Source organism: Hippopotamus amphibius, chromosome 5 (assembly GCF_030028045.1).
Source record: "Hippopotamus amphibius kiboko isolate mHipAmp2 chromosome 5, mHipAmp2.hap2, whole genome shotgun sequence".
Taxonomy (NCBI): Eukaryota; Metazoa; Chordata; class Mammalia; order Artiodactyla; family Hippopotamidae; genus Hippopotamus; species Hippopotamus amphibius.
This window is the reverse complement of record NC_080190.1, coordinates 77,383,715-77,455,372: the sequence shown is the minus strand read 5'-3', so window position 1 is coordinate 77,455,372 and position 71,658 is coordinate 77,383,715. Positions and strand designations below refer to the sequence as shown.

At 38.8% G+C, this 71,658-nt stretch overlaps 2 protein-coding genes across 5 annotated transcripts; both read left to right on the top strand.

The window, feature by feature from the left end:
• The first annotated feature begins 3,928 nt into the window (after positions 1-3,928).
• LOC130853601 (zinc finger protein 33B-like) lies at positions 3,929-12,259 on the top strand. Its single transcript, XM_057735734.1, has 5 exons — positions 3,929-4,036; positions 4,925-4,983; positions 9,609-9,735; positions 9,987-10,079; positions 11,193-12,259. The coding sequence occupies exons 1-5, from the start codon at positions 3,952-3,954 to the stop codon at positions 12,137-12,139; spliced, it is 1,311 nt and encodes a 436-aa protein (XP_057591717.1). The 5' UTR covers positions 3,929-3,951; the 3' UTR covers positions 12,140-12,259.
• A 12,409-nt stretch (positions 12,260-24,668) lies between these two features.
• On the top strand, positions 24,669-62,663 carry BMS1 (BMS1 ribosome biogenesis factor). Of its 4 annotated transcripts, none has more exons than XM_057735729.1 (23): positions 24,669-24,720; positions 26,064-26,278; positions 27,007-27,197; positions 28,192-28,271; positions 31,285-31,473; positions 32,103-32,245; positions 32,992-33,113; positions 33,424-33,617; positions 34,710-34,849; positions 36,654-37,417; positions 37,631-37,732; positions 38,849-39,006; positions 43,961-44,042; positions 51,935-52,008; positions 52,592-52,768; positions 55,776-55,964; positions 56,053-56,233; positions 56,445-56,503; positions 57,282-57,404; positions 58,123-58,270; positions 58,820-58,995; positions 61,449-61,610; positions 62,128-62,663. In XM_057735729.1, exons 2-23 carry the CDS (start codon positions 26,103-26,105, stop codon positions 62,356-62,358), a joined length of 3,861 nt encoding a protein of 1,286 aa, XP_057591712.1. In that variant the 5' UTR covers positions 24,669-24,720; positions 26,064-26,102; the 3' UTR covers positions 62,359-62,663. The 4 variants fall into 4 exon arrangements, with proteins under 4 accessions (XP_057591712.1, XP_057591713.1, XP_057591716.1 ...); XM_057735730.1 differs by having other exon boundaries at positions 24,686-24,720; positions 26,069-26,278; XM_057735733.1 differs by lacking the exon at positions 24,669-24,720 and adding an exon at positions 24,733-24,752 and having other exon boundaries at positions 26,069-26,278.
• The last annotated feature ends 8,995 nt before the right edge of the window (positions 62,664-71,658 follow it).

Below are 71,658 nucleotides of genomic sequence, written 5' to 3'. Positions count from 1 at the left end.
AATCACGTTACCCATCTTGAGTTAATTTTTGTGCATGTTGTGATGGAGTGGAACAGCATGGGTTTATTTCTGGAGTCTCAATTCTACTCCATTGGTCTATATGGTCTATCCTTATGGTCATGCCACACTTTTTTACTACTACAACTTTGTAGTAAGTTTTGAAATCAAGGAATTGTGAATCTCCACATTTGTTCTTCTGTTTCAAGATTGCAGTTCCATATGAATTTGAGGATTGGCTTCTCCTTTTTTGGGAAAAAAAAGGCCATTGGAATGTTGACAGAAATTGCATTAAATCTGTAGATTGCTTTGGGGAAGTACTGATATCTTAACAATATTAAATCTTCCAGGCATGAACACAGGCTGTCTTTACATTTTTTTGTCTTCTTAAATGTTTTTCGGCAAAGTTTTCTAGTTTTCAATGTACAAGGCTTTCACTTCTTTGGTTAAATTTATTCTTAGATATTTTATTCTTAAAAGATGAGAGGGAAATCCTTGGTGGTCCAGTGGTTAGGACTCAGTGCTTTCACTGCCGAGGGCCTGGGTTCAATCCCTGGTTGGGGAACTAAGATCCCACAAGCCGCGCAGTGCAGCCAAAAAAAAAAAAAAAAAAAAAAAGAGAGAGAGAGAAGAAGAGAAGGTAGAAATTCCTGCACTCAACTGAAACTAAGGAGATGGATGAGAGATTGACTTGTAGCAGTCTCCCTGCAAGATAGGCATAAAAAACTGTCTCACGGCAGCTTCTTGCTAGGCTTGTCTCCTTTTGCTTTAAAAGGAACTGATCCCACCAAGACTGAGGAGATGTACCAGCCCATCAGTGTCATGACAGAGATGTTTTCTTATGACTCTACCCCCCAAATTGTATGTAAACAGTTAATTTTTTGAAGCATAGGCTATCCCATCATATTCCCTAATTATGCACCCATCCTTTCTATTGTCTTAGACAACATTAGATGAGCGTGATCACAGCTATGAGCATGAGGAGGGTAGTCAGTCCCAGCTGGAGGGCAGACTGCAACCAGGCTCCCCATCCAGAGCCATGCCAGGTAAATATATTGCAAGTGTCGTTGGGATTAAAGAGCCATGCTCTCTAAGGTGAGAGATTGACTTGTTCACTTTCCATGGTTCACTAATCCAGCTGAAGCAAGAGGTTTTGGCAGTTACACGTACCCTGCCTTGTCTAGCTGGTATGACATTCTGGGTGATGTGGTTGTCCATTACCACCCACGCTGTGGCATTTACTCTTGGTTGTAGCAATCTCTGCAGTAGCTTTTGCTGTCTCAGGATCAGGATCCAATCCTTACAAGTCTAAAAGGTGGGATTCATGTGAGGGATCGTAAGTGCCAGAAAGGACCTGCAGGACGAACACTACCTTTTGAAGTGTACTAAGGAACAGCTTTTAAACTTTTATCAGCACAGACAGGATGACCAATCCAACCATCAATTTCAGAGCTGTATCTATGGTCTAGGAAAAATGTACAAGGGAGTTTTTTTTTTTTTCCCCTCAGGCAATGCAGGATGGCAGGGTCGTTCAGTGCCTGGCAGCAAGATCAAGTCCTAGCCCCTGTGGGATTGAACGTTATAAAGCAGATTGTGCAGGATTCCTTGTCCCTGTTTTCACCCACGTGGACTCCCATAGGAAAGGACCTTTTGACAACGAACCTCAGTGGACCAACAGATGTTAGTTCAGGGTGATCAGACTTGAGACACGGAGATAAAGCACACAGACATCTGGATATTCCATCACACAGTATGTGCATCTATATTCCAGGACTGAGACCCAAATCTAGGCTTAGTGATTCAGTGCATGAGGCCAGAGAAGCCTGAAAAATGTGCCTAGATTGCTAGATACACAGCTGAATGGTGTTAATACTTTCCTAGGACTGTCATAATGAAGTACCACAAACTGGCTGGCTTAAAACAACAGGAATCAGGAATGTATTCTCTCACAGTTCCAGAGACTAGAAGTCTGAAATTAAGGTGTCAGCAGTGTTGGCTCCTATTGCAGGTTCTAAGGGAGAATCTATTTCATGCGTCTCTCCTAGCTCCTGGTGGCTTCTGGCAATCGTTGACATCCCTTGGCTTGTAGACACATCACTCCAATCTCCATATTCACATGGTATTCTCCTGTGTCTGTCTCCTCTGTTTTATAAGGACACCAGTTTTTGGATTAGGGCCCACCCTAATCCAGTATGAGGTCATTTTAAGCTAATTACATCTACCAAGACTCTTCAAATATGGTCACCTTCTGATGCTGAAGATGGACACCAATTTGAAGGTGAGAAGGCACTATACTACTCAAAGGAAAAAATTAACTTTCATATAACTGTGTACTTTACATTTCCCAAATGGTCCCTAAAAGTCCCTGGTTAATCTTTTAAACCGATTCACTCAACAACCCCGCATCCCACTTTGGTGTTTTACAATAATCAGTCTCAAGGAGCTCAAAAAACCTCGCAGTTCATGCATAACTCTTTCAAACCTTCTGGGAAGGTGTGGCACCAGGGTTTATGGGAAGTGTAGTCCTACATTCCCCTGACTCACGCTGCGCTGGTTTCAGAAAGCCCCTCTGCCGCGCTTCGTTCTGCGCATGTGCACTTCAGTATCCCAGGTGTCTCACTTTTCCACGTCTTGCGGAGAAAATCCTGGAACCTCCACATTTGTGCGCGCTCGGAGAGCCGGTGCTTCCTGAGTCAGAGCTGTAGGTGAGCCCGAGTTGGGTGACGGCCGAGGGGTGCTGGTGCAGAGGACGGGTGGGAGGTGGCAGTGGCGAGGAATCCCGCGGCTGGATCCCGGGAAATGAGCCCGCGCGAGGGAGGGTGGGGGTGGTCTCGGCTGCAAGGAGAGAAGGCGGGGTGCGGCGCCTCTGTCAGCGGAAGGGGCGGCCTTGGTTGTGGGGATGCGGGGGTACGGAACCCCGGGAGGCTGCCGAGTCCCCGCGACTGCGGGATGGGGGCGTGAGCTTATTATCCAGGCGGAGTCAGGTGTAAATTAATTACCACCGACAAGATTGAGCTACCTGAGACTAGGTTTCCTCATCTGTAAAGCGGGAATGTGAATGTGTGCCACACGGGGTTGTTCTGAGGATTAAATTTTTACATACGTTTTAAAGATACGTACTAAAGTTTTTACATATAGCACAGAACTTAGTAGTTAATATTAGCTGATAAGGTGTTTGGAAGGTATTTTGTTCTTTTCATTAGATAAACATTATTTGATCCTCATAACGGCCTTTAATGTAACTGTTTTGTATTTTGACGAAAAAGGAAACTGAGGTTCACCGGGTTGAAGTGAAATATACAGGATCACACAGCCATGGTAGACATCCTGCCTAAAACCAGCATTGTATTCCTCACAGCACCTCCTTCGGGGCACAGGGGAAAAATCCCAAAGCGTGTGGGCTGAACATCACCTTGTGGTCATGTATTCTGGGATTTCTTGGCATCTCAGAACCCTTGGGGCAGACTGACTGCATAATGTGTTGCTTGGACCGCTGCATGGTCTAACCTTCAGCATCCTCAGTGGTCTTAGAGTTTAGACAAGTTCTGTGACATTTGGAGCCCAGGGTGAAACTTCTAACTAAAGCGATTTTGTCCTCTAAGCCTAGATTCCAGCTCCTTTGGAACAAAGCATCCCTTGTGAATTAAGAAGAAGGGGTCCCCAGGAACAGGAATCCCACCTAGAAAATCATCCCTCTAACCTGAAACTTCTCACCACAACTTTGGAGCAGAGGCCAGAAAGGAGCAGATTCTGAGTTTGCATAGCCTGAAATAGCAGTCTTTTTTTTTTTTTTAATTAATTAATTAATTAATTAATTTTGGGGGGGTACACCAAGTTCAGTCATCTGTTTTTATACACATATCCCCGTATTCCCTCCCTTCCTTGACTCCCCCCCCCCCCCCCCGCCTCGAGTCCCCCCCACCCTCTGAAATAGCAGTCTTTATCCTGCTCAGAATGAGCATTGCTTCCCTAATATCACCACATCCAGAAGGCCTCGCTATGATGGTGAAAGGTCTGGACCAAGTTTCTGAAAAGATAGGTGAGTGGGACCCTCAGAGTAGTGAACAAGGAAATATTTATTCTTTCGAGGGTTCGAGTGGGCGTGGTCTGCAGGGAGAGATCACTAATTAGGCACAGGTTTTAAAAGGCATACCATGCCTTCAGCCTCCACTTACTCTCTCCAAATCCTGAGCTGCTCTCCTGTGATGTCTGTCATGTTATGTGCTCTCTAGAGGGCTGCTGCTGCCCCATTTACCCTGACCTTATAGAGTCAAAGAATAGGGTCATCTTGTGTCTATTTCATTTCAAAGCTGTTTCATTTCAAAGCTTGACTTTGAGTATACAAATAACCTGTCCAGAGACACCCAGTTTGTTAGTGGTAGAGCCAGGAGTAGAAAAAGACTGTCCATGTTATAACATGTAAGTCACTCACCAGGTTCTACTACAACTTAGTTAGAAACAAACAAATTTTTAAATAGATCTTTTCCTGAAGGAACCCCCATCCCTTTCTGCAGGGTGATTTCTCTGACTGGAAGGGTAGGCAACTCAGTAGGATATAAGTAAACAAATATCTTGAGCATTTTTCCTACAACATTGATGATGAAAAATAATGGTTTATCTTCTGATGTAATATTATTTGTTCAATTAGTCCTGAATTGGTTCTAAAAAAAAAATGAAATTAGTAAATCATTAGGAAGTTAAACCCAGGCTTAAATTGCTCAGTCAAGCTCTATAACTTGGCTGTCAGAGTTGCACATGTGAATTCTCCCTTCTCGTGATTCTTGCTGACTCCTTAGGGGCGGGAGAAACTTTTTCCCATGGAGGGGCATTTAAGCAGCTGGTAGGCAGAAGTTTTTAGGAAGCTGAATCTCAAAGATTCATAGCAGCTAGATATCACATGACCCACTCCTGTTTTCTTTTCCCATAGCTGTACATTCAGCCCTCTCTGTACTTTCCCAAAAGGAACAGAAAAAGAACAACTCCCAGGTGAGTTGTCTGTTTATTCATTTCTCACATTGTCTTCTATTGCAAAAATGATTAAAGATGAAAATGAAAAGAATTATTAAGGAATATATAGAGTTAACAGATCTAAAACAAGGAAAAGTCAACATTTTAACTATATGGAGATAATCATGATTGCTTTGTTAGTATGTATATTACACATATTATACAACTATCATTTTTATTATAATAATTATGTGCAGGTTTATCTCTGATACTTTGTAAGAAAGGAAAGTGCTTTGCTTTGACTATAAGAATAAACAAAAGTAATTATTCATGGAACATAAAGACTTCCTGGCCTGAAGTCTGAAAAAAATTTCTTTGTCTTAATGAAAGTTAGGTAGTTGACAACCTTACTTAACAAGCCTGAAATGAATGCTGCCTCTGTTTTTTTTTTTTTCTGATTGTTCTTTAGTGGGCATAGAAGGCAGAGAGCCAAAGCATGACTCAGTTGATTTAAGTTGATGATTTCTTCTGTCTGCTTCTTGGTGTTGTCTTCTTCCTGTTGCTTTTTAGCAAAGCTTATCCCCATGCATTCATCCTTGGTCCATTATAATTCTTACCTTACTATTGTTCTTGACTAATTTTATACCATATGGATTTTTAGCTATGTGAGTGGATGAGACAACCACTCCAGATTTGAAATTCAAAAGCTGAATTTTGTGCCTCGTTAAGTAAGTTGACACCTATCACTGGCCAGATATATTTTCAAAGCAAACTGTTGATTTTCTATAAGGTTTTTACAGAGTTAGTGTATTAGTTTCTTTTGGCTGTTGTGATAAGTCACTGCAAATTTGGTGGCCTACAACCACAGAAATTTATTGTGTCACAGTTTTGGAGGCCAGAAGTCTGAAATCAAGGTATTGTCAGGGCTGTACTCCTGCCTAAGGTTCTAGAGGAACTCCATTCCCCATCTCTTTTGGCTTCTGGTGGCTGTTGGGGGAGGGCGAGGAGATGGAATGGAAAGAAAAGCAAGATGAAGAAAAATAAATATTCCTTAAACCCTGTATCAGTTAGGGTTTTCCAAAGAGACAGAACCAATAGTGTGTGTGTGTGTGTGTGTGTGTGTGTATGCATCTAATACATGTGTACACACACCCATATATATTCATACATGTATATATTCATTCATTTTAAGGAATTGGCTCACGTGATTGTGGAGGCTGGCAAGTCTAAAATTTGTAGGGCAAATCACTAGGCTGGAAACTATCAGTTATGGATGTATATGGAAGTTAAAAAATAGTACAGCTAATATTTAGTACCAAGTTCCCCTTCACTAAATTCCTCTGGCTGCAGGTCTAAAATGTATCCAGTGGCAGCAGTGTCAACATTCCCACGGTCAGCTATTTCTTCTAAATAACTCCATTTATAAACACACTTTTTTTTTTTTTTTAATTTTTTGGCCATGCCATGTGGCATGTGGGATCTTACTTTCCCAACCAGGGATTGAAACCACACCCCCTGCATTGTAAGCATGGAGTCCTAACCACTGGACTGCCAAGGAAGTACCTAAAACTCCATTTATATTCAATGTGAATTTCATTTCTAAAAAATCACTTTTCATTTCTTTATTGCTCTTTCATCTTTGTTGGCCAGTTCCCTGTTGCAGTTAACTGTTTTTGCAAATGTCTTATTGCTGAGAGGCAAGGAGCAACACACCTACATGCTCTGCTGTCTGTGTGTGACAAATGCACAGCAACTAGTCACTGGTAGACTTGGATAAAAATGACATGATTGATCATTGTCCATGATGTATGTCTGTTATTTTGTAGTGATTTGTGGGCTGAAAAACAAGCAGTGAAGTTTGTACTGTATGCATTTACGGTTATCATAGTAACTAAAAATCTGACCCGTGTTGTTGGACTGGTGTTATTTAACTAAATTGTGGTGACTGAAATACGTGCATACAGAACCATGCAAAGTTGGACTATCCGTATAGACATAAACATTCATACATACCTATCTATTAACACAGATATATAGATGCTTAAAAATTTTTCCTGGCAGGGTAAGTCATCAGATACTTAGGAGAACTCTTGTGTAAAGGAATAATCCCAAGATTACACATCATCTATTCCCTGAACAGACCAGGGCATTTTATCTATCTATCTATCTATCTATCTATCTATTTGCCACGCCATGCAGCATGCAGGATCTTAGTTCCCCAACCAGGGATCAAACCCATGCCCTCTGAAGTGGAAGTGTGGAGTCTTAACCCCTGGACCACCAGGGAAGTCCCTAGACCAGGGCATTTTATTTCATTGAAGTCCCAAACTCAATTCTGCCCTGATTTTATGCTATTTGTTAATCCAGTTTGCATCCATATGAGTTTCTAAGCTTTCTGAGAGTAGGAACAGTGTTTTATGTACTTTATATATCCACAGAAACTAAGACACTTTCATGCATATATTTTACTCTTGTATGTACATCTATGTATGTATATACACTATAAGGGAGCAAAATTTGCCACCCGAAAATGTGTGTCTGGCATGAGGATTAATTTAGTCTGATTATTTTTAAGAAACAGAAGATTTAGGAAGTCTTTCTTTTTACGTAAAGAATTTAGATATAAGGCCTGTTCCTGGAATAGAGCTGTCACCAGAGAAGCTGCAAAGTATGAAGGCTAGGTGTGGTGGGGGAAACTCTACAGGTCCTAGAGATCAGAGTCCACTGTGTGTCCCATTGTCTCTGCAGGCCCAGTACACATTTGTTCACCAAACATTTGCTTTTCCATTTCCATGTAAATTGTCTTCCTCCCCTTTGAAGTCCCAAAACACTACCACTAACATCCTTTTTTGTCTTTTGCTAAGATGGTATTTAAAGTGAGGGTTTGGGCCACTTTGGCAGGTTACTTAGTTTTCCTGGGTCTCTCCCCCATATACATTCAATTAAATTTTGTTTGATTTTCTTTTGTTAATCTCTCTCATATCAGTTTATTTTATTTTTATTGAAGTATAGTCGATTTACAATATTATATTAGTTTCAGGTGTACAGCATAGAGATTCAGTATTTTTGCAGATTATACTCCATTATAGGTTATTACAAGATAAGGTCTATAATTTCCTGTGCTATACAGTATATTCGTGTTACTTATCTATTTTATACGTAGTAGTTTGTATATGTTAATCCCATACCCCTAATTTGTCTCTCCCCCTTTCCTTCTCCTCTTAGTAGAAATGTAAATTGGTGTAGCCACCATGGAAAACAGTATGGAGGTTCTTCAAAAACCTAAAAATAGAACTACCATACTATCCAGCAATTCCACACCTGGGTGTATACCCAGAAAAAAATGAAAACACTAATTCAAAAAGGTACATGCATTCCAATGTTTATAGCAGCATTGTTTGTAATAGCCAAGACATGGGAGCAACCCACGAGCCCATCCACATATGATTGGATTAAGAAGATGTGTGTTACTTGGCCATAAAAAAAGAATGAAATTCTGCCATTTGCAGCAATGTGGATGAACCTAAGGAATATTCGCTTAGTGAAATAAGTCAGACAGCGAAAGACAAATACTATATAACGTTGCTTATATGTGGAATCTAAAAATAATATAAATGAATGCAAAAGCAAAACTGAAATAGACTCACAGATACAGAAAACAAACTTAACCTAGAGAATATCATCCTTCCTTTTGTTCATGTGGTGTGTCACATTGATTGATTTGCAAATGTGGGACTATTCTTGTGGCCCTGGAGTAAATCCAACTTGGTCATGTTGTATGATCCTTTTTACATATTGTTGGATTTGGTTTGCTAATATTTTGTTGAGGATTTTTACATCTATATTCATCAAAGATATTGGCCTGTTAATTTTCTTTTTTTGTAGTGTCTTTGTCTGGTTTTGGTATCCAGATAATGATGGCCTCATAGAATGAATTTGGGAGTGTTCAGTTTTTTGGAATAGCTTGAGATAGGTATCTGGTAGAATTCCTCTGTGGAGGTGTCTGGTCCTGGACATTTGTTTGCTGGGAGTTTTTATTTTTATTTATTTATTTTTGTCCATGCTGTGTGGCTTGTGGGCTCTTAGTTCCCCAACCAGGGATTGAACCCATGCCCCCCGCATTAGAAGTGCAGAGTCCTAACCACTGGGCAATCAGGGAATTCCTGAAGGGAGTTTTTAAATTACAGGTTCAGTTTCACTTCTAGTGATTATTCTGTTCAAATTGTCTGTTTATTCTTGACTCAGTCTTGGCAGGCTATGTTTCTAGAAATTTGTCCATTTCTTCTAGGTTGTCCAATTTGTTGGCATATAACTGTTTCATAGTATTGGCTTATGATTTTTTTTTTTTTTTGGTATCTCTGTGGTATCCAAATTGGAAATGAGGAGGTAAAACTCTTATGTCAATTTAATTCTTAGAGCAGCTGGAAGAACCTAGAAAGACAGAGGAAATTTTCTTCCTCCCTGACAACATTATGCATGAGTTAATAGATTAATTGTGTATTTTCACTATCTTTCTCTTTGTCCCACCACATATAACACAAAACAGGGACTATGGTAAACATATAAACTCAACAGTGAACATGGTGAAGAATTAGTTCCTAAATATCTTTTCTCTGTCATACAGTTGTGAATATTTCAGATTGATCAGATATATGCTATTACAGGGACCAATTTCATTTGAGGATGTGACTGTGAACTTCACCCAGGAGGAGTGGGGTCAGCTGGACCCTGATCAGAGGACCTTGTGCAGGGATGTGATGCTGGAGAACTACAGCATCCTCATCTCACTGGGTAAGCAGAGCTTCTCGAATAACAGCGTCTTGCCTATCCTTTCTTTGTTACCAAAGCATATGGATCTTTTGTAGAGTTTAATGATATTTAGGTTTGGATACCAGGAATATTGTTTGTGTTTTCACCTCCCCATTGAAAGATTGCAGTGGACCCCTTCATTGTGCAGCTCCTGAAGCTGGACCTTGGTGTTTCTTCTGAGTTCCTAAAGCCAGGTAGCTCTTTCTATGACCTGTATCACTTTCCACTATCAGGGTATTGCATTACCAAACCAGAGGAGATCTTCAAGTTAGAGCAAGAAGCACCATGGATATTAGAGGAAGAATTTGCAAGCCAGTGTTACCCAGGTGAGTAATCCAGGGGAAATTAGATCCCAGGTTGTTGTTTTAGGTATAGACATCTTTGGAGCATTTTGAACAGGTCTCTTTAGAGGCTCCATCTGTTTGGAAGTGACTAAGGATATTTAGCCTACATGCCTCGGATACCTAAATTCACTACCAAATATAGTCTCACCCATAAATGTTTTCTTTTTTACTTTGCTTTTTCAGAAATTTAATCCCTATTACCTGTACCTTGAATTTCATTCCTATCTCATAATAAGTATTTTATCTTAGTCCCCTTTCTTCTAGCATTCTGTTGCCCACCTTCCCTTCTATCAAGGATTTCTTTTGTTTTCAGGAGTTAATTAACTTAACCAGCACTAATTGAGCCCTTGGTCCATGCCAATCGTACTCTAAATGAAAGAGATACAGCAGTGGGTGAAATAAGTCCCTTGCTCTCAGGGAATTTACATATTAGCAGGAAACAGACACAAGAACCTGATTGCCCTGTGAGAAAATGATTTAGTGGGGTACCTAGAGTAGAGGCATGGAGACCAGGAAAAGTGATAATGCCATCGACTAGGTTTAGGGGGACAGAGTGTATAAAGTGATGGAGTTCTGGGTGTACCTTGACAGTGGGGTTGACAAAATTAGCACGTGGACTCTAATCCACCTCCTCTAAATACTTTCATTCCTCTGATAATTTCTTGGAACAATAATCCTTGTCTACTTGTGCTCATTTACTGCATAATTCTCTGATTGGGAATATTTTACTGTGAATTCCACTCTTTGTAATTCATCCATTCTTACTGAACCTTTTATTCTTTTTTCCTGAAGTTTCTTTCACCTCTTCTATCCATTTTGGAAGGTATATTCATGAAGGGCCACATAAATATACGTACATTCATTGCCAACTTTACTCCCCCCTTTACTACTCCAGTAGCTCTGATTAGTTGGTTCTCTGTCACCCCTTCTCCTCAGCATCTCAGTAAAGCAGAGGAAATGGAAAAATTTATTTGTAACTTTTATCTCAAAAGAATGATTCTGAAACCAAAGAGTCAGATAAATAGTACTTGTGTATTAGCCCAATTTTATAAGTAGTTTAATTCATAACGTCTGTTTAATTTTTCTTATTTTTAGGAGAATTGAAATTTGATGGCATAGTAAAGAGCAAAGAAAACCAAGACAGACATTTATGGCAGGCTGCATTTATCAATAACAAAAAAGTAGCTACGGCAAAAGAGAATGTGTTAAGAAAACCATTTAATTTTTGCATAGACTCTATTCCTTCCAGAAAAATGCCCAGTAAATATAACCTAGGTGGAATCAGTTTAGAAAACATGTCAGAGTTAACCACTAATAATAGAAACTATTCAGGAAAGAAATCTGATGATACCTATGGGTGTGAGAAATTGCTTCCTGAAATTAATCATGAGAAAACTCATACTGGAGAGAAACTTGATGAATTTAATAAAAATGAGAGCACTTGCTATCATAATGAGGATTTTATTCAGCAACAAGAGAGTCACAGTGTAAAGCAACTATTTGAAAATAATGAACACATTAAAGCCTTCCACAATAATGCCGTCTTCATTACTCAAGAGGGAACTCACACAGGAGAGAAACTCTGTGATTATGATGAATGTGAGAAAACCATCAGGGATGAGTCAAACCTCATGTTAGGTCAGATAATTTACTCAAGGAAGAATCACTATAAACTTAATGAACCTGTGATAAGTCAGTCCTTTGGAGGAAATGTCATAGACTTCACATGGGTGAGAAATACCACGAGTGTAAAGTATGTGGGAAAGCCTTCTTCCAGAAGTCAAACCTCACAGTACACCAGAGAACACACACAGGAGAAAAACCATATCAATGTAATGAATGTGGGAAATCTTTTTACCATAAGCCAGCCCTCACTGTACATCAAAGAATTCATACAGGCGAGAGACCCTATGAGCGTACTATGTGTAGGAAAACCTTCTATCAGAACTCAGCTCTCCGTCAACATCAAAGAACACACACAGGGGAGAGGCCTTATAAATGTAGTGAGTGTGGAAAATCTTTCTCCCAAAAGTCAGACTTAACTGTGCATCAGAGGTCTCACATAGGAGAAAAATCTTATGTGATGAGTGTGAGAAATCCTTCAGTATAAAGTCAAAACTCACTGTACACCAGAGAATACACTCAGGGGAGAAGCCCTACGAATGTAGTGAATGTGGGAAAATGTATTATATGAAGTCAACGCTCAGTAAACATCAAAGACTTCACACAGGGGAGAAAATATATGAATGCAGTGAATGTAGGAAGGCCTTCTGTGGGAAGTCAGTTCTCCTTAAACATCAGAGAACTCATACAGGGGAGAAACCTTATGAATGTGTTGAATGTAGGAAAGCCTTTCCTGAAAAGTCGACTCTCAGTAAACATAAGAGGATTCATACCGGGGAGAAACCCTTTGAATGTAACAAATGTGGCAAAGCTTTCTGCCAAAAATCACAACTCATTCAACATCAGAGAATTCATACAGGGGAGAAACCCTGTGAATGTAATGAATGTGGGAGAACATTTTGCCAGAAGGCATCCCTCAGTGTACATCAGAGAACACACACAGGAGAGAAGCCCTATGATTGTAGGGAATGTGGAAAATCTTTCTATGATAGTTCAACCCTCATTAAACATAAGAGAATTCACTCAGGGGAGAAACCCTATAATTGTAATGAGTGTGGGAAGACCTTCAGCCACAAACCAGCTCTTGCTGCACATCAGAGAATACACACTGAAGAGAAACAATGTAAAGATATTTATATAAAACACTTCTATAATTTAGAGCCTTTGGTATGACAGAAATTATATCTGGGAAAGAAATTCTGCATGTCATGAATATGAGAAGTCCTTCTACTAGAAGTCAGTGTTCAGTTTATATCAGAGAACTCACATGGAAGAAACCCTGGCACTGTTTTTATCAATATGCATTTCCTTTTCATACTGGGCACATTGCTAGTCTATATTTCTCAAGTCTCTCTTGCATCCAGGTGGGACAATGAGAATGCGATCTGGCCAATGGGATGTGAGCATAATGATGTCATTCACTTCTGGGTCTGAGACATAATGGGCTCCATGGCAGTCCTTTGTGTTCTCTGTTCTCTATGGAGTAGGAGTGTAGTTGCCTTCCATGAAGAGATCTGTATGCACTGTATTTTGGTGAATTCACTCAAGAGTAGAGATTCCTGTCAAAATTGTGAATGTTTAGAAGCCTCATCCATGAATCAAACTCATTTCAACTGGAGAAATCAGAGTCAAGAAATCTATTGGATGCAACATGTAGAAAGGCTTTACCAAAAGGTGATAATTCATTGAACCTTTGGCAAATTAGAGTAGAATAAAACTTTATAAATGTTTGGCTTTCTGAAAGTTTTCAGTAAAACATACTTTATTATATTTCAGAGAATTCTTATTGAGGGAAACAATTTAGAAAATTAGAAAATATAGAGAAAATTTTTAGAAAAATGTTTTGATAACAGTTTTTATTAAAAATAATAAAATATTTCCTATGAATGTAGTACATATGTTTTTGTAAAGCATCACAAATATTTTGAATGAATCACGTATACAGCATTATGTATGTGTGAAAAGTCCTTGAGCTGTGGGGGGCTTTCATATGTAAGTGTATTATATAATATTTTCTGTGTTTAAAATTTTCACTGGAACCCAATAGAATCAAGCGAAAATATCAAGATCTTTAATGACCATTATGATGTGTATTATCATTGTAAACGTCACTGCAGTCTTTTATATTTTAACACAATATATATTTTATGTGAAATAATATTTGACACTTTTAAAGTATCATACTGCAGTTGACCCTTTAATAACGCAGGGGTTAGGGGCAGTGAACCTCCATGCAGTTGAAAATCTGAGTATAAATTATATTTGGCCTCTGTATCTGCAGTTCCACATTTGTGGATTCAACCAACTGTGTATTGTATAGTCCTGTAGTATTTGCTGTTGAAAAAAATCCATGTATAAGTGGATCCATACAGCTCAAACCTGTGTTGTTCAAGGGTAAGTTGTACACACATTTTCTCTACTATTTCCTGGCATATATTACTGGGTATGGCCATTGTTACTGAACTGTCTGTTCAGTAAAGAAGCCAACAGTATTTTTGCCAGCCACATGTTTCTCTAATAACAATTATTTACATACAAGATAGAGGCCAAGTTCACAATTTTTACCTCTACAATAAACCTGAATTTAAGGAAGCAGCTGTGAACAGTAATGCTTTGTGCTTATCCCCATAAAATGTGCTCAGTGAGAAAACAACCCCCTTTTTCAACATCATGAAATGTTTAAATGGGGAGCCTAAGTAGGTTTTTTTTTTTAATTAATTCTTTTATTTTTATTTTATTTTATTTTTTTGGCCATGTTTGGTCTTTGTTGCTGAGCGCAGGGTTTCTCTAGCTGCAGCGAGCGGGGGCTACTCTTTGTTGCGGTACACAGGCTTCTCGTGGTGGCTTCTCTTGTTGCAGACTGTGGGCTCTAGAGCACTTGGGCTTCAGTAGTTCTGGCACGTGGGTCCTAGAGTGCAGGCTCAGTAGTTGCGGCACACAGGCTTAGTTGCTATGCGGCATGTGGCATCTTCCCGGACCAGGGCTCGAACCCATGTCACCTACATTGGCAGGCAGATTCTTAACCACTGCACCACCAGGGAAGTCCCAACCCTAAGTAGGTTTGAGTGTGCTGGCCTAATTTAGATGTAATTAGGAATTATTTGTATTGTAACATGCTGTATATCATCTGTACTTCCTGGTATTAGCAACCATGGTATGGTACAGAAATTGGCCAATATTTTGTATAAAAGGCCATATAGTAAATATTTTAACCTTGTAGGCCACATGTGCTTTCTGTCACTTTTTTTTTTTACGACCTGTAAAAACCATTCTCAGTTCATGGACATTGGAAAATAGGCTGTTGGCCAGATTTGGCCTGTGGGCCAAAGTTTGCTGACCTCTATGTAGCAGTTAAGAGCATGGACTCTGGAACCAGAGTTACCAGACTCAAATCCCAGTCCTACTACATATTAGCTGTTTGACCTGGGCCAAATTCTTTAATATCTGTTCTGCAGTTTCCTTATCTGCAAAATGATGATAATGATATTACTTACCCCAAGGGGTTCTGATGAAGATTAGGTAAGCTAGTAAATGTAAAGTACTTAGACTATTGGATAGAGTGTAGCTTTTCTTTGAGTAGCATAATTTCCTTGCAACAGTTTTGTAGGAGCTTTTACAGACTTTTCCTTTAAGCTCTTTATTGGAGTATAATTGCTTTATACTGTTGTGCCAGTTTCTGCTGTACAACAAAGTGAATCAGCTGTATTTATACATATATCCCCATATCCCCTCCCTCCTGTGACTCCTTCCCACCCTCCCTATACCACCCCTCTAAGTCATCACCAGTCATTGAGTTGATCTCCCTGTGTTATGCAGCAGCTTCCCAGTAGCTGGCTATTTTACATTTGGTAGTATATATTTGTCAGTGCTACTCTCTCACTTGTCCCAGCTTCCCCTTTGCCCCCATCCCTGTGTCCTCGAGTCCGTTCTCTACATCTGCATCTTTATTCTTGCCCTGTCACTGGGTTCATCAGTACCATTTTTTAAGATTCCATTTATATGAGTTAGCATACGGTATTTGTTTTTTTCTCTTTCTGGCTTACTTCACTCTGTATGACAGACTCTAGGTCCATCCACCTCATTACAAATAACTCAGTTTCATTCCTTCTTATGGCTGAGTAATATTCCATTGTATATATGTGCCATATCTTCTTTATCCATTCATCTGTTGATAGGCATTTAGGTTGCTTCCATGTTCTGGCTATTGTAAATAGTGCTGCAATGAACATTGTACACGTTTCTTTTTGGATTATGATTTTCTCAGGGTATGTGCCCAGGAGTGAGATTGCTGGGTCATATGGTAGTTCTATTTTTAGTTTTTTAAGGAACTTGCATACTGTTCTCCATAGTGGCTGTACCAATTTACATTCCCACCAACAGTGCAGGAGGGTTCCCTTTTCTCCGCACCCTCTCCAACATTTATTGTTTGTAGATTTTTTGATGATGGCCATTCTAACTGGTGTGAGGTGATACCTCATTGTGGCTTTGACTTGCATTTCTCAAATGATTAGTGATGTTGAGAATCTTTTCATGTGTTTGTTAGCCATCTGCATGTCTTCTTTGGAGAAATGTCTATTTAGGTCTTCTGCCCATTTTTGGATTTTGTTTGCTTTTTTGATATTGAGCTGCATGAGCTGCTTGTATATTTTGGAGATTAATCCTTTTTCAGTTGCTTTGTTGGCAGATATTTTCTCCCATTCCGAGGGTTGTCTTGTCTTGTTTATACAGCTCTCTCTCACTTGTTCCATGCCAGCAGAATGTTGTTTTTGTTTTATTGTCCACCTTTCCTTCGAATGATACAGGGGATAATGATCTAATTTATTTTCCGCTTTTTTGACGTATAATTGACAAATAAAATGGTAAGATACAGTTGGCCCTGCGTATCCAAGGGTTCCACATCTATGCATTCAACCGACCACAAATTGAAAATATTCAAAAAATAAATTCTGGAGAGTTCCAAAAAGCAAAAGTTGAATTTGCTGTGTGCCAGTACTATTTACATACCATTTACATTGTATTTACAACTATTTACATAGTATTTGCATTGTATTAGGTATTATTTAATCTAGAGTTGGTTTAAAGTGCATGGGAAGGTGTGCATAAGTTATATGCAAGTAATACACTATTTTATATAAGGGATTTTAGCATCCTCAAGTTTTGGTATCCAACATGGGTCCTGGAACCCTTTCAAGACATTTGGTGCTGTCCAAAACATCCATTGAGACATTTGGTCTATGATTCATTAAATAATGCAAACATTTAACTTCATTAAAAATTTATGTTATTTTTGTTGTAATTCATGATGGATTTTGGATTTCACATTTATTATCCCTTATTATGAAGTTTGGCAGAGTTATTCTTAAGTTGGTGACCAATTGCTCTTGAGTATATATTGACCTGATTTTTGGTTTGATACTTGTTATATCTGCTAACAATTTTCGTTATATGAATTTGATTTTTTTGGTATCATTGTGAAGTTGGTGGCCCTGTTTGAATGTGACCACCAAGAACTGGGTGATAACTTGTTTGTTGCTTTGCTATTCATCCTTTAACACTTCAGTAAATCTCCAATTGAAGGATAATGCACTACCATCAGCTTTTGAAATTTGTTACGCCAGCCTTTCACTGTGTTGTTTGTCCCTCTAATCACCATTTAGTACTGACATATAAATATTCCAGGTTTCTGGTGGAAGTCTTGCAGTATCTGGTCTTCTACTTCTGCCATGCTTTCCATGGACATACACTCAACATAATCCATTAGGTATCTAAATTTTCTTTTGCATTCTCCACAGGATACTCAGAAGTTTCATTTACAACTTCCATAGGCAAATGGAAGTCCAAACAACATGGATGTACACTTGCAGGTGTTATTTTCCATTGTTGTATACTCTGGTGTTAGAGCCAAAGAAGACTTTTTTTTTTTTTTTTTTTTTTTTTTTTTTTACCACAGTGATTGTGAAATAAGCATCCTTTTACGTATGCATTTGGTAGGGGTAGTTCAATCTTACTGATATTTGCAATCTTGAAATCCATAATGCACGATGAAGGCTTAATATTGAGGGTTTTTTTCCATGCAAATGCAAGTACTTTCTCATTTATGTATATCTGTAGGTGTCTTCTTATCCTTTCATTGTCAGTGGCATAGTATAACCCAGTACTAGACTGTGCACAGTAAATAATTGAGTGAACTGTGTTGGTGTCATCTGGAAGGTGCCATCACTGAATCTTGTTGTACTGGCACTGAAATAGCAGATATTGTCCTAAGTTGTGTAAATAAGAAATCTTTTTTCATCATGAGCACCAGAATCATGCATAAAAAAATGGTTTGCCTCATCTGGTCACTTTACACTCCTCTGGAATTTTAATTCCATGCAATGAAGTTGGGTTTGGAGGTCCATGGGTTCTGGAGCCCCCACCATCTCCTCTTTGGAATATATTCAGGGTTTCATAAGCAGGTATGAGGAAACTGACATTCTTAATTCAGCATACTTCCTAACCTACCAACTGGAAATTTTTATAATCTTGTTCATACATGAACTACATGTTTCTTGGGAATGTCAGTAGCTTCCATCACGTTCTCTGAAAAGTTGATAACTCAAGAACCCAGTTCATATGAGACCCCCAGGAAGCTTTCAAATATCCTAGACTACTCCCAATCACCATTTCACTGGTTTAGTCTGCCTGGAGAGCAAGGTTAAAGAGTTGGAGTTAAGTGTCAGAGCTTCATTTGAAATCTTGTGATCAAATGTGTGGATTCAGCAATTGCTGTTATGACAACTTCAGTGGCCATGGAAAATCATGTAGATGGCTCCAAGAGAGGAGAGGTTCAAGGCAATCCATCTGACCCTTCCTTGTCTTGTAATCTTTCTTAGCACAGAACAAGGATTTGAGAGCACAGAGTCTTAACCACTGGACTGCCAGAGAAGTCCCTATGTTAACCCATTTTTGATGAATCTTCTGAAAAATGGCCCGAGAGCTCTAGCCCATGCTGTTCTTTCCCTTACCTGAAATCTGATGGCTTTGCCATTTGTGATAGTCAATTTTATGTGTCAACTTGGGTGGGTCACAGTACCCATATAACTCATCAAACACCAGTTCTGATGTTGCTGTGAAGGGTTTTTGTTTTGTTTTAGATGAGATTAATGTTAAAATATGTAGACTTTGTTAAGCAGATTATCTTCCATAATGTGGGTGGGCCTCATCCAATCAGTTGAAGGCCTTAAGAGAGGGAATTCTGCCTCCAGAGACTCAAGCTGCAACATTAATTCTTCCCTGGGTCTCAGACTGGTGGCTTACCCTGCAGATTTCAGACTTGACAGCTGAGAGGAACCCTTGGAGGCTGTCCTCAGCTTACTTCATGGAAGTGTGCAAGCTGAGATGGCAAGTGACTATACCTAAAGGAAGTCACAGTCATTTATAACTTGACCACAGAAGTAACATCCCGTCGCTTGATTCCGTTCATTAGAAGTGAGTCAGTAGATCTGGCTTCAAACTCCAGGGTGAAGTCAAAGGTGTGAATACCAGCAGGTGGGAATCATTGGGACCATGATAGAAGATGCCTACCACATTTTCATTTAAATTCATTCATTATTCAACAAACAGGTATTATATATGCCAGGCACTCTTCTAGCCACTCCTATCAGTGAATAAAACATACAAAATTCCCTGCCTTTAGTAGAGTTAATTAAATGTTTGTATGTTTCAAGGTGATAAATAGGTCAGGATAAGAGCACTAGGAGAGCTGGGGGTGAGTGGGGAAGTCAGGAAAGGCTTCGCAGAGAGGGGACAGTTGAGCAAAAGCTTAAAGGAGGTGAAGGAACTGGCTGCATGAGTATGTAAAGGAAGAGAAACCAATGCAAAGACTTAAAGGCAGGAACACGCCTGCATCTTCAAGGAAGAGCAAGGAGGCCAGTGGCACTGAAGTCCAGTGAGCAAAGGAGAGTGTAATAGGAAATGAGGTCTGAGAAGGAGGGACCAAAGTCTGCAGAACTAGAAGGTTATAGTAAGGATATTTTTCCTGAAATGAAATGAATGCCACTGAAGAGCTTTGAGCAAATACCATGATCTTACATGCTTTTGTTTTGTAAACTTGAAAATTAAACCACAAGGGTACAGCCCAATAAATATTTACAAAGTAAACACACCCATCGGCACCAGATGACGAAACAGAATATCACAAGCACTGGAGAAGCTGTCCCCAGGGCCCAGCCTAGTGATACATCCCCTTCTCTGCAAAAGTAACAATTATCTTGACTTCTATTGCCATATGTTAATTATGCCTTGTTCCAAATTTTATATAAATGGAGTCATACAACATGTTCTTTTTTGTGTCAGGCTTCCTTTGCTAAAAATCATCTATGTTGCTCATGGTAGCTTATTTTCATTGTTACCTGTTATTCCACTGTATGAATATACTACAGTTCATTAATGCTTTTATTCATGGACTTTTGGATTTTCCCAGTTCAGACAGTGCTGTGAACATTCTTGTACATGTACATGTACATTCTTGTACATTCTTACACATGTCTTTCAGTATATGTTTCTGACTGGCTTATAGATTAGGAGTATGGTCAGTAATGATGGATATGCCAAACCATCTTCCAAGGTGTTTATACCAATTTAAATTCTGAATGATGCCTTATGTTTTAGCAGGATCACTCTGGCTGCTGCATTTTGAAGTGACTGTGCAAGGGTAAGGATGAATGCAGGCAGACTAACTAAGAGGTCATGAGGTTACCCATGTGTAATAAGATGGGGCTCAGCCCAGAGCAGGAGTATTGGAGATGGTGATACGGGGCTGGATACTGGTTATATTTTAAAAGGATCAACAGGACTTCCCTGACAGGTTGGATATGGAGGATAGAAAAAGAGAGGAGACAAAGATGTGTCCAAGGTGTTTGGCCTAATCAGCTCTATGGACAGGACTGTCATCAACTGAGAGAAAATCAGGGCAGCCAGTTAGAGAATATCCTTAGTTCCATTAGGGCATGTTATGTTTGAGATGTCTATTTGACATCGAACTGGATTGTCAGGGAGGTGGCTGAACTTCAGGAGAGAGGTTTGAGTCATTGACACAAATTTGGGAGTTCCTGGCAAATGATATTGTATTGATCAGGGTCCAATTGGGAAAAAGAAACCACACTGTACTTTGAACAGGCAAAGTCTATATTAAGAATTATTATGGGAGGTTTTTTTTTTCTCTCTCACAACAATTCAACAGTTATAGGCTGGGATTTCTGTGGAAGTATCTCTTTCCCCTTTCCCTTTCCCCCCGACTCTCTCCTTTTCCTTCCTCTTTGGAATTCAACCCGGTGGGTGTGGACTTATAGGTGCTGAGAGCCATCTTGATACCAAATGAAGCCTGTATGGGGAGATGCAAATGGGGAGACTTCCATTGTGTGTGCCCTTGAATCAAGCTATCCTTGAAGTAATTTATACTCTTGGGCCTATCAGGTCTGTTAACCATTACATTCTCCGTTTGCCCAATCCAGTTTGGATTCTATTTTCTGATACTCACTACAGTTACAATACAGATGCTTAGTTTTCAGTGTGTTTGCAGTATTTTCTTGAGAAATATTAGTTTCTCGTTTCTCCTGTATTAGCCTTGGTGTCAAACTACCTGGTTTAAGTGTTGATTCTGACACTGATTAGTAATCACCAGCTACTAAAGCTCTCTTTGCCTCATTTTCCTTAGTGATAAATTGGCAGTAAAAATATACCTTACTGATAGTGGTTTTGTGAGGAATAAGTGAGATGAAATGTAAACTGCTGGCTAAGGTGTCTTTCACATGCTAAATAAATGTTAGCTATTTTTACTGCTTAATAATTAAATAGTGTTTGTTATTATTTTTGAATGCTGAGAGATATTTGGTTTATTCTGCAGTGTGTTTTGTTACAAATCTGCATATTTTTGGCCTTTAATTTCCCAATTACTGAATTTTAAGACTTGTAGTGGGTTCCAAAATAAATCATCCATATCACTATTGCTGAAGTGTGTGCAAACATAATCTCTTCTTATAACTTATTTTGTACAGTATGTCATTAGTGACATATCATAGCCTATGAAATTCACTTATTTAAAAAACTTATAACATGATAAAAGGAGAGTATAAAATTACTGAATTAAGTGTGCAAAAAAACCCTCCAAAAATTACTAACTACAACAAGGAATTGGAGCAATGAGGCAAGGGCTTGTAAGGAGAGAACTCTAAAGAGTATAAGAATAGTGGTTATGAGAAGCAGCTTCTACCCTAGGGTGGAGATGGAGGGACCAGGAAGAGGTTCCCCCCAACCCCCCCCCTTCCCCACACCCACCCTCCAACAGCTGAGATCCAGAACTCATTGCAGGGGTGTGGCTATGGTCCACCGGTGTCAGCGAAATCCCTGTGGTGCTGTACCACTGGAACTTGTTGGAAATTCTTCTCTAGGTGCTAGGGAGAGCGGAGGTGTCTTAGAAGAGTCATCCATGACAAAACTGCTGGGAGGTGGGGATGGGGGAATGGGGTGCTGCTGGCCACTGGACACTGCTGGCCACCGTGTACCAGAGGAGCTGGCCCTGGAGAAGTCACCCATCTTCAGAAGCCCAGCCAGGAAGCATAGCAGAACCAGGAATAAAGACTGCTTCCTCCTGCAAAGTCTCTCCATCATCCTCTTATTGACAAAACCTAACATCACACCAGTGTCAAAAGAAAAATAAAGGGCCTAACTCCATTTTTGCATAGTAGGTAATGAAGGATGAATTTGAAGCAGAGTTACAATAAATCAGTAACTGATACAGATGACATATAAAACTAAAAGACAGAATGAAATCACCAGGGGAGTAAGTATAGACATAGACGTGAAGAAGACCAAAGGCTGAGCCCTGTGGGCTATCACTTTAATAAGTCAGGCAGGAGTGGAAGAACCAGCAGAGGCCACCACAGAGGAGCAGCCAGGGTGGTAGGTGGTATTCTGGGAGCAAAGTGAATCAAAGAGCAAATAGGAGGAGAGGAACCAGAAAACATATTGACAATTATTTTGTGAAATTTTGCCTCAAAGGGAGTAGGGGAAAGGTGTAGTAACTGGTATAGGAAGTGGGGCCAAGAGAAGTTTTGAAGATGAGAGAAACAGTTGCATACTGTATGATGGGAATAGCCCAGTAAAGACTGATGATGCTGGGGAGAGAATAGACTGGCCGGAGTGACACCCTGGAGTAGTAAGGGATGATGGGATCCAGCACTCAAGTACAGAATTCCTTTAGGTGGACAGAGTGGTGGTTAATCTATAGTAACAGGCAGGCAGCAGATAAGGACATGGGTGGATGTGGTAGTGGAAACTTGTGGTGGTGGGAATCTCTACTTACATTTTCTTAGTGAAGTAGGAAGCAAGGAAGGGGGAGGTAGTGGGAAAGATTGAAAAAGAGAAGAGGTGTGAAATACTCATTTAGAAGAATGGCATCCACCAGGCAAAGGTAGCATTATTAAAGTGAGGCGGTCAGCATGGTTCTGGGTTTTCCTCCAGCCATGTTTAGTTGTGTTGCTGTAGCATGGAGTAGGTGGGCAATTGGGTTTATCCAGGGCTCTCAATATACCAAGCAGGTAAGATGAGGTGTCAGGGAGGTGAGGGAGTTAAGGATGCAAGACACTGGTGACAATGATTGACCATGGAGTTTAAGGTAGTTTACTAGGGAGGGAGAAGTCATAAGGGAATAAGGTAGTATGATTTGGATTGGAGGTGTGGGTAGAGTTATGAAGTTTTCATTTCAGGGCATTAGAGGGAGTAATCTGTAAAGAAAGCAGGTGGTGGTTATAGTGGGATGCTTCCAGGGTTCCATCCCTTGAACAGGACAAAGTCTAGGATGTGATCACAGGGAGAGTGAGTCTGAGGTCAGGCAGAGGATGAGCAGAATTCATGGAGCCAAGAGGTTGTTAGAAGGATTATGTTCCTGTCTACTGAAATCGCCAAGAAGTGAAGGGAATAGTGTTGCAGGGTGTCACAAAATTATAAGCTCTTCACAGATGAGTGAAGTGTGTGCCCTGTACAGTAGCCTCCCAAGCACAGCACAGAGGCTGTACAGTGTTCAGAGAGCGAATACCTGTGAGATGCTGAGGGAGAAAACAGGTCTGCTGTGAAAAGGCATGAAGCATAGATGAACCTAGTTTGGGGAGGCAGAAGAACTGAGCCTTGGGTGCCTTAGTGGGATCATATTGAGAAGAAAACTTCCAAGACAAGAGGGAGACTCAAACTCTGAAAATGTGCCTACCTTTGTAGGCACTAGGGAGTCCCAGCTCACCCGCGAGGTGGGAATGGGCAGAGCTCTGGGAAGGCAAAGTGCTTCAAGAAAACGGCAGGAAGTGCATCCCTAAGGGAAAACTCTTTTTTCAGGAACAGAGAAAGGCCAAAGCATTTCGGGGGTCAGAGCCTGTCCCTGCCCTCAGAGTCTGTTGGTCCCGGCAAAAAAAAGGGTCCTAGCACTAGAGACGTCCGAGAAATCTCCAGCTCTGTCATCTTTAAGGATGCGCAAGTGTTTAAGGATGCGTCCCAACCGAGTGCTGTTCCATTAGGCCAGCCGGAGGACGCGGTGCCTGGGGCTTCCGGAGTGGACGCGCGCGGTGACTCCGCCGTGACCTGGATAAATGTGCTATCTCCGGTTTTTATCCCGAACCAGGGAGCGGGTACCATCCCGTACAGTCGTCCCCACGACCTCCGGGTGAACTCGGGCGTACACGACGCCCGGGGCTCCAAGACCCCGTGCGGCAGTGCGGGTTAGCGGCTGGGCTGAGGAGGCGGGCAGGGCGGCGAGGCCCCGGGCGGCGAACGCTGGTGCTTCCGATAGGGCCAGCGTCCGCCCTTAGCCAACCACGAGCCTTCCTTCCGGCCTTCCCCAGAAAGTCGTCCGTCCGCTGTTCTCTTTCTCCTTCCTCCTTGTTTCCCGCCGGCGTGTAGAGTCCGCCGGTAGGTTGCATTTCCGTTTCCGGCGTTGTCCATGCGGGCCTGAAGCGGAGGAGCGGTTGTGAGCCCGGTAACGGCCACGGGCTTGGGGAGGCGGCGGTGGTGAGGGTCTTCGGGGCTGGGACTCCGGGAGGGTCGCGAGTCGCGCGCGTGGTAAGCTCCTTCCTCGGTTCTCCGGGACGGTCTGCTCCTGAGGAGCGCCTCACGCCCCGGACAGACATGTTTCGTACCTGCCGGAGAAGTGCTGAATGAGTTTACGCAGGGAGCCGGGACCGGGAGGGGAGGTGACAGAGAGAGGTGAGAGGTCATTTCTTAGCGGGGTCATCCTAGCAGGTGACCTGAGCCAGATGTCTCGACTCCACATTGTGCTTCCCCCCACCACCCCGGGAAAAGGAGAAAGGCATCAATACAAGTTCGGAACCAAAATGTAGTAAAGAAGAAAAATAATGTTTCTGAAATTCTACAGCTGTTCAGCCAAAGCGTTCCTAGAACCCAGCTCTCCTAACTCCCGGCTAGTGTTTTTTGACATTAAGCTGGTATATGTGGACTCTCAATTTCCTCTGGTGTGTGTCGGTGGGAAATCTCTTGACTGATTTCCAGCAGTTGTGCAGCCTTCTGATGTGGCCTTTACAGCATGGCAAAGAAAACATCTGTTTGGATTTCCTCCACGAGTTCAGCTCATGCTGTAGCCGTCTCCACGCACAATGCCTAGGGCGTTATAGGCCGATACAAATATTTATTGAACTGAAATGCATTCAGTACCTTAATTGAAGGAAGTGACCCGTCCCCCTTTTTTTCAAGCATATGTCTTGATTTCCTAAAAAGCTCTCTAAACCAGTGGTTCCCGATTTAAAAGTTTTACATATTCAACAGTTACTAAAAGTAATACTGCTATTATGTTGGAGTGTTATTAAAGTGATTTAGTTTTTCAAAATAAAATATCTTAAAAATAGTGTAAGTTTGGAAGCCATTTCATTAGTCCAGTTGATATTTAGGGCTGAGTTAGTATGGTAACCACTGGTCGCATATGGCTATTTAAATCTAGAGTTGAATTAATTAAAATTAAATAAAATTTAAAGTTCAGTTTCTCAGTTTCACTAGGTATATTTTAAGTTCTCAGTAGCTACATGTGGCTGGTGGCTGCTGTGTTGAAAAATATAGAATATTTCCATCGTTGCAGAAATAGATAAAGCTGATACAGACATTTAAGACAAATAAAAAATAACCTAAGCAGGGGTAACTAATTTATAGCATAATAGAGATAAGTAAAATCAGGGATAATATTAAGCAGTTTCCACTCCTGTTGGGTAAACAGGTATATATGTCTTTGTGAAAGACATGAATGAAATTTACTGTTTTTCTCTGGGTGTTTTCTGAATTTTAAAATGCTTCCTCTGCCCTCATCCAACTCAGTGTAGGTTAGAGTTACTTGTGGATTGGTAAAAAGCCACTATGGAGACTAAGGACCAGAAGAAACACAGAAAGAAAAACAGTGGGCCCAAAGCTGAAAAGAAGAAGAAACGGCATCTGCAGGATCTCCAACTTGGAGATGAGGAAGATGCCCGGAAGCGAAATCCGAAAGCATTTGCAGTCCAGTCTGCTGTGCGGATGGCGAGATCCTTTCACAGGTGTGCTTAGCTGGAGTCTACTGGTTCTTCCATTTATTCTTTTTAAATAGCAGGAGCCTCTCCAGATATTTGGATTCATGAGTCTGTTGCAGAGCTGGTGGACATGGAGATGCAAGCCATGTTTCTTTTACTGAAATGTGAGAAGTCTTTCCTATGGAAGCCACTTTGCCTCTAGCATCTGCACACTGATTGGCTTCTTTTGTCCAAGAGAAAAGCTTAAGAGTTTTTCTTTATAGAATTTATTTGTTTGTAACCTTTAAATAATTTCTATGGTAACAGGTGTGCTTGTGTTATTTTCTGGATGTGTTTCATATAATTGTAGTATATAGTATTAAATAGCTTTATTTAATGAGTCCTTATTATACGTACTTTAAAGGCAATGTGCTTTAAACATTATTGAATTAAATTCTCCCACTAGGGGAGCCAAATTTAACCCCAAAGCCTCCTCTTTATTATTGTACACTGCCTCCATATTTGCCTCTTGTTTTCTTTTTAAACTATTAAAGTCAACTAATAAGGCAATCAGATTTAACATGTGTATAGGTTTCAACCCAGTACTATTGGAGTCAGTCTGTTATATATATTTACTGAAGTGGTTAGTTGGATTGGGGCCAGAGGTTAACAAGTTACTTGTATGCACATATTGTCTGTTCTGCTCTCTTTGCTTCTAGGGATCATGCCTTTTATATTTTGAAAGTGAATTTACTTTTTTTTTTTTAAACAAATAGGACTCAGGATTTGAAGACAAAAAAGCATCACATTCCAGTGGTTGATCGAACTCCACTAGAGCCCCCACCAATAGTGGTGGTGGTGATGGGGCCTCCAAAAGTTGGAAAGAGCACTTTAATCCAGTGTCTCATTCGGAACTTTACCAGGCAGAAGCTGACAGAGATCAGAGGCCCTGTAACAATTGTGTCAGGTAGGAGGTGCTGTCACAGACTGACATGGCAGGTTGTGTCGTCTAGGGAACATGCATGTCTTTGTCGGACATTTTCTTGACTGGTACATGTTAAAGTAATATTGTCACTTCATGTTATTGCTCTTGTACTTTGATTAAGGTGGCTGTAGCTTCAGAAAAGGATAGATTCCCAGAGATAATAGTGATGTAGATGTATACCTTATTCTGACTGCTGTATGGATTTGCCAGCTGTGCTCCTCTGAAAGGTGTGGCAGGCCTGGGCAGTCTGTCTTGGTCATGGTGAGCACCTTCATTTAGCAGATAGTGAGTACCTCCTATGCACCAGGTGCACATGCTTGCCCTCATGAAGCCACATTCTTGTGGAAGTGAGGGAATTTTTCCTTACTTTTCCCTGTGAGAACTTGTCTGCTTTGGGAAGTGGTGATGTTTCTAAAGTCTGAGGGAAGATGAAACAAATTCCCAAATGGCAGTGGTAGAATCTGAAATCTCTTCCTGTAGGAGTAATACAGTTGGATTGAGGCTTTTCTTTTCTCTCTCTCTTTTTTAAAGGCATTCCTATCATTTTGACTGATTTCTTTTAGCTTAATTTGGAAATAATGGTTGCTCCATAAACATTCTGTTGCATTAGGTTTGAAGGTTTTTTCTCTGTAGTGAGAATGGGGAAACTTTGATAGACATAGAAGCATTGGTCCACTGCTGTTAACAGCAGGATAATAGCCATCATGAAGTCTACTTGTCTTCCTTTTCCAGTTGGAATTTTACGTATTTGAGCACTTGTTTCATATGGGTAGACTTTTGATATTATTTTAAAATTGGAGAACATAGCAAAAAAACTAAAATGGAATTTATTTGATCAGTTTTCTCCTATAAAAATGAACTTCTGGTATACTCTTGTAAACGTACAAGGTGCTTTACAGATGCAATTAAAAATAATAGAGTTAACAGATTTTTTCCAAGGTTTTTAAAAGTAAAATTTTCATCTTTTCACTTACAGGTAAAAAGCGCAGACTCACCATTATTGAATGTGGATGTGACATTAACATGATGATTGATCTGGCTAAAGTAGCGGATTTGGTAAGTCATTGGGGGCAACATGGGTTTCTGATGGGGATTTACAGCAATATGATAGGTTGTTTATCCCATGTTGAAGGGAAGAAAGGTTTAACTTTATTAAAAGAATGGTGAGTATCATCAGGGATACAAAAGATGTGTTCGGATTGATGATAATAATTATTATAATAAAAATAGAATGTGCATAATGAAATGTATTCTGAAATCTAAAAGCAAACCATAGGTCAGAGGAAACTTTTAAAGAACGTAGCTGATAATAGCTCATTAAGATATGCATACATACATACAAGTTTATAATAGTACCATTTCTTGGACCCTTGCTAGGCACTATGCTCACAGCTTTCTACAAATTTAGCTCACCTAATCCCCCAGTACGCCTTAGAGGTAAATAGGTTTTATCGCTAGTTTACACATGATGAAATTGAGGCTCCCAGAGGTTAAGCAGTTTGTCTGAGATGGGAACTCTGTTCTTGATGGTGCCAGAAACTCTGTTCTTAATGATTATGATAAAATATGGATCTTTTTACCATATTGGGTAAAAAAAATCTTATGGATTACCCTTGAGAAGTTGTCAGAGCTTATAATAGAAAATCTATACCATACTCAGTATATGGAAATTGTACAGCCTTGATTGCATTTATAGAAATGTTAATGTCTGTTAATTACTTTTAAAACTAGTAAAAATAAAGCCAAAAAGAAAAAAAAAAATTAAACCATGTTGATTGGGAAGTGTGGGGTAACAGATACCTTGTTTTTTTTGTTTTTTGGTTTTTTTTTAACACCTTCTGAAGAGCTGTTTGAAACAAAGAGCTACCGATTTTATCCTCTGGCTCAGGAAGTCTCCTAAAACATGAAATAAAAAGTAATTTAATATAGATGTGACTGCCATCTTAATATCAGAAAACTAAGTACCATTCAAATTTTGAATATGTAATGCTGCTACTAATAAAAATAAGTGTGTTATTGTCAACAGAAAATAGTATGTACTTATTTATTTATTGAATTTATTTATTTTTATTTATTGGCTGCGTTAGGTCTTTGTTGCTGCGCATGGGCTTTCTGTAGTTGTGGAGAGCAGGGGCTACTCTTCATTTCAGTGTGCAGGCTTCTTGTGGTGGCTTCTCTTGTGGAGCACGGGCTCTAGGCATGTAGGCTTCAGTAGTTGCGGCACATGGACTCAGTAGTTGTGGCTAGTAGGCTTAGTTGCTCTGCAGCTTGTGGGGTCTTCCCAGACCAGGGCTCGAACCTGTCCCTTGCATTGGCAGGCGGATTCTTAACCACTGTACCACCAGGGAAGCCCCTGAGTATATTCTTATTAAATCTTTTGTACTTGAAATGATTGAAATAGTTCAGCATGTTATTAGTTTCTCTTTTATGTAACATATTGTATACTGATTTTAAAAGTATACACATATTAAGAAAGATGCCTTTCATATACATCTTTTCAAGATTTAAAAAGGAACACACACATTTGGTAAGATATTCAAGCTGTGCTACAGGGTACGCATGATGCATGATTTTTCTCTCCTTGCTCTCATCCCTAGTCTCTCAGTCCCCCTCAGCAGTATCTTTCCAGGTACATATATACACAAACAACCCTTTTAAAACATATACTGTTTATCATACACACTGTTCTGTGCTTTGTTTTTTTTTTTTACTTAGTATGTCTTGGAGGTATAAAATAAGTACTATAGTTCAGTCTCTTTCTTTTTAAGTATTCTATTGTATGTACCATTATTTATTTGACCTAGCTTAATGTTGATTGCTCTGTTCTGAGTTGTCATAAAGCTTTCTAAGTCACAGTGAAGGCACACAGTTCATGAATGTGTGTGTGTGTGCGTGCGCGTGTGTGCACATGTGTGAACATTAGAGGAGTAATAGAGACTCTACTTATCTTTAGTTGAGAAAGATTGTCAGCTAAGGGACTGTTGCCATCCACATATTCTTCTGACCCTACATCCGATTGCTTGCTGCTTGGTACACTATGGTATCAAATGGGGTGTAGGGGTATTCCACAGCCAACCCACACAGCTATGCTTTCTCAGAATGCTCAGTGGTCCACCTTCATGTATTTTGTGGTTTAGGATTATGAATGTTCCCTAGTTTAATCAAAGATTAAGTTTTTCTGTTTATTTTTTAATTAGTTAGCTACAGAAAGATGAGGACAGAGATGTCTTAAGTTTCTAGGAATCGACTATGAAATTGTTTTGCATGTTTGAAGAGTATACATTTAAAAAATTGGTCATATGTACTTATATTTTCTTATCAATTACCATCCATAACTATCCTTTGACTCAGTTCTAAACTGGTAGGCTGTTTTAGTTTCTGAGCAATTGCATGTTACCAATTAACTTATAAGGTAGAGCTTTCCTGCTACATACTGCCCAATGGAAAACTTTTTTTCCCCCTGAGGAGATTAAAACAAATATGTTTGGTTTTCTTTACGTTTTTTATGTTTTTTATTGATTACCACGTCCTCCCATTTTTTTTGGATACCGAAGATCTGTTATTTGGTTTCCTTGTAAGAGATCTGTTATTTGGCTTAAAAACACCTTACAAAAAACTTTATTTCTTGAAGTGAGGACTTTTCAGGTTAGGGCCAAATCAGACCTGGCCTTTTCTGAGTTATTTCTCAAATATGCACATGCTTGAAATGTGGTTGTTACTGTGTCGAGGTTGCCTTTTAGAGCAAGTCAAAGGGTAGTATTTTCTCTATCATGGTGATTCCCTAAATAATCCCTAAATAATCATTTGATTTAGCAGGAGTTGGCAAACTTTTTCTATAACGGGTCAGATAGTAGATATTTTAGAGTTTGTGGGTTCCAGTTTCTGTTGCAATTACTAAACTGCGGTTGTAGTGCAAATGCAGGTGTAGGTGATATGTAAACAAAAGTGTCTGTGTTCCAATAGTATTTTAGTTATAAAACAGTGATGGGTCAGATTTGGCTCGGGAGCCATAGTTTGGTGATGGCCATTTTGGGTAGCCTCCTTGAGGAATTGTGTCTTCTGTTTCTAGGTTCTGATGCTTATAGATGCCAGCTTTGGGTTTGAAATGGAAACATTTGAGTTTCTAAACATCTGTCAAGTACATGGCTTTCCTAAAATTATGGGCGTTCTCACTCACCTAGATTCCTTCAAGTATAATAAGCAACTGAAGAAGACAAAGAAGCGACTAAAACACAGGTTCTGGACAGAAGTCTACCCGGTAAGAAGAGAATTAATTATTGAATACTAACACTATAATCCTTTAAGAATAGAATGTAAGAGAGATTAACAAACATCTTTACAGGATCACCTCCTTAGTTTCCTTAATATATCTGTTCATAGTCCCTGGAATATTTCCTTGAGATAATCTTCATTCCAGACCGCGTGGTGTGTCTCATTTGTTTCTGCATCCCCCAGCAGCAGGCAGTGTCTGGCACTAAGTATTTTGAATTTGTGATTTAATAGAATTTGTCCAGAGTTTTTCCCTGTTACAGGACCAGAAACTATAGCACACACATTACTGCTACTCCATCCTCTCCCCCGTATCACTGTGTCCCATCGTTCATAGAATTTTTTCTGTGTCCAGAAGCCTCAATGTTCCTTATGTACCATACTCCAGACAGATGCCACTGCTTGACTTGAAGCTAAATATATTTGTGGTTCTGTCTGTACAAAGCCCAAACAAGGTGAGTCCTGAAAGAAGCCAGAGAAGTTCTGGAAGCACTGGCACAGTGGGTTGCTGGAAGTCTCCCTTTCTTAGGATTGCTTCTTATTTAAAAACCTTTGTTTAGGTGCAGTATTGACAAGAATTTAATTGAAATTTAATTTTTTGTTTTTCTTAATATTTAGGGTGCCAAGCTATTTTACCTTTCTGGAATGGTACACGGAGAATATCAAAACCAAGAAATTCACAATCTAGGCCGTTTTATTACAGTTATGAAGTTTAGGCCTCTCACATGGCAAACTTCTCACCCTTATATTCTGGCAGACAGGTAAAAAGTAAATGTAAACTTTTTTTCCTGATCCATATGTTTCAAAGCTAATAAGGTTAGGAAAAGAACAGTAATAAAGCTTATTTTATCTTATTATTGAATAGTGGCTAGAGAAATGTACTTGATGGAAAATACCTACTTTTTTTGTATCATTATTTAAAGATGCTGTGGCTTCAGGAGTAAAGTATAAAATGTTTAGAAAAATATGAGGATTTTGAGGCATTTAAGGCTAGGGATGTGGGCCCCCTCCTGCTTTTTTAATCCTTAATTTTCAGTGATGCTGTCTTTGAACTGTGGTGTTCTAGTCACTCAGATGTGCCCTGTGCTTTCCTTCCTTTATGCTTTTTTCATATTTTTTGTCAGCCTGAAATACCCTTTCTCCACTTGCCAAAATCCAAGCCACACTAAAAACCCCAGGCAGAGCTTAATCTTATTCCATAGAGCGTTTTTCTGGATATGTTCTGTACTTTTCCTCAACCCCAGGTGCATTTCATTTCCCATATCTGGTGTCTCGTTCATGGATTGTGAATCCTGTAGAGCCTAAGAGAGATGCAGTCTTGTGTTTGTTCCTTTTCTTCTGGTAGATGATGAATTCTGCTTCCTTATTTCTGTATTTTCTACACTTTTTTAAACAATATGTGTTGTGAATTACTGAATGTGATGAATCATTGAATCGTTGAAATGCGAGAGAGGTACAAGAACTCTGACATTTATTTCTGCCATATAATTGGGTTTTATTTTTCTAGGATGGAAGATTTGACAAACCCAGAAGATATTCGAACAAATATCAAATGTGACCGAAAGGTGTCTCTTTATGGTTATTTAAGAGGAGCACACTTGAAAAATAAAAGCCAAATTCACATACCAGGTATCCTTTTGTTGTATTGATAAAAGATACTATATTTGTAGAGTTCTTGGGATGACTTCACTTCTCAGGAAAACTGAAAAATAGCCAAACAAGATAGAGCCATCTTGCTGGAGGTTTTAAGAGTAACTCAGCTCTGCATCAGCCACCAAGTTGTTGAGCAAATTTCCTCTGCTCTAATGGTGTTGTTTGGCTAGAGAGATACAGTGCTAGTGTCCAGCCCTGCCCTTGTGGTTGAAGCCTTCTGATTGTGGTTCATTTCTGCCACCAGTCACTTGTCAGCTGAAGCCATCTTCCTGTGTCTGTCTTCCAGGTGTGGGAGATTTTGCTGTGAGTGACGTCAGTTTCCTCCCAGACCCCTGTGCGCTTCCCGAACAACAAAAGAAGCGCTGTTTAAATGAGAAGGAGAAGTTGGTGTATGCACCTCTCTCTGGAGTTGGTGGTGTGTTGTATGACAAAGATGCAGTCTATGTTGACCTTGGGGGCAGCCATGGCTTCCAGGAATCGGTGAGAGGGAAGTCACGGGAAGTTATGTAGTCACCTTTTATTTATTGAAACTTTTTATCTGTATTCATATTTATGATAAAGGCCACAGTGCATATTGTAAATGTTCAGAATACTTAATTGCACCAAGCAGAAGGTAAAAGTTATGTCTTCCATACCTCCCTGCTGCTGAGACACACAGGGAATCCCATGTCTCCCAGTGTGAGCTTTGGAAGCAGTTTGGTGCCTGTGCTTCCCATTTCTCATTATATAAAATCGATGTGTTTTCTAGCTCTCTTTGGTCATTCTCTTTTTTTTTCTGTTTTTCTCTAAACGTATACATAAGAGTACTTATTTAGATTATATATCTAGATTATTATATATCATTTGCAGATACCATGTATATTGTATTTGTGTGTGTGTGGGACAGAGAGAAATAGTATTTGTTATAAGGGATCCAACTGTAAATGATTTTGCAACTTTTTTGAGGCATCTAAGAAAATGTGAATCTGTTTTTCCTCTGTTAGCATTCATAGAACTGCTTCAGTCTTTTCATAGCTGTGTTGTGTTTCATTGTATAGATAAACTTTGTTTACTGAACCAATCCTTGGGGGACTGTGGGATTCAGTCCCGGTTTCCTTTGGTTTGAGCAGTGCTTTAGTGAGTGCCTTCACACATGCAGCTTTGCTCACTGGGAGGGATCTTTTCATGCAGTAAATTGCTTGAAGTGTGATTTTTATATCAAAAAGTAACAAATTTTTAAAAAAATGGACTCCACATTTTTATTTCTTTGTTCTGAAATGGGATTTTTCTGTAAATGCTTTCTGTACTATTGGCAACACAGTATTTAGGTTATCAAATTGTATCCTCCATGAACTTTGGAAAAGTTTAAAGAGAACAGAGATCAGTTTTAGGCTTTGTTGTAAGAATTCTTCTTCTTCTTTGTTGTAAGAATTCTTCTTCTTCTTCTTTTCTTTTTTTTTTTTTTTTGAGGCAGTAAGAAAGGTTCTGAGGAACTGTGTTTAGGGTAACTTTGAGAAACTGATTGAAACCAGTGTGTTTTTCTTCAGAATCCTTGTATGTTCCTCACTTTCCCTTTCTTGGTGGCCTTGACAGGAGGAGATGAGGCCCACCCACGAACTGGTCCAGAGTCTCATTTCCACCCATTCTACTATTGATGCCAAGATGGCTTCAAGTAGAGTGACACTTTTTTCTGATTCCAAACCACTGGGGTCAGAGGATATAGATAATCAAGGGTAAGTGTGCTGTTTTTTGTATTCTTAATAAAAAAAATACTATGTAAGATTATATCATGCATCATTCTGCCATCATAAAACATTTTGGTGGGATTCACTACAGATTGTTTGGTTTTGCTTTTGCTTTGTACAAGCTTGTGTTTCAGAGGGCTCTTTACTTATGTGCCATTATATAGAAGTATTTTCTTGAAATGATATGAAGGACTCAGTTTTTTAACAGACTCAGAATATTCCTTAAATATCACAAAACCTTTTCCATAGGTTGCTTTTGTTTCTTAGGAGTCTTGAGGCCATTTGGCTTTATTTTAATGGCCAAAATAATAAGCGGAGTCAGGAAGCTTGTTCAGGTCACTGTCCAGAAGCCACATACCTTGTCTCTAAAATTTTTACTTAGATTGTGTTGTAATATCTCCTGTGGCTTAATTTCCACTAATACATGGCTTATGTGAATTATTTTCAGTCTGGGTTGGGAATTTGTATATTTATACATAGTGGGTATTTTGGTTTTATTGTAGTGATTTATGACTGCCAATAAAAATTAGTCTGAAAATGATTGAGATCATCTGGTTTATAATTTATTATAGGCATGTACAAAAGCAGGAAAAATTTTTTGGAAAAAATTATCTGCTGCCCTCAAACTAGCAGATGGTATAGCATGGTAGTTAAGTGCAGTGGGCCTACTAGTTTGGAGAAATCAATTAATTTCCTAATATCTCACAGGAGTTGTGATGACTACACACACTAGTGCACATAAACTAGTTAGCATGGTGCCCGACAGATAAGAAGTATCACTAAAAGATCCCTGTTATTATGATCATTATTATTAGCTACTTTCAGTTTTGAGCACTCCTCTAATCATCCATGTGTACATGGATATGCTAACATAGTTATGGTTATAATACATGTGAAACTTTTACATCTATATTGTAAGCATTTCCTTTTTCTATACAATCTCTTTATATAGTCATCATTTTGTTGTTATTGATGTATTCTAACTATCCATTCTCTTTTAGTACAATTTTTAGTATTTTTCTAATTGATTTTTTTTCAGTTTTATATAACACTGCCGCATTAAATAGCTTGATAGTTTTTCATTTCATCCCATACTTTTGGCATCCTGATGATTCTTCTTTATCAAGTATTATATTGGTGATTTCAAAATGGCAATATTCTTAATCTGTTATTCTTTCTCCATTTGTTAGCTGGCATTCTTTAACAAAGAGCTTTCACCCCTTTATTTTAGTATCACTGTTGACTAATGGAGTTTAAAAAAAATTTGTTATTATCCCATTGCTATCATTATTCTTTGTGATGCCTCTATTGTCCCTTCAGTCTGTCTTCTGGGTCCTTTTGGTGTGTCCCTATTAGTGCTTGAGCACTGCTTGCTTTCTGACAGCAGGATGTTCCAGGCTTGCTTTGTACTTTCGTGCCTTGGACCTGCAGTCAGCCATTTCTCTAACAATCATCTGTTTGAAGCTTGGAAATAATGGGTCTTCTAAAACATCTATTAAGCACTCACTTCCCTTTTGAGCAGTTTCTTTCTAAAATTAGACTTTTTTTTTTTTTAAATAAGGATTATCTATTTTCTCTATAAGTTCTTTTGAAGAGTGGTATCAGGGAAATATGCATGAGTTTGCTTATTAACTATTCCAATATTTATCAAATCATTTCTTTATATGCTGTGTGATTTAAAAGCATTCCTTGACATTATTTTCTATTTCTTTGCATATTTGTTGACTTGCCCTTTCTGGATTAGCTGGTTATTGTACAAATAGAATTATTTTGCATTTTCTCGTTCATGTAGGCTGTGGATGCCAAAAGAGGAAAAGCAGGTGGATTTGAAAACTGGTCGAGTGCGTCGGAAAGCCATCTTTGGAGATGAGGAAGATGAGTCTGGAGATAGTGATGGTGAAGATGATGAAGAACTGTCTGAAGGTGACAGGTTGGAAAGTAGCTCTAGTGATGGTGACACAGAAGAGGGGGAAGATGCTGAAATGACCGACAAACAGTATATGTCTGGTAAAGGTGTCAAACGGCAAAAACTTGAGGTGGAAGAAGACGTTGAGGTGGATTTGCCAGCGTTTGCTGACAGTGACGATGACCTTGAGAGGAGTTCAGTGGAAGAGGAAGCAGAGGAAGCTGACGAAAGCAGTGAAGAAGAGGATCCCACTGCAGAGGAAGAGAGGGCTATTCTAGAATCTAAGGCTGTTAGAGAAGGTGGTAAGCCAGTACTGTTACAAACTCATGATTCAAGTGATAGTTTGAATCTGGAGAAGTCTTTGACAGTGAAAAAAGCCACCCTCACCACTTCAGATTCAGGTCATTGCACAGCTGAAGAGGCATTTGCATCTGAAGATGGATCAGAAGAAAACTCCTTTCTCAGTACAGAGGAGGAAGACTCAGAAAACGAAGAGATTATTAGGAAAACGCTTCCAAAGGCTTCTCCAGTGGTCAGTAGTCAGAAACCGGGGTCAGAGAACTTTATTGATGAGACCAGTGATATAGAAGACTTACTCAAAGAGGAAGAAGGTTATAAGGAAGAAAATAACTACTCCACAGACACTTCAGGTATGCTTAAATTTAATTTAACTGCCATTATAAACTTGGTACTGAAAATGTTTTACAAATAAAATGTCTACATTTGGGGTTCTGCTGGTTTGGAGATTTTATTAACTATTTAAATATTACACCGTGTAAAAGGATGTCAGTGAATGAGCGATGAGCTTGCAGCAGAGAGGGTAGATAGACAGACTTAACTGGTGTTTGTGTTGGTCCTTTCAGGTGCCCTCAAGTGGAAGGAAGACCTTTCCAGGAAGGCAGCCGAGGCCTTTCTGAGACAGCAACAAACAACTCCAAACCTTCGAAAACTTATTTATGGGACAGGTAAAAGAGCTCCGGTTCAGATCTAGAAACATTTTAGTTTTTTAGACTATTTTCTGAAAAGGAGGTGAGGAGATTGGTTAGAGGAATTTTTTCTTATTTTAAGCTCTTTTTTGGAGTATAATTGCTTTACACTGTTGTGCCAGTTTTTGCTGTACAACAAAGTGAATCAGCTGTATTTATACATATCCGCATATCCCCTCCCTCAACTCCTTCCCACCCTCCCCATCCCACCCCTCTAAATCATCACCAGTCATTAAGTTGATCTCCCTGTGTTATGTAACAGCTTCTGTAGCATTGACATATATACACTACCAAGTGGGTGGTACTTTTGACATCCATAAGCTATTCCTGGCTGTCATAGTTTATATTTGGCAGATGTTTTTAATCAGCTCATGAGGACTGTAAATCAATCATAAGAAATAGATTTATGGGTTTGCCATAAAACTTTTGATAAGAATACTCTCCATTGTGTCATTTTGTACCCTGTATAGAAAGTCCTTCATGAATTTTTTTGAAGAATTTAGTACCAGAAAAATAATTCTGCCTGTAAAGGCATTTTTTCTTCTCTGAGAATGAGTGCTCTATATTATTCATTCTGTTTTTTTCCTTTTGCCCTTCTCTGATTCTACATTTTATTAAATTTGTCTATGTGTTCTTTTTGGAAAGTGTTTGACTCAGTAATGCAAAAAATAAAGTGGTGAACCTGATATTGTGGTCCCTATTTACTGTATGATTAGAACAAGGTCAAGGAGTATATGTGAGCTAGGAGCATGGAATCGGGGGTTGGTATTTACCTATTTCCACTAAGTACTCTTAGTGATTAGAGACTCAGCACTCTTCAAGAGAAACCCTTTATGATAAGTCAAAGCTCTGTCTCTAAATGTCCCCTCCCTGTCCCAACCCCCGGTGTTCTCCTTCCTTGGTGGACACTTTGCTGCTGCCTTGCGGGAGGGCAGATGTCCTCCAGACATGCTGAGCGCAGTTACATGGCCTTCCTGTGTCTGTGGCTGATGTGCTCAGGGGCACCCACATATCTACCACAAAGAGGCACCCTCAATCCCAAGTCCTCTAGTGGGTGGATTTGTCCTCATTTTTCCATCATGGTGGTCTCTTTAGTGACAGAGGATAATGAAGAAGAAGATGGTGATACCAGGGAAGAACTTGGAGGGTTGTTTCGTGTCAGCCAGCCTGCCAGCGAGTGCAAGCACAAGGCTGACTCTTTGGACTGCTCCAGATTTCATGTGGAGGCTCCCCATGATTGGGATTTAGAGGAGGTGAGGCTGAATTTGAATAGTTGTATTTGGCTTATGAAAAAATTAGGGAATTGTTCTAAAAGATTATGTGAGTCAAATATTGCCTGCTGGTTATTTGCTTCTTATTTTTATCATGTAACAAGACATTTCTCCAGTTATTGGAGTGAGTGTTTCACGCATCCTAAGCAGTAATATGTTTTGAGTTTAGTCAGACTGTGTGCATGTGTTACGGAGAAAAGGAGAATGTTCAACTCTTAGTGTAAATAGTATTGCTAATCTTTATTTTGAAGCATTGCACATAGGTTTTCATTCGAGATATTTTTTGTTTTATAACTAGTGTTATAAAAGTTTATAGCTATTTTTAGTTGTTATAATAGTTTACAGTTATTTCTTGCTTTACACATAGTGTCCCTGAGTTAACATTTATAATTTCTACTATTTGTAAGCAAACAGCAATCCATGACACTGGTAAATTTTCTTCCCCCATTCATCACTCTCTAGTCACAGTAGAGAATTCATTCAGTTCTCAAACTTGCCAGGTTTAATCCCATCTTAGGTCTTGCCCTCTATTTTCTCTTCTGGAATGTTCTTCTGACCTTCCCAAGGCTGGCTTCTTTTGATCATTCACTTTAGCTGAAATGTCACTCCTCAGGGAGACCCAATGACTATCATATTATCTATTTTAATTCACTGAGTAGCACTTGTGCACTTTATGAGATTTTTATGTAACCATTTTCGGGTAAAATTTAATACTAATTATAGAAAATCACATAAAAGGAGTTGTTTAAGTTAATGGATTCCTAAGTGAGTACCTCTGTTACCACCATGTGTCCATTCTAGCCATAGTTCTCTCCTCCATGCAGAAGGAACCATGACTCTTAATGGTAATCATTTCCTTCTTTTCTGTGTAATTTCATCCTCCAAGTATGTGTCAATAAACATCAGAGTTTAGTTTTACCAGGTTATTTTTGTTTTTCTCTGTGCCTTTTAAATCTCTCAATCTAGAATACTCCCCTCCACCATCTCTTTTTTCCCTTACCTTTTCACTTGTTTAAGAAAGCAAGTATTTGATGTGTAGAATTTCTCATATTCTGGATTTCCTGGATTGCTTTGCATCCTTATGTGCAGTTTGTCAGACTCCACTCTCCTCTGTATTTCCTATAAACAGGTACAGAGCAATATCAATAGAATTGTCTGTGGTGATGGAATGATCTGTAAAGAACTGTCCTCTGTGACTGCTTGTGGCTATTGAGCACTTTAAATGTGGCCAGTGAGACAGACGAACTAAACTTTTAATTTTATTTAACTTTCATGTAATCTTAATTAGAATTTAAATAACTACATATTGTAGCTATCCTCTGGACAATGCATCAAGAAGTTTGATTAGATTTAGGTTTGAGGGGTTTTTTTGTTTGTTTGTTTTCTTTATTTTTATTTTTAAATCTTTAAAAAATTTTTTGGCAAGACTGCTTCCTAGGTGGTGGTGTTTTTTCATTAGGAGGCACACATAATATTCTGGTGGTGTTAGCTGTTGATGCTTAGTGCTTAGAGCCATTAATTTATTAAGGATGTAAAATGGTAATATTTTGTTAAAATTTCTCTTATTAGCTGGAATACTTCTATAGAGAGAAACTTCCTCTCATCTATTGGTTACCCAGTTCCATATAAGCAGTATAAATGCTTGATTGTTTTATCAGTTTTCAGAATGATTCTCCAAAGGTGACTCCTTTTTTTTTCTCTAATTTTTTTTTTTTAACCTCATGAATTTAAATACAGCTGATGTGTTTCCTTCCACTGTACTTGTTATCCTTACTGATCATCATATATATCTCATCTGTGACCAGTAGGAGTCTCTTCAGATTGGCTCCTGAGTCCTTTTGACATGATCCTAGCAGTCCTTAGATTGCTTCATTGCTATCTGATATCATATTCTAGCATCGTCTTGTACATTTCTGATGCCAGACTTGGGAACAGCCATAAGAAGTCCTGATTTTTTCTTAGTACAAAATGGTATTTCAATATTCCAGTCTAGGCCTAAGAATACTCATTGTTATGGGTTGCTCATTATTTCAAGGCCTTTTCAGTGACCAGAGCTAGGAGAAGTCATATATACATTTCCAATTCAGATGCAGAACTACAGGGTTTTTACTTAACCTCTTTGATCTTACATTTATGTAATTTTTTTTTTCTTTCTTTCTTTCTTTTTTTTTTTAAATTTTTGGCCTCACCCTTTGGCATGTGGGATCTTAGTTCCCTGACCAGGAAGTGAACCCACACCCCCTGCATTGGAAGGCAGAGTCTTAACCACTGGACCTTCCTTCGGGAAGTCCCTATCTTACATTTATATCTCTGTTTTTCCACTGGAGAATTAGTCCCTGTTTGAACTTGAAGATAATTAAATTAGAAACTTATATAATTACTTATTTGCTTTAGCCCAGTTATACACAGAAGTGTCAGAATAGCATTACATATGTTTCTATTAATGATTACTGAAAACAGTTTTTTTCTTATATGTTCTCCCTTTTGTCTTTTCAAAAGTAACTACACCATTTTGCATTCCTACCAGCAACGTAGATGGCTTTTGATTCCTCTGCGTCGGAATAATATCACCAACACTTGTTATTACCGATTGTTGTTTTTGTTATTGTTGTTATTTTTTATTGTTATAATCATTCTAGGAGGTATGATGTAATGTCTTATTGCAGTTTTGATTTGCCTTTTCCTGATGGTTAATAATGTTAGACATCTTTTCATGTGCTTGTTTTCCATTTGTATATATTATTTGAAGAAATATCTATTTGTATTGTTTTCCCATTTAAAAAATTGGGTTATTTATCTTTTTATCACTGAGTGTAAGTTGTTTATATATTCAGGGTCCAAGTCCCTTATCAGATATATGATTTGCAAATATTTTCTCCCATTCTGTAGGTAATCTTTTCTGTGCCTTTTGAAGCACAAAGTTTTAAATTTTGATGAAGTCCAATTTCTCTATGTTGTTATTTGGTATCATATCTAAGAATCCATTGCCAGATCCAAAATCGTGAAGATTTACTCATGATTTTGTGTAAGAGTTTTATAGTTTAGCTCTTACATTTAGGCCTCTGACACACTTTGAGTTAATATTTGTATTTGGTGTGAGATGAGTCCAACTTCATTCTTTTGCATGTGGATATCCAGTTGTCCTAGCACCTGTTGAAAAGTCTGTTCTTTCCCCCATTACCTTGTCTCGACACCCTGAGTGAAAATCACTTGACCATAGATATATGGATTTATTTATGGACTCATAATTATATTCCATTGATCTATACATCTGTCGTTATGCTACTACCATACTGTTTTGATTACCATTGTTTTGTAGTAAGTTTTGAAATCAGGAAGTTTGAATCCCCCAACTTTGTTCTTTTTCAAGATTGTTTTGTCTTTTCTGAATCCCTTGGGTTTTCTGTATTTTAGAATCAACTTTTCCATGTCTGCAAAGAAACCAACTGGGATTCTGATAGGGATTGCATTAAATTAGGTAGTATTGAGGTCTTAGCATTATCAAGTCTTCTAATCTGTTAACATGGGATGCCTTTCCATTTATTTAGATCTTTTCTTTCAAGAATGTTTTGTAGTTATCAGAGTATAAGCTTTACACTTCTTTTGTTTGATTTATTCCTAGTATTCTTTTTGATGCGATTGTAAAAGGAACTGTTTTGTGAATTTCATTTTTGGATTGTTCATTCCTAGTGTATAGAAATAAAATTTATTGTTGTTTATTGATGTAGTATCTTGCAATCTTGCTGAACTCATTTATTCTGATAGTTTTTCAGTGGATTCTGTAGGGCTTTCTGTATACAGAATCATACCACCTATGAATAGAGTTAGTTTTTCTTTCTAAACTGGATGCCTTTTATTTTAATTTCTTGCCTAATGGCCCTGACTACTATGTCTAGTAAAATGTTATATAATAGTAGAATAGAAGTGGTGAGAGGAGATGTTCTGGTCTTACTCCTGATCTTGGGGGGAAAGCTCTCAGTCTTTCACAATTAAGTATGATGTTAGCTGTGGGTTTTTTATGAATTCCTTTTATCAGATTTAGGAAGTTCCCTTCTAAGTTTGTTGAGTGTTTTTATCATAGAGGGTCTATTTTTAAACATTTATTTGGTCCCTGGTTCCTCTAAATCAATTGTTAAGCTTCATGAAATCAAGGATATTCTTGGAACAGTTTACCATTCAGTGCCTGCAAAGCTTCTTGGCACAGAGTAGATGTTCAGTAAATATTTAGTGAGTGATTGTAGGCGTGAAGGAATGAGTAAATGAGCAGATTTGCTTTTACATCCATTGTAATCATGCTAGCTTCAAGGCTACTCTTAGAGACTGAGGTTGTATATGAAAAATATGAATCATGATCAAAATGTGATTGAAAGCCAGGACCTATGTGAAGATTTCTTATGTGTGCTTTTGAGCCCTTGGCAGTGAGTGATGCGTGCTGTCTTAGGTCAGGTTCCCCAGGAAACACTCTGAAACAGAGAGTTGTGTATAAATTTTAGTCTGTATTTGAAAGGTGCATCCAGCATCCACTACATGTGTATACTGGGTGATCTGGGACTGGGAGCCTCATCAGTACTCTTTGCACTGTTGTGCTCATACAAGACATTTTGTCTTTGTTAGAGTATTATCATTGGCTAGAGGAATTAAGTTTTCAAACAGCCATGATAAATCTGGATTAACGAATTAGTAAATATTTGTTTGTTTACTTATGAAGTCACTGGGCTGACGTTATTTTCCCTATCCATTGGTTAATGCTAGGATATTTATGTTTTTATCTCTGTTATACTATCTACACTGAAGTTATTTCATAGCCCCACTTGGAATGAAAATATCCATAGAAGTGCCTTGAAAAGTATTTAAAAGCAAATTGTCACCTGTTTCTAAAAGCAATTATTTATTGAATGATTGGAGCCTGTCAACTAAGCTGACTTTTCTGTATAAGGTTATGAACAGTATCAGAGATTGCTTCGTGACTGGGAAGTGGGAAGAGGATAAAGATGCAGCCAAGATCTTAGCAGAAGATGGTAAGTAAAGGGCTGTATTCTTCAGAGAAGACCGCCTTTTCTATATATTATTTTCTTCCATATCTTTAATAGTCAAGTTGAAAATACTAGTCAATTGTGAAATGCTTTGGGGCACTCTGATAAGAGTTCTGACAGGAGTAACGTTTTAGTTCCTCCTTTCATGATGGTCTTATTTTCTCCCTCTGGTTAATTGACTTATTAGATATGGATGTTGAAGAACAGTGGGAATCTTTCCATAAATTTTATCATGCATTTGTTAAAAATAGTCATTCTTGTTTATGTACTGTGATTAGATTCAGGTTAAGCATTTTTGGCAGGCATGCATAGATACGTAAAGGCTTCGTAAGAAACATTTTCAGTTTCTTCTATGACCATTGGTCGAATTTGGTTTTCTTGTAGTGGTGGTTGTGGTTTTTGTGTTTATATTTTAACATTTTCATGAGCTATTCTTCATAATATTTTCTGGCAAGACTTTCAGTGAAATTTTGAATTTATAATAGAATAAAGCTCTCATCTGTTGTTTGCACTTCCTCATTTCTAACATTGTTCCTTTTTTTTTCTTTTTTGTTTTTTAGTTAGATTTGCAAGTTATCTAGTTTGTTAGATCCATAACTGCTGGATTTATTTTTTTTATTCTATTTTTCTCATGATTAAAAAATTAACAAGGTTTGACTTTTCCTTTTACTTTTTTGGTTTTGTTTTTAAGGAAAGCACTTTGAAAAATTAAGGTATAACAATATTTAACTTAATATATTTTGACAATCATTTACACTTATATCCATCACCCAAAATGAGAATTAGAACATTTCTATCACTCCCTAAATGTTTGTGCTTTTTGCAGTCAGCACCCAACCTCTATCCCAGGCAGCCACTTTTAAAGATTTCTGTCACCATAGATTTGTTTTGCCTGATCTTGGACTTCATACAAAAGTAATCTGACAGTGTGTATTCTTTAGTGTCTAGGTTCTTTCCCTCAACATAATGTTTCAGTTTTTAATGAATCAACCTTGTTGAGATATAATTTACGTACAATTAAGTGTACCTGTTTAAAGAATATAGTTTGGTTAGTTTAGACAATCGTATATGCTCACGTGCCACCATTACAATTAAGAAATGAAGTATTTCCATCATGACAGAAAGCACCCTCATGCCCCTTTGTAGTTGGCCCCTACTCCCACAGTCACACCAGTCCCAAGGCAACCAGTGATCTGCTTTCTCTCACTATAGATTAGTTTTGCCTTTTCTAGAGTTACATAAGAAAAATACTCCCTTTTGTCTGTAGATTCTTTTACTTAGCATACTGTTTTTGAGATTCATTCATATTATAGTTTGTTTCTTCTTATTGATGAGTAAGTATTCTGTTGCATGGATATGCTACAGTTGTTTATCCATTTTTCTCTTGATGGCCATTTAGGCTGTTTCCGGTTTTTGGCTAGTACAATTAAGGAAGCTCTGAACATTCATACATATGTCTTTTTTGTGGAAATTGGTTTTCCTCTCTCCTTGGTAATACCTAGGAGTAGAATGGCGGAGCTATGGGGTGGGTAGATGGACACCCAACTTTATAAGAAACTAATAGAGTCTGACTCCATTTTTAATGTTAGACTGATGACAGCTCTTAAGCCCCACCCCTTCTATCCCCCTCTCTGTCGTACTTTTGGGCAAGCTGATAAAAAAGCCCAGGTGCTCCTCTTTTGGCACCAGGAGGAAGTTCATACCACATACACTCCTGCCTTCACTGAAGCTCCACCTCCTAACCACCATTAACAGCCCAAGCTATTCTCCTTCCCCTCCCTGCTCTCCTAAGCTATATTTGAACTAGTTTGGGAAATCTGCCTTACTCTCCCCAGAAAGTCTCATTATGTGAATTATAAATCTTTCCATATGCTTTTGATTCATGAGTGTGTCATCTGTCTCAATATCCAAACCAAATTTTGGGTGGGAGGTTCATCCTGTCTCTTGATCACAAAGTAAACTGCCCCACAGTTCTTCAAAGAGAACTCCAGTAGTGGGTGACAATTTCATTTCACGTCCTAGTGAGTGTGGGATAATATCATTGTTTTAATTTGTAGTTCCCTGATGACTAATGGTTTTGCGTATCTTTTTGTGTGTGTGTATTGGCCAGTTAATGTCTTCCTTTGTGAGCTGTCCATTTGTCTTTTGCTTATTTTTTAAAATAAGTTTATAATAGTTTAGATTTAGAGAAAAGTTATGAATATAGTACAGAGTTCTAACATACCTCACACCCAGTTTGTCTTATTATTATCATCTTATGTATGGATTACTGAACAGAGCACTAACAAAATCTTGGGTCTTTGCCAGTTTGAGCACCTTTCTGTGTGTTAGGAGCCATTTGTGTTTCCTTCCATGAACTGTCTTTTCCATATTCTTTCCCTATTTTTCTATTGGGTTATTGTTGATATTTTTTCATACTTATTTATAAGAATTTTTTATATGTTAGAGAGATTAGCCTTTTGTGATTTGAGGTGCCACATTTAACCCCCTCATTTTAACATTTATATTTTAATTTTATGATTCTTTTATGCAGATTTTTTTTTGGAGGGGGATCAAGTTAGATTTATCAGTTTTGCCCTAAATGACTTTTGGGATTTGTCTTATACTTAAAACGGTCTTTTGTAAAAAAAAAAAAAAAAAACAAAAAAAAGAGGAAAAAAAGAAAAAAATCTCTCATTGCTTCTTCTGGTACTTCCTGACGTGTAGTTTTCTCTTACATTTAAATCACTGATTCGTCTACTACTTATTTTAGTGTGAGTTGAGAGGCATTGATACATTTTTTTCCAGGTGGCCATCAGGTTCTTTCTAGCACTATTTCTTCTTTTCCCAGCTGATTAAAATAAATGCCCTTTTGTCATATTCTTTTTTTTTTGGTCACATTCTTTTTTTTTTTTTTTGCGTTTCATATTTTTAATTAAATTTTTCTCTAATGTAGTTAACTTTACATTTACATTATAGTTTTTTTTTCATTTATTTTTATTTTTATTTTATTTTATTTTATTTTATTTTTGGGGGGGTACACCAAGTTCAATCATCTGTTTTTATACACATATCCCCGTATTTTTGTCACATTCTTAATTGATAGATATAGAAATCTTTTTCTGTACTTTTCTACGTTATGTCATTGATTTTTGTTGGCTCATTCATCATTGCTATGTTTAAAACCCTTATAATAGCTTTATGTATGTTATTAAGACACCAGTTATTAAAACTGGTATGACTCGTTCCTATCTCTCCCTGTTTCTGCTGTGTTTTTTAGGATTCTTCTGACTATTCTCTGCTTATTTTTCCACAGGAACTTAAGAGTTGTCTTTTCTGTTTCCAGAAGAAAGTGTAGTGGATTTGTGTCTTTTTTAGTAGTTGTGTTGAGGTGTAATGGATATACAGTAAACTGGGCGTATTTACAGTGTAGGGTTTGGTAAGCCTCAGCAGGAGTATGTTGTCACCACAATCAAGATGATGAACATATCTGTCACCCCAACAGTTTCCTCTTGCCGCTTCTTATCCTTCTCCCCGTCCTCTCCCTATCGCCAGGTAGCCACTCGTCTGCTTGCTGTCACTACACAAGAGTTTGTACCCTCTGTAACCTGATATGAATGGAACCATACAGTATGCATGCTTTCCTAGTTTCTTTTACTGAGAATAATCATTTTGAGATGCATCCATGCTGTTGCATCTTCATTCCTTTTTATTGCTGAGTAGTTAATTTCTTTTTGTTGGTGAGTAATATTCCATTGTATAATACACTACGATTTATCTGTTCACCTGTTGATGGACGTTTCTATTTCCAGTTTGGGGCTATTACAAATAAAGCTACTGTGAATATTCTTGTACAAGTCTTTGTATGAACAGCTGCTTTCCTTTCTCTTGGGTACATACCTCAGAGTGGACTAAGTGGATCTTATGGTAGATGTGTTCTTAATTTGTTAAGAAATAGGCAGATTGTTTTCCTTAGGGTTGTACCATTTTGCATTGCCACTAGCACTTTATGAGATTTGCAGTTGCTCCACATCCTTGCCAGTACTTGATATGGTCAGTCTTTTTAATTTTAGACATTCTTTTATAGTTAGAGTGGTATCTTGTTTTATTTTCCTAATGATTAATGATATTGAGCCTCTTTTCATGTGCTTGTCATTTGTATTTCTTCTTCAGTGAAGTGTCTGTCAGATCTTTTCCCCATTATTTTAATTTGGTTGTTTGTCTTATAATTAAATTTTAACTCTTAATGTATTTTTGATACAAGTTCTTTATCACATGCAGTTTGTAGTTATTTTTGCTTAGTGTGTGGCAAAGACCATCATATGTGATCTGTAAATAAAGACAGTTTTACTTCTTTCTGTGCTATCTGGATGACTTATTTCTCTTTCCTTAGTACACTGGCTTAAACTTCCAGTACAGTGTTGATTAGAAGTGGTCAAAATAGATGATATACACATTGTATGTATATTGTAATATTATACACACTGTTACCAACATTTTACCACTTTGAGTAATGTGGAAACCTTTCTTCCATTTAGGCCCTTTCATCTGCCCCACTTAAAAAAAAATTTTTTATTATTATATGTTATGGATATTCAATATAGTGATTTACAGTTTTTACAGATTATACTCCATTTATAGTTATTATAAAATATTGGCTATATTCCCCTTGTTGTACAGTATATCCTTGTACCTTATTTTATACCTAATAGTTTGTATCTCTTAATTCCCTACCTCTATATTAGCCTTGCTCCCTTCCCTCAACCACTAGTTTGTTTTCTGTATCTGTGAACTGGCTTCTTTTTTGTTATATTTACTGGTTTGTTGTATTTTTCCCATTTTTAAATATCATTGGCTTGAGTCGTATAATTTTTTTTACTATGAAATATGATTTTAAAAATTCATAAGAGGATGGATAGTCTGTTCTATGTACCCATATTTCTGTTCTTTTTTTTTTTCTGATGGTCTCAGATTTCTCCTTTTATAGTTTCCTTTGTGCTTAAGAACTTTCTTTAGCCATTTTTTAAGGGTAAGTATGCTAGCTACAAATTCCTGTAGTTTTCCTTCATCTGAGAATGTCTCTATTTCTTTCTTCATTTCTGAAGAATAGTTTCACTGGATATAGAATTCATAGCTGACAGTTCTCTTTCAGCACTTGCAAAATATGCCATTTCCTTCTGGCTTCCATAATTTCACAGGGTATGTAGGCTGTCATTTTAATTGATGTGCCCCTATAGATAATCTATCATTTCTTTCTGGCTGCTTTCAACATATTTTTTATTTGTTGTTAGTTTTCAGAAGTTTGACTGGTGTGAATTTTGTTGGGTTTACTGTGTTTGAGATTTACTCAGCTTGAATCTGTAAGTTTATATCCTTCACCATATTTGGGAATCTTCAGTCATTATATCTTTCAATCCCAGACTCCTTATGAGACCCTGATGATACAAATGTTTGGATTTTTTGTTTCTGTCCCACAAGTCCTTGAGGCTCTATTCATTTGTTTTTAGGCTTTCTCTGTGTTTTTCAGACTAAATGAGTTCTAGTATGTGGCCTCAAGTTCTGTGAGTCTTACCTCTATCATCTTCATTCTTAATATTGAGCCCATCTAGCCAGTTTTTTTTTCTGCTACTGTATTTTTCAGTTCTATAATTTCCATTTGGTTCTTCAATTTCTTGCTGACATTTTCAATTTTTTGGTTGTTGCTGTAAGATTTTTTTTTTTAATTTAATTATTATTATTTTTTATTTTTGTGGCTGCATTGGGTCTTCGTTGCTGCATGGTGGCTTTCTCTAGTTGTGGCGAGCAGGAACTACTGTTCCTTGTGGTGCGCAGGCTTCTCAGTGCGGTGGCTTCTCCTGTTTTGGAGCATGGCCTTTAGGCGTGTGAGCATCAGTAGTTGCAACATGCGGGCTCAGTAGTTGTGGCTCATGGGCTCTAGAGCACAGGCTCAGTAGTTGTGACACATGGGCTTAGTTGCTCCATGGCATATGGGATCTTCCCAGGCCAAGGATGGAACCGTATTCCCTGCATTGTTAGGCTGATTCTTAACCACTGCACTACCGGGGAAGTCCCTGTTGCTGTATGATTTATAGTAGCTTGTTGAAGCATTGTTTTTGCTTTTGTAATTTTATTTGTAATCGCTGATTTAAGATACTAGTTCAGATAGTTCCAACATCTGATTCATTTTAGTGTTGTTTTCAGTTGTCTTTTCATATTCAAATGATAATTTTCTTGGTTCTGGGTATGACAGGTGACTTTCTGTTGTAGCCACACATTTTATTTGGAGACCCTGGGTCCTATGTAATTTTTAAATTTTAGAAGGCAGTCATCCGACTTAGGTTTAGTGCACAGGCCCTGGTCTACTTCGTGGGCTGTGGTTCTAATGACAATTTAATTTCAGAGCCTTTGTGGTACTGTTTTGCTCTTCTTGCTTTATCTGGTTCTACTGGGTCCCTGCTTGGGCACCTGGTATATCTTGGTGTGGAGGAAAAAGGAGATGCAAGCTCTTTGGGAAGGCGAGCACTTTCCTTCATCATTTACTGTCAGTGGGATGCCTGGTTTACCTGGATTACTGGTGAAATCTGGTTCAATCTGAGGGAAGAATGAGCCTATCTGGGCCACCTTCTGTTGCTGCTTGGGGGTTGGGAAACACTGACCCTAAGTTGCCTTTCTGTGGGTTGTGGTGTAGTGAGACACAGGCCACTATGTCCTTGCTCTGGTCCTAGGGAATGTCACCAGCCCATCTTTGTCTTTCCATCTCTCCCAGGTCTCCTTTGGTTGTCTCTTGTAGTCTTGCATCATTTCTGGAGTTGATGGTCATACATAGTCAGGAGGAACAGAGGAAATATGTCTGCACCATCTTTTCCAGACTAGAAATCCTTGGTGATTATTTTAATTGTAAAAGAGAATTAGGATCTTCATGATGTTGAGTCTTCTTTTCCAAGCACACAGTAGTTTTATTTGGTCAGTAGATAATATTAATAATACCTCCTTCATTGAGTCATGTTGAAGAATGTAATGCAGTTAAGGCATGTAAAATACTTAGAGCAGTGCCTGGTATGTGAAGCACTTAAAAGTGCTGGCTAAGGTTATTCCATGTGTCCTTTAAAAGGCATATTAAAACTTTTAAAATTTTAAAAATAAAGATCCAGCACATTTCTTGTTAGGATTATTCCTAAGTATTTTATCCTTTTTTGTTTTTATTACCAATGAAATCTTCTCATCTTTTATATCTCCTTTGGTTCTTTGGCTCTTTCTTGTATGAAAATGTTTTGATACCTTTATAAATGTTGCCTCCCAAAGTGTTAACTTGTCTGTTTCTTTAAAGGGTAGGATCCATAACTAAACTGAGAGCTCCAAAAATGAATGAATGAGCTCTTCTTACGGGCTCGACATTGTTTTGAATACTACTATTACTCTAAATGCTGTATTTTATGTAATCTAAGATTTTCCCTAGGTATGTCACATGGTTGTCCTGTTTTGATCTTATTATTGAGATTCTTTTTCACATGTGCTGTTCTCATGTCATGGCTTTTCAGGTCACTCTTTGAACTGTTGGTCTGGGGACTCACGTGCAGGGCTATGCATGCCACCTCTGTATTCATCTCTGCTATAGAGTGTCCATCACCTAAACTGGAAAAATAGCTCTTGGCCAAGTGGGATTTTGAAGTAAAATATGGAAAAGTGGATTGGGTCCATTTACTTAAACAAGTGATGAAATACTGACAAAATTTAACAAGAAAAAGAAGGCAGGATTCTTTAGGGTGTGTAGCAATAAGAACAGTGAAAATGAAGTTTGAGATGCAGAGCACACAGTCCACTTGTTGCTGCTGGATAGGGCTAAAGAGTCACATGCAGGCCCTACTTACACGGGAGTCATTTGGATGTTCTTTTCCCAGAGGAGCTCTATGGTGACTTTGAAGACCTGGAAACAGGGGACGTACACAAGGGAAAATCAGGCCCAGATACTCAGGTATGATGTCAGCTACTGGTTCTTGATCTGTGGTCAGTATATTCTGCAAGAGGCCCCATATGAGATGGATAGATTCCTTCCTAGAAGTGGAGGGTGGGAACAGACCAAAAGTTGTTGGTTTATTTGTTATTCTTGATTTTTTTTGAGTGATACCTATTACCTCTTTTTCTTCTTGTGATTCTTCAGTTGTTTAAAGTTTTAGCTCCAGGGTCATTGTCTTTTGCCATCATTCTCCTCTTAACTTTAAGTTTTGCCCTAAAAAAAAATTAATTCTCTAGTCTCCTTAATATTTCTTTAGAACAGTATCTGGGAGCATCTGGGATGGGGACACTTGCTGTTATTTTTATTCATGTCTGGCATTCCCAGTCATGTTAAGGAATGGCAGTTAATTGTCATGCAGATGTCTAAATGCCTCTTGTTGCAGCACATGTTATTTAGAGCCAGAGGCTGTGTTTTATTTTGTTTTCATGATGGTTGTAACTAAGATTTCTGCAGCTCAAATAGAACTTTTAAAATCTGCCTTAATGTTTAAAGAAAAGGTCTCCACAGATTTTTACAAAGCTTTCTCTTCTGGAAATTTAAGATTGAAGATGTGGAGGAAGAAGTTCAAGAAGAAATTGACCCCAATGCAGAGGAAAGTGCCAAGAAAAAGCATTTGGATAAAAAGAGAAAATTGAAGGAGATGTTTGATGCAGAATATGATGAAGGAGAAAGCACATACTTTGATGATCTTAAAGGAGAAATGCAGAAACAAGCACAGGTGAGAAAACTCAGTTCCTTTCAGCCCGTTTCAGGGCTGTAATAGAGGTGTGGATATGTAACTTTGTTTAGGTCTCTGCTCTCTGATCTGCTTCTGGGCCTCTATTTTGGGCTTCTAGGTCAAGATGCAGATGGGTGTGTTTATTCATGCCGTCATCTAATTGTTTCTGCAGTCAGACATTCACCAGAAAAATATCAGTGTCCGTTTTGTACCAAGCATTATGTGTTGAAGAAGCAGAAATGGCTGAGACACGGCCACCATTTTTGAGGATCTCACAGAGCAGTGATTTGAGACAGTGTGTTTATTTACATGCAAGCACTGCCTTAGTATTCTGATTACTGCTCCCTGGAACCATAATTGAGTAATTTGAATGGATATGTGATTCTTGGCCTGTGTGACTTATGCACTTACCAGTGCTTTCTGAGGAAGGTTTTCTGAAAACCCACCTTGGTCAGAGTTCAGAGGATACTTTGAATGTAAGCTTGGATGCAGAGATAAAGGGAGCCTGTGGAATGCTGAAAGGAAGATGGTTTGGCCCTGCCATCTGGGGATGCTCAGCAGGCCATTTGAGTTGATGAATTCACTCTGAAGGAGACACTAAGATTTGTACACAGTTGATAGCGAGTGTTTGAGATGTACTTTGACAAGTGGGGCCATCAAGAATCCCGTAAACTGGAACATACCCTAATGTGTCTTAGGCAGATTAAGTGTATGATTTGTGAAGATGCAGTTGACAGAGTTTGCCCAACCTAGGTCTTCATCTAGTCAAAGAAGTATCTGTATCTCCTGGTTAGTCATTAACATAGTGATTCGAAGTATGTACTGAGCTTTGATAGAAGTGACTAGGAAATGTAAGGCTGGTTCTGAAGTTTTTGCTTCAGGCCATTTATAATTTAAAATCACCTAGAGGGCTTCCCTGGTGGCACAGTGGTTAAGAATCCACCTGCCAATGCAGGGGACACAGGTTCGAGCCCTGGGCTGGGAAGATCCCACATGCCGAGGGACACTAAGCCTGTGTGCCACAACTATTGAGCCTGCGCTCTAGAACCCGTGAGGCACAAATGTTGAGCCCATGTGCCACAACTACTGAAGCCTGCATGCCCAGAGCCCATGCTCTACAACAAGAGAAGCCACTGCAGTGAGAAGCCTACACACAGCAACAAAGAGTAGCCCCCGCTCTCTGTAACTAGAGAAAGCCCGTGCACAGCAACGAAGACCAAACACAGCCAATAAATAAATAAATAAAAACCCAAAAGGGAAAACAAAATGATTTATAAAAAAATAAAAATAAATAAAAAATAAATAAAATCACCTAGAACCTTGTGTGTCATTGTAAAGAACTTTGAATTTTTTACCCTGAATGAAATGGGGGCCCATAGGGGGTTTTGAGTAGAGGAGAGACATGCATGATCTGCTTACCTTTGAAAGGATTACCCTGGCAGGAGTTCAGTAAGATTAAGGTGACTTACACTGGGGAGGTGGTGGGGGGATTGCAGTGGTGAGAAGAAAGAATCAAATTCTGGATATACTTTATTTGAAAGGTATGTCAGTAGGATTTCCCAGTGGATCGAATATGAGATATGTGATAGGGGAAATAAGGATGACTTACTGGAAAGATTGGGTATTCATAAGTAGGATAGGAAAGCCTTTCATCAGTGTCCGTCTACCCAGGAAGATGAAGTTTGGATCTGTTAGGTTTGAGATACTTTTCAGACAGGAGGAGTGTTAGGTGGTCAGTGAGGAATTCTGGAGAGCTATTGAGGCCAGGGACTTAGATGTGTTGTCCGCAGTATCTGGATGCTTTTTAAAACTATGAGATGGGTGGAATGACCTGGGGGTGAGTGTGGAGACAGGAGAGGAGAGGAGGAAGCTGCAGTGGGGACTGAGCAGTGCTCAGGAAATAGAAGAAATCTAAGAGAACATGAGTTATGCTGGAAAGCAGTGTAGAAGGAAGTGATAAATTGTTTCAAATCCTGCTGATGTGTTGACCACATGCAGACAGAATTGACCACTGGATTAGGAATGTGGAGGCCTTTAGTGACTTTGGCAAGTGGAGTATTAGTTACACTCCAGTTTTAGGGGATTTAAGAAAATAGGAGCAGCATAACTGGAACCAGATTTTAGAAAACTTTTGTTGCATTTTGCTTCAAGGTAAGCGGAGAAATGGGGCAATAGTGAAAGGAAGTGGAGTCAAAAGGTTTTAAGATGAGAGAAATAACAGGCAAGATTTTTTGGAATAAAGTCAAACAAGAGTGGATGATCTAGGGTGCAAGTAAAGGTTGGCATTAAATAGAGGCGTGGATAATCTCTAACAGCTGCCTAGTAGAGCTTCCTGTGATCATGGAAATGCGTATCTGTACTGTCCTATGTTGTAGCCACATGTTGGTAATGACAACTTGAAATATGGCTAATATGATTGAATGAATTTTAAAATTTTATTTAATTTTAATTCATTTCAACTTAAATAGCTGTGTGTGGCTACCATATTGAACAGTGCAGATCTATAATAGAAGGCTGAATATGGGTGTAAACCCTGGTATAGGGGCTAACTGTGGAAGTTCTTTTAAACTGCTTAAATTTTGAGTGAATTAGGAAACAGTCAACAGCTGAGAGTGAGGATGAGGGAGGAGATATGGAGTGTTTGAGGAAAAGAGAAAAAGTGTGAAGTAATTGGAGAGTAAGAAAAGAAAGTGTGTATGGGGAAGTTCAGAGTGTTTGCCGACCAACATGAAGGGCTGCTTCCAGAGTTGTTTGTATTTGCTATATTATAGTTTGGAGCAACAGAGAAGAAAACAGTTGGGACATATCCTGAACAAACTGTAAAGATAAAACATAATATTATTTTTAATTAGGATGAAGCCTAAATAATTCTATACGTGGTTCCTTTATTTAGAAAGGAATAAATGCTCTTTTTAAAAAATGTTCCTCTTACATTTATTAAAGATAACAGCATTATGGGTTTTTCACTGTTTTTTTTTTTATTTTTCCCCCTCCCTGTCATATATAGCTTAACCGGGCAGAATTCGAAGATCAAGATGATGAAGCCAGAGTTCAGTATGAGGGTTTTCGACCTGGGATGTATGTCCGAATTGAGATAGAAAATGTCCCCTGTGAATTCGTGCTTAACTTTGACCCGCATTACCCAATTATTTTGGGTGGTTTGGGCAATAGCGAGGGCAATGTTGGATATGTACAGGTAGGTACCCTTTCCTGCGTGCTTAACAGTTGAGGTTCTTTGGACATACTTGCACCAATAATCTTACTGAAATCTCTTCTCCACTCAGATGCGTCTGAAGAAACATCGTTGGTATAAGAAAATCCTCAAATCCCGTGATCCAGTCATTTTTTCCGTAGGGTGGAGGAGGTTTCAGACCATCCCACTTTATTATATTGAAGACCACAATGGAAGACAAAGGCTTCTAAAATACACCCCACAGCACATGCATTGTGGAGCAACCTTTTGGGGTAAAAAGAGATTAGGATAAACTTGCTTATAGGTTAATTTAAACCTTTTAGGCTTTATCACTATAGTTTTGCTTTTTTCCTTTCATGAAATCCCAATTCATAAGATGTTTCTCTTTTTTTGGGTTGGAGTATATATGTAAAACAGAATCTAGAATGTGCAGTTCACTGTATTTCTTTTTTTTCTTTTTTTTTTCCCCCTGTTTCCTTTAAGGTCCTATCACTCCTCAGGGTACTGGGTTCTTGGCAATACAGTCTGTCAGTGGCATAATGGTAACTATCTTTGATGTTTTATTTTATAGATTGTGTTTGAGAAATAATGTGTTGAATATGGAATATGTACCTGAAAATTTAAGTTGAAAGTTACTCGTTTTTAGTATTTATAGTAAACTTCTCTTTGCTTTTAATTTTCCTGCATCTTTTTAAGTAAGTTGTGGGAGTTGAGAAGAGTGAAGTAGAAGAATTATAATGGTACTGATGACATTTTATATTTTTATGATTTTATGAACGTATTTTTCTAAAAATATTTAAGCAGTGCTCACCATGAGCTAACCACTTTACTGGGTTCTGGTATCCATTGGATACCAGCTAGACATAAGATTACCCCATAGTAATGCTGTTTTAGCAAAGTGTGTTCACACAGTCTTCATTTGACTAATCAGAGCAGCTTTTGTTGGCCTCATTTAACAGAAAAGAAAACAGAATAATGAGAAAATGGAATCCATCCTGAATGTCCAAAATTTAATTTCTCAAACATTGTAGCCAGATTTTCATATTCCCTTTCATTCATTCATCTTTGTGAAACTGTGTTACTGTGAAATCACCCTCAGGAAAATGCTCACAATATCATCATTAATTTTGGCATATATATATTATAGTTTTGTATAGCTTTTGTTGAAATACTGTTTTGCATGTTCATATATTCTTTCTTACTTTGTCTTAGATGATTGTAAGTGAATTGCACTTTGGTAATTTATTGCATTGCAGAGAACTGTAGTTTTTCTCTTGCTGATATCATTCCTGTGTTCACATTTTGGGGATTCCTTTTTAGCCTGATTTCCGGATAGCTGCCACAGGAGTTGTCCTTGATCTGGATAAATCTATAAAAATTGTGAAGAAATTAAAGCTAACTGGTTTTCCATATAAAATTTTCAAGAACACTTCATTTATTAAGGTCTGTATATCTGTATGTTCATATACATATATATTTGTTAAAGGAGGAATGAAATACTTCTAATATAGGTCTGAGATATAGGTCTAATGTTTTCAGAAAGGTAATTGAAATCTTTTATAAACTTGGTCTTTGATGTTTTTAGTTTACTTCTTTATATTCTTTACATTTAGTTTACTTGTTTAGATTTCTGAGCATATTGAAGTAACAGAACAGTATAACATGGGAGGGTAGTTTGAGCAACATTTATTGAAAATTTCATTAGTGGGGGTGTTTCCATTAAAAACACAGAGTTAAGATATAAGTTCTTATAAGGTAACTGCCATCAGCGTTTATCTAGCTGTCTATTTTCTGAGTGTGTGCACCTAAGTAATAGAGTATGAGCTGTAGTCCAGCCCTGTGAGATGACAGCAAAGGCCATCTAGGCCTATTCAGTCCAGTAAATATCCTTTTGATCTTCTCTTCGACAGAGATAACAGTGATGAGCATATTAATGAGCCCACAATAGAGTCTTAATTAGGGTTATTTCAGGGAAAATAGAGTTGTATTTGTTTTGACCTAGCACTTCTGGAGGGAAAAATATATCTGATTATTTTATCACCTTTCAAGGAATTACTTTTTGTTTTTTAACCAAGGATATATTTGTGAACTAAGAGGTAAAATATCTGACTTTGTACGTATTTTCTAACTTATATATATATAAATATATATATACCGGTAGGGAATGTTTAATTCTGCCTTGGAAGTGGCCAAATTTGAAGGTGCTGTGATTCGAACTGTCAGTGGAATAAGGGGACAGATCAAGAAGGCGCTCCGGGCTCCAGAAGGAGCTTTCCGGGCCACCTTTGAGGATAAACTGCTGATGAGTGGTAACTATTCTTTGTGGTGTGTTCTTTTCTGTTTTTGTTTTTTTTAATATTTATTTGGTTGCACTGGGTCTTAGTTGTGGCAGGCGGACTCCTTAGTTGTGTCTCGCCAGCTCCTTAGTTGTGGCACAGAGACTCTCAGTTGTGGCATGCATGTGGGATCTTAGTTCCTCCACCAGGGATTGAACCTGGCTCCCTTCTTTGGGAGTGCAGAGTCTTAACCACTGCACCACCAGGGAAGTCCCTGTGATGTGTTCTTAACAGCATGTTACCATTCACTGTTGATTTCTAGCCAGTATAATTATAGGTGGTAGTTTAGGTCTTTAGAAGCAGGAGTCAGCTGTAGCTCTCTCCAGTTGGAGCATCTTGTGCAGTGAGCCCAGCCACACCCAGTGAAACTTTTGTGCTATTCAAGAATAGTTCATTTGGTGAAATCTCTCTTCAAATACTGTGCAACCAGCTAGAGAAGTTTGGAGTGAATATTTTGTTCTTTTGTTTACTGAGATGGATATGAATCTTCTTTTGAAAATGTTAAATTTCCTCTCTTTCCAGATATCGTCTTCATGAGAACTTGGTATCCTGTCTCTGTTCCAGCCTTCTATAACCCAGTAACATCTTTGTTGAAACCAGCTGGTGAGAAAGATACCTGGTCAGGAATGCGGACAACTGGTCAACTCCGGCTCGCCCATGGCATCAAACTAAAGGCCAACAAGGATTCTCTGTATAAGGTACAGTCACCCATGTGCTCTGTAGATGGGTGTCATCCAGAAGCTGCATATGTAATGTTTTTTTGTGGTTTGAATTTTCAAGTAGAAAGTCTAACATTAAATTTGAATGAACATGTATATTTATAGACTATTTTGGAAGGAACACAGGACAAATAGTGGTTTTCTCTGGATTGGAAAGGAGACAAACTTTTCATTGTATATACCTCTTTTGAACTATTTTTTTTTTTCTTTTCTTTTTTTGCACTATATACATGTATTACTTGTAAAGACATTAATGCACTGATTCTTACTGAAGCAATGCAGAGGGTTTGGTTTTTTTTTTTTTTTGAGTTTTAATAAACTTTTTATTGAAGTGTTTACATACAGAAAAGCACACAGATAATAAGTGTATACAGCTCAGTGAATTTTAACACACCTAAGTTGCCATAGCCTGGATCAAGCAATAGAATTACCAGCACAATAGAAGTCCCCTTTGTGACCTCTTCCTGTCACTACTCCAGCTCCACCTCAGAGAGAGCCACTATCCCAGCTCCTGACATGGAAATTCCTTCTGCCTTTTTTAGAGTTTTATAAAATATAGCATATACTGTTTTGCCTGGTTTCTTTCCTTCAGTATTATGAGATTCATCCATGTTCTTGTACATAGCAGACATTTATTTTTTGTTATTGTTGAGTAGAATTTCATGGTATAAGAATGTCGGTTTTATCCATTGATGGACAGTATTTCCAGTTTTTGGCTCTTATAAATGCTGCCCTGAACACTTATATGCAACTTGTTGGGTGTGCCTGTGCCCACATTTCTGTTGCATGGATCCCATGGGTGGGATTGCCAGGTTACAGGGTACATGTGTTCAGCATCCGTGTGTGATGCCTGGAGTATTCTGAACTCATACCAGGTTAGACTCAAACGGCTTATCAGAGTTCTAGTTATTCCACGTCCTTTCCGGTAATTGGCCTCATCAGTATTTTTACATTTTAAGTTCTTCTTGCCTGTCTGGATTCCCATTTTCATTCAGATTTTGGTCTCTGAGAACTTCCATTATTTTGTCCACAGGTTAACAACGCATTTGAAAAGATTTGTTTGTGTTAATGCAGGATATTTAATTGTTTTGTAGTAAGAGGGTAATTCAGGTTATCGGTCTGCCAGTCTGCTAGAAACAGAAGTTTTTCAGACATTAGTTTTTCTGTAAAATAGTTAATAAAATTTGAATCATGTTGCCATGAATTTCTTTTAAAATATACTTTGGGACATAGTACCTATTGTTCAGTTTGTGGTGCTTACTCATTTTTGAGAAGGAAATTTCTCTGATCTTTCATTCTAAAATATTTTGGTTTCTTAAACAGAGAATATTGAATATTATTGTGGGTAATGTCTTTAACAACAAATTTAAAGATATAGCAGCAATATTCTCTATATAGTTGTCAACCTTGGTAAAGGTCTAGGGCAAAACTTTCAACTTATTAACTTCTGAGGCAATTAAAAATTTTCGGTCATCTCAATTTAAGCATAGAGTTTGGTTAGCTTAAAAATTGAATGTAGAGAGTTTTGCCTTCATTTGTCATTTAAATCTCACTTTTCTCAACCATCCTTCTATTAGAAACAGAATAAAGTTAAACTTCTTAATGAGAATCAGGGATGGGAACACTTTGGCTGCTCATTGGAGAAAGAACTATGTCCTTAAATCCAGAGAGGTTGATAGTCAAGATGAAAAGCTAGATTATTCTTGTTAGGCTAGAAAAAACTGTCTCAGTGCCCCAAAGATAAGGCCAGAATTTTCCATTAAAAGAAACTTTGGATCTTTTCACTGGCTTCGTTGAGATCCCATTGTCCATACTGTAGAAATGAGCACAGTTGATTTCTTAGAATAATTGTAAATACGTATATTCTATATATTCCTTTGTTTTGCCTGCAGCTGTGCATGCCCATTGAGGCAATATGTTTGATGGATGACTGAGTCCTCATTTTTTAAAAAATTTACTTTACTTTAATTTATTGGCTGTGTTGGGTCTTCATTACTCTGCATGGTCTTTCTCTAGTTGCTGTGAGCTGGGGCTACTCTTCGTTGCGGCGCTCGGGCTTCTTATTGCAGTGACTTCACTTATTGCAGAGCATTGGCTCTAGGCGCTCGGGCTTCAGTATTTGTGGCACACAGGCTCAATAGTTGTGGCTCTCGGGCTCTAGAGCTCCGGCTCAGTAGTTGTGGCACACAGGCTTAGTTGCTTTGCGGCATGTGGGATCTTCCCGGACCAAGGATCAAACCTGTGTCCCCTGCATTGGCAGGCGAATTCTTAACCACAGCACCACCAGGGAAGTCCTGAGTCCTCCTTTCTGATAGTCAGCAAACTGTGGTGTTACTGATCTTGTGGAAAAATCAGTCCATTGAGAAGATCTTATGCAAGTTTTTAGATCATAATTTAAATGTCACAGTCTTTGTTTTATTTTTCTTTTTCAGCCAATTGTGAGGCAAAAGAAACATTTCAATTCACTGCACATTCCAAAAGCCTTGCAGAAGGCCCTGCCATTTAAGAGCAAGCCCAAGACCCAAGCAAAGGCAAGCAAGATTCCGAAGGACAGACTGAGACCAGCCGTCATACGGGAGCCTCATGAAAGGAAGGTACTGTCAACGGACAGCTTCCAGCATGTTGCATTTAGATGTGAAAATGATGCACTTGGCATTTTTACTGCATTCTCACTTTTCATCAGGAAAGGATAAGGGCCACTTATTCTGGGCACTAGATCTGGAAGTTAGAAGAAAGGCCAGAGTGCATTTCCCTTCTTTTGTTTAGTCATGCTCTGTCTTTTCCATTTTAATGGGGAATAATAGGCACACAGCTGACAAATCACTCTTAGTTGTACAAAGTATCCACAGAGTGATTAACAAAGGTGATTTTGTGGTCAAGGCCATTATTTAAGTATTTTGCTAAGTAAACATGCTTCTACTTATATTTCCATGCAAATTATAGTTTCCTGGTTCAGGATAAATTTTCACAAGGTTAGTATTCATTTGTATCATGAACTGATTCTAGTTTTGATGCAGTCAGCTCCAGTGATTAGTTCTCCTGAAACTTAGAAGGAAAGCGTGCTGTAGCTATAAGAATATTCTGATGCTCAGTGGGTTTTGTCCTTGTCAGGTCCTTGCACTGCTGGATGCTCTGAGTACAGTGCACAGTGAGAAGATGAAGAAAGCCAAGGAGCAACGGCATCTACACAACAAAGAACACTTCAAAATGAAGCAGAAGGAGGAAGAAGAGAAACTGAAGCGACAGAAGGACCTCAGGAAGAAGCTCTACCGAATTCAGGGTCAGAAAGAAAGAAGAAATCAAAAGTCCAGCCTGAAGGGGCCTGAGGAGCAATTGAAGTGACCTCCAGACAGATAGACTGTCATTTGAATCTGCAGTGACGAATGGTTTCATATATTGTGCTACTTGTAAATAATGAGTCAGGGGACTGGAGCCTAAACACAACCTCTTCGTTGGATATATTGCCCAGACTGTGCCTTTGAGAGCAGAAATGGAGACTGCTGATGACACCTGTGTATTCTCAACATCTATGTTATGTCAAAATAAAGCGATATAATTTATGGTTTTCTAGATTTCCTCACATTCCTCTTACCTGTCTCAGTTTAATTTTGTGCTACAAAAATATCATTAAAATATTTTCTTGTTAATTTTGGCTTAGTAGTTTTCATTAGGGACGAATGCTTGATAATTGCTTATTTTACCACCTTCATGATGAATCTTCCAGAAGGGAAAAAATATTAACTTGAATCCTCAGCATTAAGGTAAAATTTTAGAGAAAGATATATAGTTATTTTTGGTTTTTTGTCTGTCATACGTTATATTCTTTGATCATTGCCCCTAATGGACATTTTACATCTTATTTCACATGTTTTGCAAGTTACTATAATATCTGGTTAACAGTAAATACTGTTTTAATGCTTTAGACCAAGGATAATATCTGTGGAGGTAATTGGGCATACTGTCTGAAGTTCATGTTGATATACCCTCTGGGTCTAAAACGCATGCCTGAGAGACCTAAGCACTCAGTTGGGAGTGGGTGGAATCATCTAGGAATAAGAAGGGATCAAGATGAAACAGCCAGGCCTTAGTGCAGTATTCTTTCCATTAGTTCAGTATCTTCACAAAGCTCAGAGAGCACCACCAAGTCCAATCCACATATGTAGACCAGTGCCCAAGAAGCCCAAGTGATCCTGCTGAGATGTCCACCTGACTAAAAGCTGAGCAGGTCCAGCTAAGCAAGACTGTGCACAGAAGCCAGACAAGTAACTGATGTGAACGAAGAGGGCAGCCTGTCTTTCCCAGTTTCTTAATTAGAGTATTACATGCTGACTTGACCATCCCAGTGCGAGGTATAGGGGGAGGGTCTGGGTAGTGCTTTATGGTGTGATTCTGGGCAAGTTCCTGAGTATCTCGGAGTGTCGAATTTCTTATCTGTTAATATGGGGATGATAAACTAATCTTGCAATTTGTGAAGATTTGATGAGACTAAGTACAAAGTGGTACAGATTTTTAAATTTTTTGTTTTTCCTTCTGGTCTCATTTTAAAGAATTGTATAGGTCTATGAATTAGATTCAGTTATATAGATTTTAACGCATATCTGTATATTCATGTATCCACCACCGCTGTCAAGATACCAAACAGTCCCATCTCCAAAGCACTTCCTCCTACTGTGTAGACCAAGCCTTCCCCACTCCCAACCCCCACTAACTACTGATGTGTTTTTCATCACCACAGCTTTGTCATTTCAAGAATATCATGTAAGTGGAACAATACAGTATGTAGTCTTTTGAAATTGACATCATGTCTTTGAGATTCATCCCAATTATCCAGTGTATCAGTGGTGCATTCCTTTTGATTACTAAATAGTTACCAGCTGTACAGACAGACCACAATTGGTTATCCATTCTCCACTGGAAGGGCATTGTGGTTGTTTCCAGTTTGGGGCAGTTATGAAATATAGCTGCTATAAATACCTGTGTAGAGGTTTTTGTGTGAACATAAGTTTTCATTACTCCTGGGTCATATGGTTTAAAAGAACTGTCAAAACTGTTTTCTGGAGGGGCTGTATTATTTTGCATTCCCACCAGCTAGTGGGTATGTAATGGTAGCTTACTGTGGTTTTAATTTGCATTTCCCTAGTGACCAGTAATATTGAGCATCTTTTCATATGCTTACCTGCCTTTCACTTACTATGTCCTCTTTGGCGAAGTTTATGTTCAAGTCTTTTGCCTGCTCTTTATTTGGATCACTTTCTTTTTGTTGATTTTGAGCGTTCTTTATATATTTTGGAAGACGTCCTTTGTCACATGTGATTTACAAATACTTTCTCCTAGCCTTTCATTCTCTTAACAGTGTCTTTTGCAAAATTTAAAATATTTTTCAAGCCTAATTCATTAATTTTTTCTTTTATGAATCATGCATTTGGTGTCATGACTAAGAACTCTTTTCCTAACCCCAGGTCATGAAGATTTTCTCTTATGTTTTCTTCTAAAAGCTTTATATATAGCTTTATGATTTTCATTTTGAGTTAACTTTTTTATAAGGTGTGAGATTTAGGTAGGTGTCCTTTTTTAAGCCTACAGACAACAAATTGTTCTAATACCATTTGTTGAAAGGCTATCCTTTCTCCATTGAAATACCTTTGCATCCTTGTCAAAAATCAATTGGGCGTATTTGTGAGTGTATATTTTGGATTCTCTGTTCTGTTCCATTGATTGATGCGTCTATCCCTTTGCCACACAATCTTGATTATTGTAGCTTTACCTTAAGTCTTAAAATTGGGAAGTGTAATTCCTCTAAATTTCTCTTTTTCAGAATTGCTGCAGCTGTTCTAGGGCCTTTCCCTTTTGGTGTAAATTTTAATAAGCTTGCCTACATTTACAAAAAAATCCTGCTCTGATTTTGATTGCATTAAAGCTGTAGACCAACTTGGAGGGAATTGACATCTTTACTCTGTTAGTCCTCCAGTCCATGACACATCTCTGCATTATTTTTTGGCTTCAAATTGTCTACTGCTAGTTTTTAGAAAAATGATTGATTTTTGTGTGTTGAGCTTACATTCTGTGACTTTACTAGGACCATTTATTAGTTCTAGATCTTTTTTGCTGGGGGAGGGGAGCAGATTCCTTGGGATTTTATACTTAGACTATTATGTTGGCTGCAAATAGAGACAGTTTTTATTCCTTCCTTTCCAACTGTATGCCTTTTTTTCTTGGTGTGTTATGCTGGCCAGGACTTCCAGTATAATGGGAAACTGGACTGTTGAATGTGGGCATCCTTGCTTTGGTCCCAACTTTTTTTTGTAGGCGCTCTTTCTCAGTTTGAGGAAATTCCTTTCTATGCCCATTAGCTGGGAATCTTTCTCATGAGTGAACGATGAATTTTGCCAAATGCTTTTTCTTCATCAATTTATAGAATCATGTGGTTTTTCATATTTAGACTATTAATATGATGATGACATTGATTTATTTTTCAAACATTTAATCTATAATCGAGTGACGTTTATTCCAGGATGTTGTATCCCTGGATGGTGTATTATTATTGTAACATTTTGCTAGATTTGATGCACTAATGTTTTGCTGAGGATTTCTGCACCTATGTAAGAGATATGGTTCTATAGAGCTCTTGTGTCTTTATCTGATTATGGTATCAGGGTAATGCTGGCCTTAGACGATTAGGGAAATGTTCCCTCTCCTTTCCTATTCTGGAATTGATTGGGTAGAATTGGTGTTATTTCTTCTTTAAATGTTTGCTAGAATTTGTCAATGAGGAAACTCCTGGTGGTCCAGTGGTTAGGACTCCGTGCTTCCACTGCAGGGGGGCATGGGTTTGATCCCTGATCAGGGAAATAAGATCCTGCTTGGTTCGGCCAAAAAGAAAACAAAAAGCAAGAATTTGTCAATGAAACCATCTAAGCCTGGAGTTTTTTGTTTTGTTTTGTTCTGTTTGTTTGTTTTAAGATTTATTATTTATTTATTTATTTTTGGCTGCGTTGAGTCTTTGCTGCTACACGAAGGCTTTCTCTAGTCGTGGTGAGCGGGGGCTACTCTTCCTTGCAGTGCGCGGGCTTCTCATTGCGGTGGCTTCTCGTTGCAGAGCACGGGCTCTAGGCACACGGGCTTCAGTAGTTATACTCAGGCTCGATAGTTGTGGCGCACGGGCTTAGCTGCTTCGAGGCATGTGGGATCTTCCCGGACCAGGGATTGAACCCATGTCCCCTAGCATTGGCAGGTGAATTCTTAACCACTGCACCACCAGGGACGTCCCAAGGCCTGGAGACTTAAAAAAAATTTTTTTTAACAATGAATTTAATATCTTTAATAGTTAAGGATATTAACTATAATCAGGCCTATTCAGATTATTTATTTTATCTTGAGTGAATTTTGGCAGATTATGGAATGGAATTGACTTATTTCACCTAAATTGTCAAATTTATAGATAAGGAGTTATTTGTAGGATTCCCTTACTATCCTTTTACTGTCCTTTGGGTCTGTAGTGATATCACCTCTTTCGTTCATGATATCGGTAATGTGTCTTCTCTAGTTTTGTTCTTTGTCAGTCTTCCTAGAAGTTTATTAATTTTACTGATTTTTTTTTTCAAAGAATGAGCTTTTGGTTTCATTGATTTTGCTCTCTTCTTTTGTTGTTTTCAATTTCATTGGTTTCTGCTCTTTATTATTTCTTTTCCTGTACTTGCCTTGATTTTATTCTGTTCTTTTCTCCTAATGTCTTAAAGTTGAGCTTAGATTAATGATTTGAGATCCTTCTTCTTTTTTAATATAAACATTTAATGCCATACATGCCCCTGTAAGCACCATGTAACTGCATGTCCCAACCAGCCTTCTGTGGGCTATGCTTACAGTGTCAGTTCCATTTACAAAGCCTTTGCAGTGTTATTTGGGTCAGTCCCATGTGTGGATTACCCATAGCCTGTGTGGACTGGGACACTGGTCTATCTCTTAGGCCCACTCTCAGAGTCAATGATATGCTGTTTAGAGTTGGATCTGTGCATGTGTAGCTCAGGAGGGAGCTCAGGAACTTATTAACAACTTTTGGGGGTCACTGTCCTGAACTCTTCAGATTTCATGATTTCCTGGTACTTTCCCATTCCCTGGGCTCTCCTTTTTAGCCCTTCATCCAAGACACTGCAGCTTGTTTACCATGACTGTGCCCACATCCAGGGTCAAGCAGTCAAGTGAGGTAGGAAATAGATGGGCCCCTGGGCTGGACAGCTGATGTTTGTCAAGTAGAGTAAAATTGAAGCTTTGTTTTCCCCCAGACACGCCAAGGACAAAGCTAGTGGCAGAAACTGAGCTCTGCTGAAGTAGAGATAAGATGACCACTCCTGAGGTCAAGGAAAACTTCCCTGTCTGCACATGCGCAGGAACCCTCCTTGGAGGCCAAAAAGGGAGGGGGTGCCACCCCATAATAAATGTGGACATGCACCCGCAGGCCTCTGCAGGAACCATCTTGGCAAAAAGTTGCACATACATGCTGGGGAGGGTCCTAGAACAGGTCAGGTGTGAAAAAAGAAACAGGTTAACTGGCCAAAGGTAAACAATGACCTGGAAGGAGTGTCCTGTATAAAGGGTTTAAATCACCTCTATACTGCGTTCCTCCTCATTAGAACACCTATACCCTTCCTCTCTGGGTGTGTATCTCTGCCTAGCTTCTGACTTAAATAAACTGCTTCTCTGTGTGCTCTCCCATACATTGTGCTGTGTCTCTAATAATAAACTTGGCACCTGTTTTTACAGTCTTTGCCTCCTTGAAACATTCTTGCTTTCAGTGGGGGCAAGAGCACCTCTAGCCCCTGGTGCTCTAGTGTCTAGGATTCCTGGTTTTCATCCAGGCTACCCAGGTCCAATTCCTGGGCAGAGAACTAAGATCTCTCTTCAGGACCACTCACTGCTGTCTCTCCAAGACCAAAAGGACAGAGAGAGTGTTGCTACACGTGGGCTTTCTCTGGTTGTGGTGAGCGGGAGCTACCCTTCATTGCGGCACGTGGGCTTATTGCAGTGGCTTTTCTTGCGGAGCACGGGCTCTAGGCTCGTGGGCTTCAGTAGTTGCAGCACACGGGCTCAGTAGTTGTGGCACTCAGGCTTTAGGTTGCATGGGCTTCAGTTGTGGCTCGCAGGCTCAGTAGTTGTGGTGCACCAGCTTAGTTGCTCCGCAGCATGTGGGATCTTCCTGGACCAGGGATCAAACCCCTCTCTCCTGCATTGGCAGGCGGATTTTTAACCACTGTGCCACCAGGGAAGTCCCACTTACTCCATTTTTCCCTGATCTGAAATCCCTTGTTTTTCTCCTTAAAACAAATTCCTATAAGTAAGATTCTGAGGTCATTTTTTAAAAATGCTTTTTATTTTCAAATAATTATAGATTCACAGAAAGTTGCCAAAAAATGTACAGGGAGTTTCCTTGGTACAATCCACAGAGCTTATTCAGATAGCATGAGTTATTCATGTACTAACGTGTGTGTGTGTGTGTGTGTGTGTGTGTGTGTTACTCTGTGCAATATTATCATGTGTCGCTTTATATGTGTGTAGCTTTGATTATCACAATCATGATACATAATAACTCTACCATCACGGTAAGGCTTCCTCATGCTACCACTTTAAAGCCACACACCCTTCACCCCACCCCTAACTTCTAGCAACCATTAGTCTGTTTTCTGTCTCTGTAATTATGTTACTTCACAACTTTATGGAATCACATATAGTATGTGTCCTTTCAAAATAGGCTTGTTTCAATCAGCATAATTTCCTTGAGTTCACCCAAGTTTTTGCTAGTATCAATAGTCTCTTCCTTTTTAATGCTGGATAGTATTCCGTAATATCTATTATGTTCTACAGTTTGTTGAGCATTCACCACTGAAGGACATTTGAGTAGTTTCCAGTTTTGGGTTATTACAAATAAAGCTGCTATGAATGAATATACATGTATAAGATTCTGTGTAAAAACAAGTTTTCATTTCTCCAGTATAAATGCCCAAGACTGCATTTTCTGGGTCAAATGGAAAGTTAATTTTTAGTTTTAAAAGGAACATCCAGAGACTTCCCTGGCAGTCCCGTGGTTAACACTCTGTGCTTCCACTTCAGGGGGTGCAGGTTCGATCCCTGGTCAGGGAACTAAGATCCTACAAGCTGCACGGTGTGGCCAAAAATTGAAAAGAAAAAAAAAAAAAAAAAAGGAACTTCCACATTATCTTCCAGAGTGGCTGTAGCATTTTACATTCTCACCAGCAATGTGTGAATGCTCCGGCTCTCTGCATCCTTGCAAGCGTTTGGTGTTCCTGCTTTTTTAAAGCCATTCTAATAGGTGTGTAGTCATAATTCATTGTGGTTCTAATTTGCACTTCCCTAATGACTAATTATGTTGACCATCCTTTCATGTGCTCATTTGCCATCTGTATAGCCTCTTTGGTCAAATACCTGTTCATATCTTTTGTACATTTTCAATTTTGTGCATTTAATGTTGACTTCTGAGAGTTCTTTATAAATTCCAGACATAAGTTCTTTGTTAGGTATGTGATTTGCAATTATTTTATCCCATCTGTAATTTACCTTTCATCATCTTAACAGGATCTTTTGCAGAGCAAAAAAAATTTTTTAATTTTGATGGAGAGTGGTCCAATTCATCAACTTTTCCTTTTATGGAGTATACTTTTGGTGTCAAGTCCAAGAACTCTTTGCCTAGTCTCTCCTTTCCCCTCCCCTTCTGCCAGTGCCTTGATCTCGGACTTCTCAGCCTCCAGAACTGTAAGAAAGAAACTTCTATTGTTTAAACCACCCAGTTTAATGGTGTTTTTGGTCTAGGAGCCCAAATGGACTAAGACAATGAGAAAAAAAAGAAAACCGAGGAGCTCAGTGCAGTGTCCTCCCTCACGTCCTCTGTTTCCTGGCCAGTCTGCCTTCCTCTTTCTACCTTATAGCTTCCTTTTGTGATTGTCTATTAGATTATTTCCAGCGCATTTAGTCATATTTAGAGGCCAGGAGCAGGGACAGGTGAGTCTACACCATCTTGTGACAGAATGCCCAGTGAATCTTTCAAGTAACCACAATGTCTGTCCCTTGGGAAGGGTGTAGCAATTCATACTCCCACCGGCAATGCCTGATGCATCCATTTTCTTCATCCATGAAAAAAACATCATCTGACGTTGTGATTTTGTTTTTAAATTTTGCTTCTTGTTCCTAATAAGATGATTAATTAATATGGGCTGCTGGCTCTAGTCTAGGAACCCAAACCTTGAAGATGCCACGAAAAGGATAATTAATTGACAGAGGCCAGAACGAAGATGAAAACCCACGAGACACCCTAGGGAGGCAGAGCCCAGTGGGGTGAGGGAGGGGAGGGGAGGCACATTCCAGTTTGGAAGCTGCTGCTCAGCTACCCGGGGCCAGGCTGGGGCAGCTTCTCTCCTACCTGCACCACCCTGGGGTCCCTGCCTGCCCAGCACTGCTCTCCTGAGGAGGTGATCCTGTACCAGACACAGGCATCCAGGTAATGCCAGAGCAGCCTGGAACCTACCTGGCGTTAGTGCCACACCACCTGGGCAGGTTCGCTGGCTGCCCCGTGGCACCTCCCCATCCCAGTGCGTAGTTAATTACGATGCAGGTTGACAGCCCCTGGACAAAGACAGCACCCAGGCTGGAAGACAGGGAAGTTCTCTGAGGCCCAGAGTAGCCCTGCAGGGATGAGCAGAAAAGGGCAGGCAGAGCCGGGTAATCTCACCCTACACGCTGCCCCGAGGAACGTCCTGCCCGTCCTTCCTAACCATACCTGGAAGGTGCTGCCTGGGGCGAAGGCCCCCGGCTTCTCCTCCCAAGCGACCAGCTAAGACATCTCATCTTCCTCAGGGAAAGTGAGTGGCTGTAGCGAAAAACGAGACACATGAGAAGAGTGAACTTGGAGCAGGAAGGACCACAAACTGAACTCCAGAGGGAGAGATAAACAGACAAGACAGAAAACATATTTACTTGTTCATAATAAATATCTTCAGGAGGATACTGGAAATATGAGGCTGGATGAGGCAGTTATGAAAAAGAACCAGCTGCGGTGGATGTGAACAATGGAAGTGCCGAAATGATTAACTCAATGGGAAGCTTAAAGGGCAGAAGAGCAAATGAATGAACGGGGATCAGGTTGGGGGCCAAGGAGATGGAGGGTTAAGGAGGGATGGAGGTGAGAAGGGAAAGTGTTCACATTTATCTAATATGAGTGCCAGAGGGAGAGGAAAAGATCAACAGATAAGAGGAAATATTTGAAAAATAACTGAGACTTTTCCTATTTCCGATTCCTGCCAGTGATGCATGTGGTCAATGCTTTTAATTTTTGCCAGTCTGGTGGGTACAAGAAATATTTCATTATTGTTTAAATTTGCATTTTTATCAGATAACTAGAGGGCTTTAGCATCTCTCCAAGTGTTTATTGGCCATTCTCATATCTTCTGTAATTTGTGCATATCCTTTGCTCATTTTTCTTTTGGGTTCCTAGCCATATTGATTTTGTAAAAGCTCCTTATATTTCTGGATATAAACCCTGTGGCTGTTTATAAATCTTATAAATATTTTTTCCCTAATATGACACTTGTCTTTTGACAAGTCCATGATGCCTTTTTTTTTTTTTTTTTGGCTGCGTTG

What these genes read in the sequence shown, in the direction of transcription:
- LOC130853601 (XM_057735734.1), top strand. Translation starts at nt 3,952, where the DNA reads ATGAGCATTGCTTCCCTAATATCACCACATCCAGAAGGCCTCGCTATG. An exon ending in CCAAGTTTCTGAAAAGATAG is followed by an intron (nt 4,037 to 4,924) that starts GTGAGTGGGACC and finishes CTTTTCCCATAG; the next exon opens with CTGTACATTCAGCCCTCTCT. An exon ending in CAGCATCCTCATCTCACTGG is followed by an intron (nt 9,736 to 9,986) that starts GTAAGCAGAGCT and finishes TTCCACTATCAG; the next exon opens with GGTATTGCATTACCAAACCA.
- BMS1 (XM_057735729.1), top strand. Translation starts at nt 26,103, where the DNA reads ATGGAGACTAAGGACCAGAAGAAACACAGAAAGAAAAACAGTGGGCCC. An exon ending in AAGCCAAATTCACATACCAG is followed by an intron (nt 33,114 to 33,423) that starts GTATCCTTTTGT and finishes TCTGTCTTCCAG; the next exon opens with GTGTGGGAGATTTTGCTGTG. An exon ending in GGGAGCCTCATGAAAGGAAG is followed by an intron (nt 61,611 to 62,127) that starts GTACTGTCAACG and finishes TGTCCTTGTCAG; the next exon opens with GTCCTTGCACTGCTGGATGC.